The 56,196-nt window shown below is 40.9% G+C and overlaps 2 protein-coding genes across 2 annotated transcripts; both read left to right on the top strand.

Annotated features, from left to right (window-relative positions):
- Positions 1-6,722: 6,722 nt before the first annotated feature.
- On the top strand, positions 6,723-16,778 carry LOC106080905 (angiotensin-converting enzyme). The gene is made up of 6 exons (XM_013242509.2): positions 6,723-6,849; positions 14,620-15,187; positions 15,252-16,164; positions 16,224-16,346; positions 16,405-16,583; positions 16,648-16,778. Exons 1-6 carry the CDS (start codon positions 6,808-6,810, stop codon positions 16,656-16,658), a joined length of 1,836 nt encoding a protein of 611 aa, XP_013097963.2. The 5' UTR covers positions 6,723-6,807; the 3' UTR covers positions 16,659-16,778.
- Positions 16,779-31,343: 14,565 nt separating this feature from the next.
- LOC106080907 (angiotensin-converting enzyme-like) lies at positions 31,344-38,286 on the top strand. The gene is made up of 6 exons (XM_013242512.2): positions 31,344-31,486; positions 36,110-36,677; positions 36,741-37,653; positions 37,715-37,837; positions 37,896-38,074; positions 38,139-38,286. Exons 1-6 carry the CDS (start codon positions 31,445-31,447, stop codon positions 38,147-38,149), a joined length of 1,836 nt encoding a protein of 611 aa, XP_013097966.2. The 5' UTR covers positions 31,344-31,444; the 3' UTR covers positions 38,150-38,286.
- The last annotated feature ends 17,910 nt before the right edge of the window (positions 38,287-56,196 follow it).

Here is a 56,196-nt window from a genome sequence, read left to right as displayed (position 1 = left end):
CAGCATATTCTTCTCACTGATGATGAAGTGCTGAATGGTTTAAAATCATTGAAGAGCTCCAGAACGCCAGGGCGGGATGGTGTACCGGCCAATATTCGTAAATCCTGTGGCGTTTATAACCACTTACTTAATTTTTGCATGAAGATTCCATTATGAAAAAGGTGATACTTCTTATCACCTAGGGCCTTATTTATAGGATCACTACCAGGACAGAGCCCGCTCCGCTACGCCTACTCCCAAATTTCATTAATTTCGGCCTGAATGTGGATATGTAATTCGTGCCACTGTAGCCTATGTCCGCCTATGACACTAAATGCCTGCGTTGGAATCCTGGAATCCTTATCCCTTCTTAATGCTGGCGACATTTGTGAGATACCATCCATGGTCATGTACATATTTTTCGTGTATTTCGGGGGTCGGGTGGCCACACAGACTTTTGGCATTAAAGTAAATATAAGACTCGTGCGCTACTTTCAAATATATTTTATATGAGCCCCATAATTGCATCATCGGTAAAAAGTTCTGTTTGGGTGAGGGTGGACCCCAGGGTCTTTGTCCCGAAAATAAGGATAAATTTACCGTAAAGTATAAGTATCAATTCGACTGAAATATGGATATCAAATTTGTGCTCCACTCCCAAATCCCTTTAATTTGAGCCCGATATTGCCTTGGTCGGTAAATATGAACCGTTGGGAGGGTGTTTTCGGCCTGGGCGGCCACCGGCACTTTGCCCTGAAAATAGATATCAAATTCGTTCTTTACAATCAAATACCGTTCATTTGATCTCCATATTGCCATAATCGGAAATGAAGTTCAATTTAGGGGGTGCTTTAGGGCGTACCCCCAAACACTTGGCTCCAAAATTGGATATCAAATTCGTTTTCTACTCTCAAATACCTTTCATTTGAGTCCCATATTGTCATAATGGGTCAATCAACCTACTTGACTTATTTTTGGAAGGAAAAGCGCCACCTAGACTTGAACTCAAATTTTAATTTCATATTCGTAATCTACTCCCAAATATGTTTCATTTAAGCCCCATATAGACATTGTCGGCTAATATAGGGGTTGGGTAACCCCCTATACTTCGATCTGTTTTTGTATGCCAAATTCGTAATCTACTCTAGAAGACCTTTCATTTGAGACCCATATTGACATGAACGTCAAATATATACGTTTAGAGGAGTTTTTGGGTTGGGCCGCCCCGCTGTGTACTTAAACCTAAATTTTAATACGATATTCGTTTTCTACTCACCACTACCTTTCATTTGATACCCATGTTGTGCCTATCGGTCTCCTTTTGGTTTTTGATAGTGTTCGGGACCGCCCCCATCCGATATCTAAACATTATAAAGCCTATGTTTCCTTCCGACAATGTGTGAAAATTTTAAGGAAATCGGTTCAGCCGTTTTTGATTTTACGGAGCAAACAAACCATGTGCATTTCAGACATTTATGGGGGGTAGGGTGACCCCCTATATTTCGATCAGATTTTGTATGCCCGATTCGTAATCTACTCCCGAATACCTTTCATTTGGGCCCCATATTGACATGAACGTCCAATATGTCTGTTTGGGCGAATTTTGTGGTTGGGATGGCCCAATAGGTACTTAGACTCAAATTTGAATACCATATTCGCATTCTACTCTCTAATACCTTTCATTTGATACCCATATTGTCCCGATCGGTCCACTTTTGAAATCAAAAAATTACAAGGCCTATTTTTCCTTCCTGGCCATATTCGTAATCTACTCTCGAATACCTCTCCTTTGAGTCCCATATTGTCATGATCGTCAAATAAACCTCTTTTAAGCGGTTTTGGGGTACTTGGACCCAATTTCCATTATGAAATTCGTACTCTACTCTTGAATATCGTTCATTTGAATCCCATATTGTCCCGATCGGTCCACTTTTATTTTTGGGTAGCACTTTTGGGGTAAGGGGGAGGGTCCGCCCCCCTCCCGATATCAAAAAATTATATAGCCTGTGTTTCCTTCCAGACCAACCTACATAATCTGTGCACATGTCAAGGTAATCGGTTCAGCAGTTTTTGAGTCTGTACGGAACAAATAAACAAACCGACAAACACAAATTCAATTTTATATATAAGATTATCTTCAGGAAATTTTTCTCATTCCTGAAGGTCAATGATAGCAGATGTATTATTTAAAACAATATTGGTATTGCAAAATTAGGTGAAATCCCAATTTGTTTGAACTGCTGGTTTCTCGAAGGGTCATCCACTTCACACCAATTATGTCAACCTGCCAACACGGCTTTGTTACAAGGAGTTCGACTTTGAACGCTTCGAGGAAAGCGTTTTGCAAAATTTTGGCAAGATGGGTCAGTAAATGCGCTTGCTGTGACTCCAGAAATTAAAATCGGGCGATATATATATATGAAACTATATATAAATCTGAACCGATTTCCATGAAATTCACCAAAACTGTTGAGAGTCAAAAGATAATCCTTCCTGCCAATTTTTGACAGAATCGGTTTACAAAAGACCAAAAGATATATATATATTAAGAGCTATATCCAAATCTGAACCGATTTCCATGAAATTCACCAGTAATGTTGTGACTCATAAAAAAATCCTTCCTGCCAAATTTCGAGAGAATTGATTAATAAATTACCATTTTATTGCTTTATTACATAAAATCAGACGAAAATATACATGGGAGCTATGTCCAAATCTGAACCGATCTTTCCAATTTCAATAGGCTTCGTCTCTAGGCCGAAAAATATGCTTGTACCAAATTTTAAGACAATCGGATGAAAACTGCGACTTGTACTTTGTACACAAATTAACATTGACCGATGGACGGACAGACAGACTGACATAGCAAAATCGAATCAGAAAGTTATTCTGAGTCGATCGGTATACTTATCAATGGGTCTATCTCTCTTCCTTTTGGGAGTTACAAACAAATTCACTAAGTCATAATACCCTGTACCACAGTAGTGGTGTAGGGTATAATAATGGATGATACTGGCTAACAAATGCTACTTTGGATTGAGCAATCAGCTGAGGAGTAAATCCACCTCCCGACAGACGAAGATTACATAATACCAGTCACTGTTACTACCCTTGTTGGCGTATGGCTCCGAAGTTTGAGTAGTTGTGAAAGCAGACATGGCAGTGCTTGCAGTGTTTGAGAGAAAAACTCTTCGTAAAATTTATGAAGCACGAGCTGTATGACGACATTAGCATAGTTAAACGTATCAAAATATTTACAATCCACCTCCCGACAGACGAAGATTACATAATACCAGTCACTGCTACTACCCTTGCTGGCGTATGGCTCCGAAGCTTGAGTAGTTGTGAAAGCAGACATGGCAGTGCTTGCAGTGTTTGAGAGAAAAACTCTTCGTAAAATTTATGAAGCACGAGCTCTATGACGACATTAGCATAGTTAAACGTATCAAAATACAACGGTTGCTTTGGCTAGGTCATGTTGGCAAAATAGAAACAGAAGCCACAGCAAAGAAATCTTTTGAAGGCGATCCCGGTGGTACACGCAAATCAGAACGACCAAGAGCCCGATGGAAAGATCAAGTGGTGGGAGACACCTCGAAACTTATTGTCAGTGATATTAGAAGGAGCGCAGAAGATTGAGGCGCTTGGAACGCTATTCTACGTTCGGCTAGTGGACCAAATACGTGCTACAGAGAATTGGGCTACCGAAAGCGGTCTAGGCTCAAATCCGTCCAATACAGAAGTAGATCTTTTCAGCAGAAGATACAAGTTGCCTACAGTGGCACCTGTCTCCTTGGGAGAAAAGAATGTTCCATTTCCAGAAAGCGCAAAATACTTGAGTGTTTTGCTGGATAGGAAATTGAACTTCAAATCCAACATTTTGGGAAGGGCAAGTAAGGCCACTCTTGCCCTATACACCTGCAAAAGAGCCATTGGCAAAAGTTGGGGATTTAGACAGCACGTCATACATTGGATATATATTGCAGTTGTCAGACCTATAATGCCATATGGTGTTGTGGACTGGTGGACAGCGTTTCAAAAGTCCGCCTACTGTTCAATACTCAACCGGAACCAAAGGATAGCTTGTTTGTGCATCTCAACCGCACTGAGGACGACACCAACTGATGCACTGAATTTAATTCTACATCTTATGCCTCTGGACATTGTGGCTAGACAAATTGCTGCGAACACTGTCGTGAGACTAAGCGAGTTTTCTCTTTGGTCATGTGGCGGCTACGGACACTGTGTTATCCTTGATACCATATCCGAAGTTCCAGACAGTGTGGATTACAACTTACCTGAGCCGCTTTTTGATAAAAAAAACTGTACCACTATTCCTGATAGAACCGATTGGAGCTACGAGTTACAGAGACTTCTAAACTGATGGTTCCAAACTAGACGACCAGGTGGGCTTTGGGGTGTACTCTAAAGATCTAGAACTGTTCATATCGAAAAAATTGTCCGACGACTGCAGAGTGTATCAAGCGGAGATCCATGCAATTAAGGAAGTGGTGGAATGGCTAAGATATAATGTCATTACGACGATTGGCATAAATATCTTCTCAGACAGATAGGCAACCATAAAATTCCTTAGAGAACGTATTTCTGAACGCAAAAACCACCCTCGACTATGGCAGATCTCGATAGGAGATGACTGAACAGTTCAAACTGCATCTGTGCAGCCACAGGGATATCCCAGGGAATTCTAAAGCGATCGAGCTTGCGAGACTGGGAACTTCCTTACACATTCCAGGGAAACTGGAATCTGTGGATATGCCTTTAGTGACCTGTAAACTAAGTTTTCAGGACCAGGTCCGTAGGACAACGAATGATAGATAGTCGCAATGAAGGGGTTGTGAGCATTCCAAAACTATGTGGCCTAATCTAGACTTGAAGAGGTCTATCGCTTTGCTGTCACAGGATGGAACAGACGTATCAGTTATTGCGTCCGTCATGGCAGGTCACTGTTTAACCGAAAAACATGCTGACAGACTGAAGGTTGCCAGCAACGACATTTGCAGAAGCTGAGGGGACATCGAAGAAGAAGAGACAATAGAACACATTCTGTGTTTGTGTCCCGCACTAGCAGTCAGCATGAGTTTCATTTTAGGTTCTCATTTCATTGAGAACCTGTTTGATTTAACGGATGTGAAAATTCGCAAGTTTTTGGGCTAAAGCGATCTGAATGGTTCAACGGTAGGACCTAGAAGGCATTATCCTTCTTCTGTTCTGATGAGTCTGATGGCAGACTGCCACTTAAATCTAACCTTACCTAACCTATATGACCAAGCGTTTATTTACAATCTTAGTCCGGCCTACATTGGGATACGATTTTGTGGTTTGGAACCCATTCTGCAAGTGCTATTAAGAAAGGATTGAATCAGGACAGGTACAATTTATTCTTTTAGCTCTTTGAAGCTAACAAGGACGTAGGAGCTAGAAGCCTTACGGGAACCGCTTGAATTTTAATGATTTACCAACGCTCGAATGGAGGCGCTTGATGCTTAGGATCGTATTTATAGTGAAATTATTGCGGGGTTAGATTAATTCCCAAGGAGCCTTACGGGAACCCCTAGGAGCCTTACGGGAACCGCTTGAATTTTAATGATTTACCAACGCTCGAAAGGAGGCGCTTGGTGCTTAGGGCCGTATTTATTTTTAAATTATTGCGTTGTCAGATTGATTCTCAATTTTTCACTGGCGAATTACAAATTTATATTCCTCTCCGAAATACTCTGCCTCTTAGACTACCTTTAGTGAGATCTAATTACGAATTAAAAAATCCGGTTCGCTCTTTGTGTGATGTACATAACAAATTGTATAGTAAATAGTATATCCTTCACCGATCCTATTCATGTAATAAAGAATTCTATCCTTCATCTGTAGTTTGTTATAGAAGTTGCTAGACAAGACCATCGTAGCGCAGAGGTTAGCATGTCCGCCTATGACGCTGAACGCTTGGGTTCAAGTCCTGGCGAGAACACCAGAGGTTATTCCCTCCTAATGCGGACGACATTTGTGGGGTACTGTACCATTCGGTATGGCAGCCATGTAAAAACTTCTCCACAAAGTGTCGTACGCTGTTCGGACTCGGCTATAAAAAGGAGCTTAAACTTGAATCGGACAGCGCTCATTGATTTGTTACAAGTTCGCCCCTGTTCCTTAATGGAATATTCATGGCATTTCAGTTGCTTTTGCCAGAGAAGACTGTATACATATTTATTGTCCTTTTATTGCTGTGTAATATCTATGTTGCCTTAGACATAATGTGTATGTTGATCTAGCTCTAGTGCTTAACTGGCTTTGAAATTTCTGTAGCCAGTATTACCCTAACGCTCTACTAACCCTCCATAGTTCGGACTATGGAGTGTACGCATCCCTACGTAATGGGTGATGGCCCCCTCGGTCGGCTGGGACAGGTGTGAGTGGCGTGGGAACGAACGAATAAAGAAATTGTTTTGACAATAGATTGTTAAGACGGTGCAGATATTAATCCGCCCCATGCCACAATGGACATACACCTATAACAATTATTATAGAAAATATTTATTATGTATGTGCATATTTTTCTACTTTGCATCCCATGATCATTCAGTTTAGTTCATAAAACAAAAATAGTTCTGCAGATTCAGCAATATAAAACAATAATTTCTATTTCATTTCAAAACCTCGAGGTGATAAGCTTTATCAGTACAAAAGGTCACAATGATTGCTTTTGTCAATTTATTTCGAATTGTGATCAGTCTTCATAGAGAACCCAAAGTATTAGCATCAAGAATTTCAAGTCTGAATAGCGGTTTTACGAAAGAACAAACGGAAAAGGGCAAAATGAAGCTGTTACAAGTCTTCCTTATCGCCCTAGTGTGCAAGGTGAGTTATAGTGAATACAATCCGAAATAACGCTTAAATACTGCTTTTCAATATTAAACATCGCGAAGGTAAAAGAGAAGAAAGTACAATGTAACTTTTTTATACCCACCACCGAAGGATGGGGGTATATTTATTTTGTCATTCCGTAAATGCAAAACATCGAAATATCCATTTCCGACCCTATAAAGTATATATATTCTTGATCAGCGATCTAGACATGTCCGTCTGTCTGTTGAAATCACGTCTGTCCGTCTGTCTGTTGAAATCACGCTACAGTCTTTAAAAACAGAGATATTGAGCTTAAAACTTTGCACAGATCCTTTTTTGCCCATAAGCAGGTTAAGTTCGAAGATGGGCTATATCGGACTATATCTTGATATAGCCCCCATATAGACCGATCCGCCGATTTAGGGTCTTAAGCCAATAAAAGCCACATTTATTATCCGATTTTGCAGAAATTTGGGACAGTGAGTTGTGTTAGGCCTTTCGATATCCTTCGTCAATTTGGCCCAGATCGGCCCAGATTTGGATATACCTGCCATATAGTCCGATCCTCCGATTTAAGGTCTTAGGCCCATAAAAGCCACATTTATAATCTGATTTTGCTGAAATTTGGGACAGTGAATTGTGTTAGGCCCTACAACATCCTTCGTTAATTGGGCATGGATCGGTCCAGATTTGGTTATGGTCCCCTATAGACCGATCCGCCGATTTAGGATCTTGGGCCAATAAAAGCCACATTTATTATCCGATTTTGCTGAAATTTGGGACAGTGAGTTGTGTTGGGCCCTTCGACATATTTCTTCAACTTGGCCCAGATCGGCCCAGATTTGGATAAAGCTGCCATATAGTCCGATCCTCCGATTTAAGGTCTTAGGCCCATAAAAGCCACATTTATTATCCGATTTTGCTGAAATTTGGGACAGTGAGTTGTGTTGAGCCCTTCGACATATTTCTTCAACTTGGCCCTAGTCGGCTCATATATGGATATATCTGCCATATAGACCGGGCCCATAAAAAGAGCATTTATTATCCGATGTCGCCGAAATTTGGGATAGTGAGTGAAGTTAAGCCCCTTGACATACTTCTGCAATATGTCACAGATTGGTCCAGTTTTGGATATAGCTGCCATATAGACCGATCTCTCGGTTTTAGGTTTTGTGGCCATAAAAGGCACTTTTAGTGTCCGATGTTGCCGAAATTTGGGACAGTGGGTTGTGTTAGGCCCTTCGACATTCTTCTTCAAATTGGCTCAGATAGGTCCAGATTTGGATATAGTTGCCATATAGGCCGATCTCTCGATTTAATGTTTTGGAACCATAAAAGGCGCATTTATTGTCCGATGTTGCCGAAATTTGACACAGAGCGTTAAGTTAAGCCCCTCATATTTCTGCAATTTGGTCTAGATCAATCAAGATTTGCAAGATAGATCGATCAAGATATTGCTGCCATATAGACCGATATCTCGATTTAAAGTCTTGGCCCCAAAAAGGCGCATTTATAATCCGATTAAACTGAAATTTGACACAGGATTTTGATGAAAGGTGGTTTACATATATACCCGAGGTGGTGGGTATACAAAGTTCGACCCGGCAGAACTTAACGCCTTTTCACTTGTTTTCAATGTTTCTAGTTTTAAAAATTTTAAATTTCAATTGGAAAATTTTAAAAACATGGCATTGAACTTGTTAAATGGTGATTCGGATGTCCAAAAACGTTCACAATGCATTTTTTTGTGATATAAGGAATGCAACAAAGTCATTGAGTTCTAACTCAGGACCAAAGGAAGGATCAACAACGAATTTAAAATTAAAGTGCGAGTTTAGTATTTTTGTCTCCTTTTGTTACTACAACAACCGGCATAACCACTACAAATACAACCCAAATATCCACTTTCCCGCACATCCACTTCGGACCCAAAGTATATATGTTCTTGACCGTTGTACAATTAAAAGACTTTTCAACCTCAAACAAGTAAAAGGGTGCTAAGTTCGGCCGGCCCGAATCTTAAATACCCTCCACCATGGATCGCATTTGTTGAGTTCTTTTCCCGGCATCACTTTTTAGGCAAACAAAGGATAAAAGAAAATAATTGCTAACAAGTTATGGTTCGATTACGACCATTATTGAATTAAACGTTTTTCATCATAGTGGAACACATTATGTAAAATTTCAGCCAAATCGAATAGGAAGTGCACCCTTTAGGGGCTCTAGGAGTAAAATAGGGAGATCGGTTTATAACGAAGCTGCATCAGGCTATAAACCAATTCAGACCATATTTGACACGTATATTGAAGGTCATGGGAGAAGCCGTTGAACAAAATTTCACCCAAATCGGATAAGAATTGCGCCCCCTAGTGGCTCAAGAAGTCAAGACCCCAGATCGGTTTATATCGAAGTTATATCAGGTTACGGACCGATTGGAACCATACTTAGCACGGTTGTCAGAAATCACAATGAAACACGTCATGCTGAATTTCACCCAAAAGGGGTATTAATTACGCCCTCTAGAGGCTCAAGAAGTCATGACCCCAGAACGGTTTATATAGCACTTCTGTCAGGTTATGGACCGATTTGAACCATAATTAGCACAGTTGTTAGAAGTCATAACAAAACACGTCATGTTGAATTTCAGCCAAATCGGATAGAAATTGCGCTCTCTAGAGGTTCAAGAAGTCAAGATCCAAGATCGGTTTATATGGCAGCTATATCAGATTATAAGGCGATTTAAACCATACTTGGCACTGTAGTTGGAAATGAAAACAAAACACGTCGTGCAAAATTTCAGCCAAATCGGGTAAGAATTGCGTCAACTAGTGACTCAAGAGGTCCAGACCCCCGATCGGTTTATATGGCAGCTATATCAGGTTACGGAACGATTTGAATCATACTTAGCAAAGTTGTTGGAAGTCATAATGAATCAAGTCATGCCGAATTTCAGCCAAATCAGATAGGAATTGTGCCCTCTAAGGGCTCAAGAAGATCAGCCAGAAGCATTGCAAGAGCTACCAATGCATCTAGAAAAAGTCACAGTTTGGTGCGGTTTATGGGCTGGTGACATCATTGGGCCGTACTTCTTCAAAGATGATGCAAATCGTAACGTAACTGTGAATGGTTGTGGAACAGCGAAACGGTCGGTAGGACGGCGAAAATCCTATGGGGGATCCAGATTGTGAGAAGACGAGGTTATTACTGAAAGGAAGCAAGAAGGAGGTCGGTATAGCTATTGGCATCATAACGAGACACATAGGACTACGAGCTCACTTATGTAAAATCGGTGCGGCAAGTGATAGCATGTGTAGGGCATGCGTGGAAAATGATAAGACGTTGGTGTATTTCCTTTGCCTGGCTTTCGCGTCTAACAAATGCCGGCACTTAGGTGGAGACACAATATCAGACATGAACCAACTTAGGGGAGTGGTATTGAAAACAATTAAGGATTTCATAAGCACGGAATTCCTAACTTAAAATTTTCTTTTTAGGGGTTACTTTATAGTTTTTAGAGCGCACAACAAGCCGATTACTCGCTTAGGTGTATGTCCATTGTGGCATGGGGCGGATTAATATCTGCACCCTCTTTTCAACCTAACCAAACTGTGAATAAGCGTTACCGAGAAATGATATCGAACTTTTTTTTGCCCAAAATTCAAGAGCTTGATTTGCATGACATTTGCTTTCAACAAGACGGTTCCACCTGCCACACAGCACGCATAACAATGGACTTATTGAGAGGCCAATTCGATGAATATTTTATTTCACGTTCCGGACCGGTCAATTGGCCGACTGCATTGTGCTATTTAACGCCTTTAAACAATTTTTTTGTGGGGCTATGTTTTAGATCATGTCTATACAGACAAGCCCGCTTCAATTAAGACAACATTAAAGCATTTATTCGTGAGATAACGGCCACAATGTTAGAAAGAGTATGCCAAAATTGGACTAAGCGGATGGGACCATTTGAGGCGCAGTCGCGGACAACATTTGCATGAAACAATCGGCAAACATTAAATTATTTGGACCGTTCTATCAATTCAAATAAAGATTGCATGCACTTTTCTGTGTTTTGTGTGGTTTGTGTTTTTTGAGAAAAATTCCTATAGCTCTTGAAAAATCAATCATTCAAAATCACTAAGCCAGTAATCGGCTTGTTGTGAGCTCTTAAAATTATAAAGGAACTTCGAAAAAAAAAATGTTTAAGTTAGGAATCCTATGTGTCCCGTTATGATACCAATAGCTATACTGACTTCCTTCTTACTTCCTCTTAGTAATAGCCTCATCTTCCCACGATCTAAATCCCCCCTAGGATTTTCGCCGTCCTTTCGATCGTTTCGCTGTTCCACAATGTTGCATGCGCATTTGTCGCCCACTACTTTAACTTGGACTGCGTCGACCCGAAAGGCTTCGGGTAACATAGGTTTTTGACGGCAGTCCCCTGGGCTTCACCGCCAAATCGTCTGCCCTTTAATTTAACTTTACTCCCTTAAGGCCCGGCACCCAAACGTTGCGGATTTTGCCATCCCCAGAGAATTCGTTAATCTCCTTCTTACACTGCAAGACTGTTCGTGACCTTACCGTCCTGTTTGTTATTGCCCTTATGTCAATTTTACTGCCGGTAAAGATGTTCACACTCGACGTCCTTGCGTTAGCACCACACCATTTCACGCATTCCGTGATCGTCCGGATCTCCGCCTGCAGGACCGTATTATGGTCAAGCAGTCTAAAACAGATGTCAGTCCAGGCCCACTCTGTCCCTAGCTTTTATCCATCCGTGTAACATGTCCGTCAATCCAAGACTGAGCCGATGGCAGCAGTGCGTCGCATTCGACTTCAAGGTTCATCTCAGGTGTCCCATCGGAAACCTCTCCCCTTCCTTTGAGGTTTCCTATCGTCGCCTCGATTATACCGCGATGGTATGAGCTGCTCCCATCCTCAATCCATTCTCCCATCGCCTTAAGTCTCATAGCCGTAGTAGTTGCCTCACACTTAATCTGTATGTCAATGGGTCGTATATCTAGAATAGTCTCCAGTGCCTTAGTGGGCGTGGTTCTCATTGCTCCGCCTATGCCAAGACAACATGTTCTCGAAACCTGTTGTATGGTCCTTATATAGCTCTTTTTCTCCATAGCAGTCCACCAAACTACTGAGGTGTAAGTAAGTATTGGTCTAATTACGGTTCTGTAGAATCAGTGGACTATCCTCGGAGTCATATAGAGCCCAACATCTGTGAGCCTTCTCAGTACGCTCCTGAATGTGACACTTCCAATTCAGTTTCCTGTCCAAGATCACACCTAAGTATTTGACCCTGTCAGATATCGAAATCGTCTTATTGAGGAAGGTCACCGTAGAGACCACCGTAGCGCAGAGGTTAGCATGTCCGCCTATGACCCTGAACGCCTGGGTTCGAATACTGGCGAGACCATCTGAAAAAATTTTCAGCGGTGGTTTTCCCCTCCTAATGCTGGCAACATTTGTGAGGTACTGTGCCATGTAAAACTTCTCTCCAAAGAGGTGTCGCACTGTGGCACGCCGTTCGGACTCGGCTATAAAAAGGAGGCCTCTTATCATTGAGCTTAAAACTTGAATCGGACTGCACTTATTGATATGTGAGAAGTTTGTCCCTGTTCCTTAGTGGAATGTTCATGGGCAAAATTTGCTTATTAAGGAAACGTGGTGCGTTAAATCGGCCCACCTTCGTCTTCCTCATGAACAGGCATATTTCAGTCTTCTCTGGATTAACATTGAGACCTCTGTGTCTAGCCCAGTCATATGCAATATGCGAGACCCTTTCGGACCTTCTGCATATCTCGTTCGGATCCTTACCCCTTAGAAGTATTATAACATAGTCTGCGTAGCAGACGGGTTCAAGTCAGCATCCGTAATAGGTCATTTATGGTGGTGACCCATAGGAGTGGATATAAAATACCGCCCTGTGGCGTGTCCGTGCCCTGGCGTGGTTTACTACTGGTCTAAGGAGTGGATCAGTTTCTCGGTCCGCACATTGTTAAGAGCCCCCTCGATGTCAATGAATATCGCCAGTTTGTACGTCTTGCCATCGAAGGATTCTTCTATTTTATGCACAACCTCGTGCAGGGCAAATTTTATCGACCCTTAATAGGTAGATTGGTCTATAAACCAACTACACCTATAAGCCAACTACACCGATCTGGACCATACTCGTTCCCTATGTACCATAGGGCAAATAAAACTCACTGTTCTAAATTTTAATAACATCGGGTGGTAAGCGCGCCTGTTATGGGCTTAAGATCCAAAATCGGTAGTTCGGCTTCTATGGCAGCTTTATCTAATCGTGATCCGACATAGGCCATATTCCGTTCAGTTATCGGGAGACCTAGTGCAACTCGCGGTCTTAAACTTCAGCGAAATCGGACAATAAAAGCGGTTTTTTGAGCTTAAGACCCTAAACCAGGAGATAGGTTTATATGGCAGGGTTTTTGTTTTGGCGGAACGGAGCGGAGAGCGGAACGGAGAACGGAGCGGAACGGAGAACGGAGCCGAACGGAGAATTTTGAGATTGAAAATGGCTTCGCCCCTCTCCGGGTTCTAAAAAATTACGCTCTCGCTCCGGTAAAATAAGGCCTGCCCCGCTCCGCTCCGAATTTCTGTTTTAAACATAAAACAAATCTTGATATGGATCTGAAATCTTACTTTGCCAATACGTAGGTTATGTTCTTGGACGTGTAATATCGAACCTCAATTGGATATAGCTGGCATATCTTCCGATTTCAGATCTTAATAAGGGCTCACAAAAGGAGTATTACAATACGATTTTGCTTATATTTGGAACACTGAGCTGTATATGAACCTTTGTTATGCGCGTTGAATACACTCATATTAAAATTGCTACGTTAGGTATTTGTATTGAATTAACCTCGTTTTTTTTAAGCCACTACCGTAATTAATAGGACCATAATTGTAAGATTTTGCCTTAAACAGTGATCTAAACAGTGATCTTCTTGGTCTCATAAATTTTGCTCATGAATTGAGCTCCAACCGAAAAGAAGCCTTAAAAGACCTATGTCACGAAATCTATGATTTTTACACATTTCCTAATTCTCTTAAATTAAATTCCATGACCGATCTGAAAGCACTCTGTCAAGTTCGGTATAACATCCGATCCAAAAAGCTGGGACATTTCTCCTGCAAAAGCTGGGCATTGGCATAGCCAGTGATCAAATGTCTCATCGTGACTTCTACATGTCCTGTATACAGACTCGCTCGCCGCACCTATTTCATGTGGGTGCCCTTGCAATTCTATATGACCAGTGGCCAAAGGTCGTACTGCTTCTTATCCTCTCAGTATCACCAAGTAATGTCCGTTTCTGTATCCTCTCTAGGAAGGAATTCCATTTCTCCACTGACCAATTTGCAAAAGTCCTTCAAAAAAGTCGATTTTATATGGAGGCGAAACCATATATCTTCCTTCCTCATTCCTCTGGGAGTTCAATCCTAGCAGTATTGGTCAGAAGTGGCAATGTAATTTCTTCGTTTGAGGTTCCCCCACCTACCAACATCGAGATATCTTATTCAACAAGATTTTGCTAAAGTTGGACTAAATCTCAGGGAACTCAGAAGGATTCTTTAAAGGATTTGGAGAAGTAAGTATCCATTCGATCACTATATTGCCGATTACTGGATCTTTAAAAAACCCATTTATGTGCCTTTGGAACCCAGAAAGGATTATCGAAGAACACTTCTGGATGATAAAAAAAAATTAACCTTTTATTTATTTTCCTTTTCTATGTTTTTTAGCTCTCCTTAGCTGCCACCAACACCGAATTGGAGGCTAAGAACTATTTGGCCAAGACTAGTGAAAGGTACTACAATCTGTATGATAAGATCTGTGCGGAAATCTTTGCCATGAACGACGACGATGATATGGACACTTCTTTTGGCAAATTATCGAACATTAAAAAAATTGCCGAAGAATTGGTTGATTTTTCTAATGAAGCCGCTGAGTTTGATCAAAGTAAAATTCAAGACCCTGAAATTAAACGCGCTCTAAACAATTTACGAGAAGTTGCCGATCTCTTTGTTCTGGGCGATGATTATTTCGAATCGATTGTGGTCTCACTTGATGCCCTGCAAACACTGGCCTCTGACAAAGACATTGAGCCTTATAATGGTGGTGTGAATATGCCCGATCAGGATGACAGTCCCGTAGCCTTTTATCCTGATATACAAAATGTGTACGAGACCAGCAATGATCCTGAGGAATTGAAATACTATTGGAATGCTTGGCGAGAGAAAAACACAGTTTGGGCTGCCACAAATTTCTATACATTTATAGAGGCTATGAAAAAATCGGCCAAAATCTTAGGTAGGTGTTCTTTATATCAACAACACTAGAGATTTTCGTTTTTAGAGAAAGAAATGTTTTTCAGATCGCCCCGTTATGAATATGTATTACTCTAACTTTGACATCGAGAAGTTCTTGAAGGAAATGGACAAGGTGATGGAAGAACTTAAGCCCACCTATAAGCAACTGCACGCTTTTATACGACACGAATTGCACAAAAAGTATGGCAGCGAGGTTATCGATGCCGAGGGTCCCATTCCCCATCATTTGTACCAACAAGTGTTGGCCCAGGCCTGGAAGGAGGGTAGTGTCATTGAAAACTATTTCCCCTTTAAGGAATTGCCCCCCTACGATGGTTTTGTAAAGGACTTCAGCAGCAAGAAATTGCTTAACGACGCCCAGGACTTTTACAAGTCATTGGGCTTCTCCGATTTAGATGAGGACTTCCTTAAGAATCGCCTAAAGGCACAAGATGAGTCGGAGAGTGAGAGCAGCTGCCGAGCAAATATTCTTGATTTAACACCCAAGGTCTACATGGAGTATTGTCAAAAGGTCGACTTTAAGAAATTCATGCAAATGCATGGCTATGTTGGTCGCATCCAATATGCCCAGGAGAAGAAGAACTTACCAGCCTACTTCTTTGATTCCTACGATTTGGAGTACCCTGTGGGTGAAGCAGTGATATTGTCAGCCAGCACCCCCAAACATTTGCAAGCCATTGGCTTGGCCAAGAATTTCGAATTCAGCGAGAAGACCCTTATGAATCGTCTCTTCCGCATGGGCATTCATACCATTGTGAATATTCCCCAATACTATGTGCACAGCAAAATTGTTAATGAGCTATTGAATGATACTGTGGACATGGACACTGTTAATAAACGCTACTGGAAGCTAATGGAAGACTATGCGGGAGTGGAGCCACCTTCGGATCGTGAAGAGGGATACATTGATTTCCCCTACAAATTCTATTTGGATGTAGAGCAAAATCATCAAACTCAGTAAGTGTTTGCCCTCCTCCAGAAAGTGAGAGAATTTTATTCATTTCATTTATTTGCAGAAAATTCGTATCAGAGGTTGTGGGTTATCAGTTCTACAAAGCCTTATGCCAAAAAGCCGGCGAACAGGGTCAATTGTATAATTGCGATTTCTATGGCAACAAAGATGTGGGCAATGCCATGAAGTAAGTTGAGAAGGGATTTGAAAAACAGAAACTTTCTTAAATTGCTTGCAATTTTTAGGTCCATGATGGCTCTGGGCTCCACCAAGCCGTGGAAGGATGTTGTATCGAAAATTTTAACAGACAACACATCGCTATGTGCTGATCCTTTGGTGGAATACTACACTCCCATTATTGATTGGATAAAGACCTTGAATGAACAGAACAAGGTTAAGATTGGCTGGAAGGAAAGCCAATATAGTAAGTCACCCATTCTCAATACAAATATATAACGGATGTCAATGCTTTCCTTTTCGAATTTCAGAGGTACTCTGAGCAGCATATTTCTCAGGTTCTATGTGGGAAGAGGTGGATCACATTTACAATTATTTGAATACAATAAGACTAAACCAATGAAAAGAATATATAGAATAAAAAATGTGTTTTTTTTTGTAAAAAAAAGAAAGAGACATATTCCAGTGATTGGATCTGGTTGGATCTATAAGAGGGATGGATCATAACTAGAAGACATAGTGGGCCTGGTGGTATGTGTATGTGCCTTGAGGATGCAGGACTGCGATCTGTTTCTGACTGTCTGCCCATAATACGGTCCTACAGGTGGAATTCCGGGAAGTGGGGGCAATGAGTAAGGTAAAATGGTGTTAACCCAAGGACGTAGATTGTGAACATCTATACGGAGAGTAAAGATGTTCGCAACCAGGGCACAAACATTCAAGGCGATTTCTTGGAGTCTAATAAGAAGATTAACGCCTTCTCTGAGGATGGCACAATGCACATTGTATTGGGTTGCCCAAAAAGTAATTGCGGATTTTTCATTTAGTCGGCGTTGACAAACTTTTTCACAGCTTGTGACTCTGTAATTGCATTCTTTCTTCTGTCAGTTATCAGCTGTTACTTTTAGCTTGCTTTAGAAAAAAGGTGTAAAAAAGTATATTTGATTAAAGTTCATTCTAGGTTTTATTAAAAATGCATTTACTTTCTTTTAAAAAATCCGCAATTACTTTTTGGGCAACCCAATATTAGTGCCAGGCCATAGTGAAGTAAAGGGGATCGAATGTTCGTGCTGACCATCTGAAGGGAGATCCGGATCGTGAGAATCATTACGGGACACTTTTGCAGAACAGAAATTGGAACAAATTGTATACCCACCACCGTCGCACTATGGCGCGGCCAAAGGAAACAGGTGGCACAAATCAAAATTTCCATGAGCTCCTATGAAATTTTGAATGAACCTTTGTTATGTAAAACATTCTAAAGTTTTCAAAAATTCTACCCACAAAAATGCCAGATTTTTAGTTTGGGAGATACGACCGTTTAAAGTTGACCTTTTCAATTTTCAAAAACAATAAATTTTTAAGTATTTTGGTCCGATTTCAAGAGTTATATTTCGGTGGTACATGCAAACCGGTACTACCAAAAGCCCGATGGAAAAATCAAGTGGTGTGAGATACCTCGAAACTTGGCGCCAGAGATAATAAAATGAGCGAAGAAGATCGAGGAGCTTGGTATGCTATTCTACGTTCGGCTAGTAGAACAAATGTTCTGCCATAGCCAATTAAAGTAAAGTAAGTATCTCGAAGACTAGTTAAGGGATTGTCATTTTTATACCCACCACCATAGGGGGTATTTCCACCAAATAATACATGGGTTCTTGGGAACCCACCACCATGGATTCTGCTAAAAATGTATACAAAATAAATTCATAAGAAGGCCGATTGGAATGGCCTCAGAGAGTATGCCAATCGCCGCTTCAGTGAACTGCCACCCCCCCTCTGATGTGCTTGTGGCGGAGATGAAATTCCGAGACATCATTAACGCAGCAGCCGCTCGCTTAATACCAGCCGGTCGAATACCCCAAGTGCGGCCCAATTTCCCGGCGCAAGCAGTGGTACTCTCAGATGAGCGTGATGGGATTCGTGCTATGGACCCCGCTAAACCCAGAATCAGCGAGCTGAATATGGAAATAAACAGGTGAGTCAACGAACATAAGCGGAATTTATGACTGGAACACTTAGAGCAATGTAACTTAGACACCGGTGTAGGCAAACTGTGGTCTACTGTTAAGTCACTCTCGAACTCCGGTTGACGGGATGAAAGGACCTCAATCACTTTTGGCGAAATAACCCTGACTGATTCGAAGAGATGCGCCAGGTTGTTCAGAAAGACAGGGCATGGAGGAGAGCCATTCGCCGTATTCGTGGTCTCCGAGCCGATGAACAGCCATCACAATTTACCGTGGGCGAAGTTACGCATATCATCCGTGGCACCAAATCATCTAAGGCGTTGGGTCCCGACGGAATCTCTACATTGATGTTGAAGAATCTGGATTCACCTGGAGTTGAGTACCTTACCACTGTCCTCAACCTGTAATTGAACACTCTTATAGTTCCCGATGTCTGGAAAATGGGCAGAGTGATCCCGCTACTGAAGCCTGGAAAAGACCCGAGTTTGGGGGAGTCGTACAAATCGATCTCCCTTTTCTCACCAATGGCAAAGACGCTTGAGGCATTACTCCGCCCGAGCCTCGTAGGAGAATTCGCCGAGCATCAACATGGATTTCGGAGTCTGCACAGCACAACAACAGCTTTGCATGCCATCACCGCACACATTTGCCGTGGCTTCCATCAGCCCAGGCCATGTGATAGGACAGTCCTCGAGGCACATCATGGATTTCGGAGACTGCACAGCACAACAACAGCTTTGCATGCCATCACCGCACACATTTGCCGTGGCTTCCATCAGCCCAGGCCATGTGATAGGACGGTCCTCGAGGCACTGGACTGGACAGCCATGCCAAATTATTTGAGGACATCGCCAACACGTCCCTCCAGCCAGGCCTGAAACGATGGGTCGCGAATTATCTGTGTGGTCGCCAGTCATTTGTGGAATTTAGGGATAAGAAGTCGAAACACCGTAGAGTGAAACAGGCAGGTTCCCCAAGGTGGGGTGATATCTCCGGCACTGTTTAACCTCTACCTATCCTTCATTCCAACCCCTCCAGACGGCATAGAGATCGTATCATATGCGGACGATTGTATGATCATGGCATCAGGCCCCCCACCCATTGATGACAACTGCGATAGGTTGAACGTCTATCTCAACGAGCTTGCCTTATATTTCGCTGCAAGAAATTTGGAGATATCCGCCACCAAATCTTCAGCCACATTGTTTACTACAAATACGCGTGAGGTGAATACTGAGCTGACTGTGATGGTCGATAGAGAAATGATTCCGACCATCAAGTGTCCCAAAATACTTGGCGTCACATTTGACAGATCTTACACTTTCTCCCCACATGTCACAGCGATAAAGACAAAAGTAGAAACAAGGTCCTCAAGTCACTTGCTGGCAGCACTTGGGGTGCAGACAAAGAAACCTTGTTGACCACGTACAAAGCAATTGTCTGTGGTAAGTTATGCAGCGCCAGTATGGTCTCGTCAACTTTGTGACACGCAGTGGAATAATATTCAGATCTGTCAGAATACCGCCCTCCGAACTGCGACGGGCTGTCTCCTCAGTTCTCATGTGGACCACCTCCATCAGGAGACAAAGATCCTACCAGTGCGAAGACATAACTACATGCTGTCTAAGCAATACCTTTTGGGCTGTTATTGCAGAAACCATCCAAATCATCATCTTGTGGATAGATACCCACCGCCCAGAAGCCTTAAGGTAGATCTACACGATCTAGAGCGTGAGGTTCAGCGCTACAAGAGAGAATCTCTAGATCAAGCGGCATATCAAGCGGGTCTAAACAACATTCAGGCAGACACGGTAATTGGCTACCGGGTGAATGTAGTCCTTGGAGAACGACCGCCACCCATTGCACTCGAAGAAATCGACGTCCCCCGGCAAACCAGAGTAGTTTTGGCTCAATTACTTTCCGGCAGATGCAGCCGCCTTCATTCCCACAGAGCTAGGATTGATGCTGACGTGCAAGATGTATGTCTCGATTGTAACCAGGGACCGCACGATACACGTCACCTGTATAACTGCCCGGCCAGACCCATTCGACTCAGACCCAGATCCCTGTGGACGCACCCCATCTTAGTCGCAGAGTTCCTGGAGTCTTGACACTCAACAGTATCAAGCAGACGAAAGATAGAACACAATAAACTGCTACAACAACAACAACAAAATAAATTTAGTTGAAGGGCATAATTTTATTCTACATACCAAACTTCTATCAGACTAGTAAAATTTAAAGCTTCTAGGAACCAAAAAAGGATAATCGAAAGAAGTTTATACGGGTCTATAACAAGCCCAATCGAAAATAATTGCGGTCTCCAGGACTCAAGAAGTCAAATCGGGAGATCGGTTTAAATGGAAGCTATATCAGGTTTTAGACTGATTTGAACCGTACTTGATACAGTTGTGGGAAGTCATAACAGATCACTATCTGCACAATTGTAGCTAAATCGGACAAAACTTGCGGTTTCCAGGGGCTCAAGAAGTCAAATCGGGAGAACGGTTTATATGGGAGCTATATCAGGTTATAATCGGAATTAGGTTAGGTTAGGTTAGGTTGAAAAATGGGTGCAAAAACTAATCCGCCCCATGCCACTATGGACATACATCTAAGCCAGTAATCGGCTTGTTGTGCGCTATAAAATCTATAAAGCAACCTCTAAATAGAAAATTTTAAGTTAGAAATAGCGTGCTACTTACAAAATCCTTAATTGTTTTCCATACCACTCCCCTAAGTTGGTTCATGTCTGATATTGTGTCTCCACCTATGCACCGGTATCTGTTGGACGCGAAAGCCGGGCAATGACAAAGGAAATGCTACAACGTTTCATCATCTTCCCCGCATACCCTACACATGCTAATACTTGCCGCACCGATTTAACATAAGTGAGCTCGTAGTCCTATGTGTCCCGTTACGATACCAATGGCTATACTTACCTCCTTCTTGCTTCCTTTCAGTATTAGCCTTGTATTTTCACGATCTGGATGCCCCCATAGGATTTTCGCCGTCCTACCGACCGTTTCGCTGTTCCACAATATTGCATGCGCATTCGTCGTCCACTCACTTAACTCGGACTGCGTCCACCCGAAAGGCTTCGGGTTAACCAAGTTTATTGAGGGCAGTCCTCTGGTCTTCACCGCTAAATCGTCTGCCCTTTCATTTCCCCTTACTCAGTTATGGCCCGGCATCCAAACGATGCAGATTGTGCCATCCTCAGAGAAGGCGTTAATCTCTTTCTTACACTGCAAGACTGTTCGTGACCTTACCGTCCTGGTTTTTATTGCCCTGGGTTTTCAATGTAAACCCCAGACCCACTCTGTCCTCTAGCTTTGATCCATCCGTGTAACATGATCTACCTGATGGCAATTCTAGGGTTCCGTCAATTCAAGACTGTGCCGATGGCAGCAGTGCCTCGCACTCGACTTCAAGGTTCATCTCAGATATCTGATCGGAAACCTCTTGCCTTCCTCCAAGTTTCCTATCGTCGCCTTGATTATACCGCGATGGTATGACCTGCTCCCATCCTCAATCCATTCTCCCATCGCCTTAAGTCTCATAGCCGCAGTGGCTGCCTCACACTTAATCTGTATTGTAATCGGACTTAGGCCGTACATGGCACAATTGTTGAAAGTCATAAGTGAACACTATGTACAAAGTTTAAGTCAAATCGAAAAAAATTGCGGCCTCCAGGGCTCAAGAAGTCAAATCGAGAGAACGGTTTATATGGAAGCTATAACAGGTTATAATCGGACTTAGACTGTACTTGGCACATTTATTGGAAGTCATAAGAGAACACTATGTGCAAATACAAGCCAAATCGGACAAAAATCGTGGATTCCAGGGTCTCAAGACGTCAAATCAGGAGATCGCTTTATGTGGGAGCTATATCCAAATCTGAGCTGATATGGCCCATTTGCAATCCCCAATGACCTACATCAATAGTAAGTATCTGCGCAAAATTTTAAGGGGCTAGCTTTAGGCTTTTGACTTCTATCGTGATTTCGACAGATAGACGGACAGGCGAACATGGCTAAATCAACTCAGAATGTGGAGACAACCCAGAATATATAAACTTTATGGGGTCGTAGATCAATATTTCGAGGTGTTACAAACGGAATGACTAGATTAGTATACGCCCATCCTTTGGTGGTGGGTATAAAAATCGCATCCTCATTTTCGGATGAAGAACTTTCTAGCAATTCATCTAATATACAGTTAGGTAAATAAAACTCGTTCACTATTTCAATTTTTATACCGTCCACCATAGGATGGGGGTATACTAACTTCGTCATTCTGTTTGTAACTCCTCGAAATATTCGTCTAAGACCTCATAAAGTTTATATATACTTGATCGTCATGACATTTTATGTCGATCTAGCCATGTCCGTCCGTCTGTCTGTCGAAAGTACGCTAACTTTCGAATGAATAAAGCTAGGAGCTTGAAATTTTACACAAATACTTCTTATTAGAGTAGGTCGGTTGGGATTGAAATTGAGCCATATCGGTTCATGTTGTAATATAGCTGCCATATAAGCCGATTTTGGATCTTGACTTCTTGAGCCACTAGAGGGCACAATTCTTATCCGATTTCTTGAAATTTTGCATGAGGTGTTTTATTATGACATCCAACATCTGTGCTGAGTATGGTTGATTTCGGTTCATAACCTGATATAACAGTCATATAAACCTATCTGTGGTCTTGACTTCTTGAGAGTCTAGAGGGCGCAATTTCTATCCGATTTGGCTGACATTTTTGTACAACGGCTTCTTCAATGGCCTTCAACATACATGTCAAATATGGTCCGAATCGGTCTATAGCCTGATACAGATCCCATATAATCCGGTCTCTCAATTTTACTTCTTCAGCCCCTAAAGGTCCTAATCGGACCATAACTTGATATAGCTCCATTATCCAATATCTAAGCAATTCTCTTCTTCTATCCTTTGTTTGCCTAGAAAGAGATATCGGGAAAAGAACTCGACAAATACGATCTATTATGTAGGGACTATAAGATTTGTATCGGCTGAACTTAGCACGCTTTTACTTTTTATACCCTCCACCATAGGATGGGGGGTATACTAATTTCGTAACTAATTTTGAAACTCCTCGAAATATTCGTCGGAGACCCCATAGAGTATATATATTTTTGATCGTCGAGACATTTTATGTCGATCTAGCCATGTCCGTCCGTCCGCCCGTCGGTCTGTCGAAAGCACGCTAACTTCCGAAGGAGTAAAGCTTGCCGCTTCAAATTTCGCACAAATACTTCTTATTAGTGTAGGTCGGTTGGTATTGTAAATGGGCCATATCGGTCTATGTTTTGATATAGCTGCCATATAAACCGATCTTGGGTCTTGAATTCTTGAGCCTCTAGAAGGCGCAATTCTTATCCGATTGGAATGAAATTCTGCACGACGAGTTTTATTATGATATCCAATAACTGTGCGAAGTATGTTTCAAATCGGTTCATAATCTGGTATAGCTGTCATATAAACCGATCTTGGATCTTGACTTCTTGAGCCTCTAGAGGGCGCAATTCTCATACGACTTGATTGAAATTTTGCACGTGATGTTTCGGTATCACTTCCAACAACTACGCTAAATATGGTTTAAATCGGTCCATGTTTTGATATAGCTGCCATATAAACCGATCTGGGGTCTTGACTTCTTGAGCCTCTAGAGGGCGCAATTCTTATCCGATTTAACTGAAATTTTGTACGTAGTGTTTTGGTATTACTTTCAACAACTGTGCTAAGTATGATTCAAATCGAATCGTAATCTGGTATAGCTGTCATATAAACCGATCTTGGATCTTGACTTCTTGAGCCAGTTGAGCGCGCAATTCTCATCCGATTTGGCTGAAATTTTGCATGAGGTGTTTTGTTAAGACTTCCAATAACTGTGCTAAGTATGGCGTAAATCGATATAGAACCGTATATAGCTGCCATATAAACCGATCTGGGATCTTGACTTCTTGTACCTCTAGAGGGCGCAATTCTCACCCGATTTGGCTGAAATTTTGTACAATCTTCTCATGATCTTCAACATACGTGTCTAATATGGTCTGAATCGATCAATAGCTTGATACAGCTCCCATATAAACCTATCTCCCGATTTTGCTTCTTGAGGCCCCACAAGGCGCAATTCTTATCCGAATGAACTGAAATATTACACAATGACTTCTACAACTTCGGACTATAACTTGATATAGCTCCAATAGCATAACAGTTCTTATTCAATATTCTATGTTTGTCTAAAAAGAGATACCGCGCATAGAACTTTACAAATGCGATCAATAGTAGAGGGTATATAAGATTCGTCTCTGCTGAATTTAGCGTGCTTTTACTTGTTATATATTTATTTTTGATATTTTGAAGCTTTTTTCCAAACATTCAACAAATTTTGTCTTCTTCTTTTTCTGTTCAAACAAAATTTACTAGAATGATAGCCGCTGATTTTAATTCAACATTCTCTACCATAGGCTAGGTACGGTGTAAGAAATGCAACATTTTGCCACTCTCTGCACCATTACAAACGAGCAATGCACCCGGTGGTGGGGTTACATTTTTTTGGACAAACGAACACAAAATTTCGATTTCAGTGCAATATGTCGAAAAAATTTACACTTTTTTGCACAATCGGAATCACCATTAGTCATTCCGTTTGCAAAACATCGAAATATCTATTTCCGATCCTACAAAGTATATATATTTTGGACCGTCGTAAAATTCTAAGGCGATTTAGCGATATTTGTGTGTATAACCGTCTATCCGTCCGTCTGTTCACAGTTTACAGCCTTAAAAATTGAGATATTAAGCTGAAATTTGGCACAGATACGTCTTTTTGATGCACGCTGGTTAAGTTCTTGAAATCGGATAATAATTGCGCTCTCTGTGGCTCAAGAAGTCAAGACCCTAGATCGGTTTATATGGAAGCTATATCAAGTTATGGACTGATTTAAAGTATTCTTAGCACAGTTGTTGGAAGTCATAATAAACAGATCAGTTTACATGGCAGCTATATCAGGCTATGAACCGATTTGAACTATTCTTAGCACAATTATTGAAAGTCATAACAAAACACCTCATGCAAAATTTCAGCCAAATCGGATAATAATTGCGTCCTCTAGTAGCTCAAGAATTCAAGATCCCAGATCGGTTTATATGGCAGCTATATCAGGTTATGGACAGATTTTAACCATACTCAGCACAGTTGTTGGAAATCATAATAAAACACCTCATGCGAAATTTCAGCCAAATCGGATAAGAATTATGCCCTATAGCGGCTCAAGAAGTCAAAATCCCAGATCGGTTTATTTGGCAGCTATATAAAAACGTGGACCGATATAGCCCATTTACAATCCCAACCGACCTACACTAATAAGAAGTATTTGTGCGAAATTTCAAACGGCTAGTTTTACTCCTTCGAAAGTTAGCGTGCTTTCGACAGACAGACGGACGGACGGACGGACATGGCTCGTTCGACTTCAAATGTCATGACGTTCAAGAATATATGTACTTTATGGGGCTTTAGACGTATATTTCGAGGTGTTACAAACAAAATGACGAAATTAGTATACCCCCATCCTATGGTGGAGGGTATAAAAATTATAGATTAATTTTCAGATCTCAATCTTAATTCCGGTACATTTTGATAAACTATTGGATTTTTATAACATTACGACCTGCGATCATTCAAAATTTAATATTTCGACCTTTGGTAAATCGAATAAAAATATTCTTCAATCTGTTCTGCGGTATGAAAACAAACATGTAAAAAGGCGTTAAGTTCGGCCGTGCCGAACTTTGGATACCCATCACCTCGGGTATATATGCGTAAACCACCTTTCATCAAAATCCGGTGAAAAATGCATACCTTATGCCCCATAGCAGCTACAATATATCTAAATATGTTTCGATTTGGACCACATACTAATAGTTACAATTCATTGTTCAATTGTGTATAACAAAATATTGGCCTTTTTAGCAGATATATCTAAACATAAACCGATCTGAACCATATACGACACGGATGTGCCTAAGTCACTGTGTCAAATTTCAGTGAAATCGGATTATAAAAGCGCCTTTTATGGGGCCAAGACTATAAATCGAGATATCGTTCGGCATGGCAGCTATATCCAAATCTGGACCGATTTGGGCCAATTTGAAGAAGAATGTCAAAGTGCCTAACACAACTCATTGTAACAAATTTCGACGAAATCGGACAAGTAGTAGTAGTAGTAGTAGTATTTATTTTCATAATTCTTTATGTATACAGTGTGTGGTAAGATTTTGTACAATATATAAATAAATACTTAATATTAATCTCTAAGACATGACATATTGTCGTTAGTCTGCATATGGGGTTTTGCTATTGTTATACATATATATACAGATAATATTCAGTTTAATAGTTGAATTCATTTATCAGATTTAGCCTGTATCTCATAGCCATTTTGGTGTATTTTGCAAGCCGTGTCCATTCTACAACTGCGCCATCAAGAAGACTTATTACTTCGTTTTCTGTTAATATTTCCTTGTTAAAATATATTTTCCTAATTTCTTTTAACACCGGGCACCGGCCTATGAAGTGTTCCACGTTTTCTATCTCCATTGTGTTGCAGAGCGAACATATTTCGGATCCATTGTTCCTGTATATATTACCATTTAGAATCGTTGTTTCTGTTCTGATCTGTAGTATGCATCTTATGTCTTCGATCTTATATGATGTTTTTAAATAGTTTGCTCCTTGCATAGGATCTAAATTTCTGTATATCCTACTTGTGCTCTGCTTTCTCGACATATATATATTATAATTCTTTACTCTTAGTGCTTGTAGCAGTTTAGTTCCGTTTTCTTTCCAAGTTGTTTTGTTCAGATTGTTTATTGACCACTCAATATCATGTTCCGCTCCCATTTCATTTAGGCGTTTTACCCAGGATAATTTGTTCTGCAGTATTTTCTTTGAAAGAAGAAATGGTAGACGAGATTCGTCGTACTCAAATAGAGTTTTAAACACATATCTTATGTTTAAATCTAGTGTAAATATATGTCCAATTTCGATGGAAGTTTCTAGCATTATGGCGTATGTTGGTATGCAATCTGGGAGATTAAGCATTCTCTTGATGAAATATGTCTGCAGCTTGTCAACTTCCTCAAAGTGTTTGTAACCCCATACTTGCGCAGCGTATGATTGTATTGATCTGCTAACGGCTAGAAAGAGTTTCCACTTAGATTGAAGTGGTACATCCTGTTTTTTTAGAAAGTCGTTCCATGTGCTATTTATACTAGTTTTTGCTGCTTGATTCCTTTTTTCAACATGCTTGCTAAAGCTCATGGATGGTGTTAATGTTACTCCTAGATAACAATATTCCGATGTTATCGTCACAGGATTCGATTTAAATGTCCAGTTTTCATTTCTGGCTATTCTCCCACCTTTTCTAAATACCATAATTTTTGATTTATTTAAATTTACTTCGACTGTCCATAGTTTACAATACTCTTCCAAGTTGTAGATCATTTGTTGTAGCACATTTGGTTCATCGGCTAGTATTACGATGTCATCGGCATATAGAAGTAATCTTACATTTAATCCATTTAGGTTAACTCCGCCTTCTAGAGTGTCATGCAGGTCATTTAGGTACAGAGCAAATAATAGCGGTGAGAGTAGGCATCCTTGTTTGACACCTGACGAAGTATTGAAGTATTCCGACAATTCATTTCCGGTCCACACTGCTGATGTTGTGTCTTTATAAACGTTTTCGATAAATCTTACAGCTTTCGTTGACATGCCTATCGATTGCAGTTTGAATATGAGCGCTTTCCTTGAAATGTTATCGAACGCCGCCTTAAAGTCAACGAAAAAAGCATACGTTTTCTTTTTTTGGCTGAAATTCAAATGTACGATTGAGGATAGGTTATAAATATTGTCAGACGTGCTATAATTTTTACGAAAACCTGCTTGATACTCATTTAGTATCTTATGTTTCTCCGACCATAGTGACAGTCTTTCATTAAGTATGCCCATCATTATTTTTGCAATACAATTCATAAATGCAATACCTCTATAGTTGCACGACAAGGTTCTATCCCCCTTTTTGAAAATTGGATAAATGATAGTCCTGAGTAATGATTCATCAACACAACCGGAGTCGTACAAGGTATTGAACGTATTCACAATTTCTGCCAATAGATCATTTGGTGCATTTTTAAAAAATTCGTATGGCACTCTATCCTCGCCAGGAGCCTTATGGTCTTTTGTTTTACTCAAAACTTTTTTGACTTCCGACAGTGTTATTGGCGTGTCCAGCTCGTGATAAAATTGCAGATTGTGTGCATATTGGATGTCTGATTGCTCTTGGTGAGGATTTAATAGATTTTTGAAGTGCGTTTGTAGATCTTCTGCAGAAGATTTAATTTCTTGATAGTAGTTCGTGTTTCTTATTTCTTTGGCAATTTTCCACCACTCTTTGCTATTTTGCACTCTTTCTAGGTTGCTTTCTATGATTTTATAGTAAGAGTCTTTAGCTTTTTGACAGATTTCCTTATATTTTTGCCTTTGATCCCGATACTCCAGTCTATTTTCCTCGCTACTGTTGGCCCTGTATTTCTTGAGTGTGGCCTGAACAAGTATTCTTGTTTTATGGCACGTTATATTAAACCATTTTTGTTTTGGAGTGAATTCTTGGCTTTTTACACTTACATCATAGTGAGCCTCTTTTATTATCTTTACTATGTCTCCGCAGGTAAACGATATTGTTGTTTGTTTTCTATCTTGTAAAACTGATGATACTTTGGATTGGTATTTTGCTAAACCTTTGGGGTTCCAATGCAATTTAGGTAAAAGTTTTGATTTGTTCTCTTTTGTAAGCATTTTCAGAGTCAGAATTATTGGAAATCTGACAATTAATGCCCCTTTTATGGGCCCAAAACCTTAAATCGAGAGATCGGTCTATATGACAGCTTTATCCAAAACCGGACCGATCTGTGCCAAATTGAAGAAGAATGTCGAAGGGTCTAACACAATTCACTGTCCCAAATTTTGGCAAAAATCGGATAACAAATGTGGCTTTTATGGGCCTAAGACCATAAATCGGCGGATCGGTCTATATGGGGGCTATATCCAAATCTGGACTGATCTGTGCCATATTACAGAAGTTTATCGAAGGACTTAACCTAACTCACTGTCCGGAATTTCGGCGACATCGGACAATTAATGGGCATTTTATGGCCTCAAAACCTTAAATCGAGAGATCGGTCTATATGGCAGCTATATCGAAATCTGGATCGATCGGAACCAAATTGAAAAAGGATGTCGATGGGCCTAACTCAAATCACTGTTCAAAATTTCGACGACATCGGACAATAAATGTGCCTTTTACGGGCCCAAAACCTTAAATCGAGAGAAAGGTCCGATATAGCCCATCTTCGAACTTAACCTGTCTATGGACAAGAAAAGAATCTGTGCAAAGTTTCAGCTCAATATGTCTACTTTTATACCCTCCACCATAGGATGGGGGGTATAATAATTTCGTCATTCTGTTTGTAAACACTCGAAATATATTCTTGATCGTAGCGACATTTTATATCCATCTAACCATGTCCGTCCGTCCGTCCGTCTGCTTGTCGAAAGCACGCTAACTTTCGATGGAGTAAAGCTAGACACTTGAAATTTTGCAAAAATACTTTTTATTAGTGTAGGTCGGTTGGGATTGTAAATGGGCGATATCGGTCCATGTTTTGATATGGCTGCCAGATAAACCGATCTTGGGTCTTGACTTCTTGAGCCTCTAGAGGGCGCAATTCTTATCCGATTTGAATGAATTTTTGCACGACGTATTTTGTTATGATATCCAACAACTGTGCCAAGTATGGCTCAAATCGGTTCATAACCTGATATAGCTGTCATATAAACAGATCTGGGGACTTGACTTCTTGAGCTTCTAGCGAGCGCAATTCCTATCCGATTTGGCTGAAATTTTGCATGACGTATTTTATCCTTACTCTCAAGAACTGTGTTAAATAAAGTTCAAATCGGTTCACAACCTTATATAGCTGTCATATAAACCGATCTGGGATCTTGACTTCTTAAGCCCCTAGAGGTCGCAATTATTATGCGATTTGCCTGAAATTTTGTACGACGGATCCTCTCATGACCATCAACATACGTGTTTAATATGGTCTGAATCGGTCTATAGCCCGATACAGCTCCCATATAAATCGATCACTCTATTTTACTTCTTGAGCCCCCAAGGGCGCAATTCTTATACGAATTGGCTGACATTTTACACAGGTCACCAACATATAATTTAATTATGGTCTAAACCGGATCATATCTTGATATCGCTCTAATAGCAGAGCAAATCTTTTCTTATATCCTTTTTTGCCTAAGAAGAGATGTCGGGAAAAGAACTCGACAAATGCGATCCATGGTGGAGGGTATATAAGTTTCGGCCCGGCCGAACTTAGCACGCTTTTACTTGTTAAAGACTGTAGCGTGATTTCAACAGACAGACGGATGGACAGACGGTCGGACATGGCTAGATCGTCTTAGATTTTTACGCTGATCACAAATATATATACTCTATAGGGTCGGAATTGAATATTTCGATGTGTTGCAAACGGAATGACAAAATGAATATACCCCCATTCTTCGGTGCTGGGTATAATAAAAATGCATATAAATACAACTATACTTCATGACAAACATTTTTCCGAAACTTTGTACCAAAAAATTGTTTCGACAATAGGTCGACAATAGAGAGAAGAGGATGCGGAAATTAACCCGCCCTATGCCACTATATGCCACTTTGCCACTATAACAATTATAATAAAATAAAAAAATTATTAATTATGTGTATGCCAATTTTTCTACTTTGTATCCCATAATTGTTCAGTGAAGTTCATAAAAAAAAAATAATTCTGCCGCTTCAGCAAGATGGGACAATATTCTATTATATTTCATTTCGAAATCTCGAGGCGATAAGCTTAATCAGTATAAAGGGCCATAATGATTTCTTTGTCAATTTATTTCGAATTGTGATCAGTCTTCATAGAGATCCCAAAGCACTAGCATTAAGAATTTTTCAAGTCTGATTAGCGGTTTTGCGAAAGAACGAACGGAAAAAGCAAAATGAAGCTGTTACAAGTCTTCCTTATCGCCCTTGTGTGCAAGGTGAGCTATAGTGAAAACAATCCGATTAGATGAGGTTTTGAAGTAACGCTTCACTACTGATTTTCAATATTAAACATCGGGAAGTTAACAGTGAAGAAAGTAAAATGCAACGATTTTTTATTCCGGAAAAGTTTGGAAAATCGTCGTGCAAAATTTCAGCCAAATCGGATAAAAATTGCGTCTTGTAAGGGCTTAAGAAGTCAAATCGGGAGATCAGTTTACATGGGAGCTATATCTAAATCTGAACCGATATGGCCGATATGCAATCCCCAACGACCTACATCAATATTAGGTATCTATGCGAAGTTTCATGCGGTTAGCTCTACGCGTTCGACCGCTATCGTCAATTCGACAGACGAACGGACATGGCTAGATCGACTCAGAGCATCGAGACTATCAAGAATATATACACTTTATTTATGGGGTCTTAGACAAATATTTCGAGGTGTTACCATTCATTTGAAGGCCACCGCAGCGCAGAGGTTAGCATGTCCGCCTATGACGCTGAACGCCTGGGTTCGAATCCTAGCGAGACCATCAGAAAAATTGTCAGCGGTGGTTTTTCCCTCCTAATGCTGGCAACATTTATGAGGTACTATGCCATATAAAACTTCTCTCCAAAGAGGTGTCGCATGCCGTTCGGACTCTTCTTTTTTTGTCCATAAGCAGGTTAAGTACGAAAATGGGCTAAATCGGACTATATCTTTATATAGTCCCCATATAGACTGGTCCGCCGAATTTGGATCTAAGGCCAATAAAAGCCAAATTGTGTATCCGATATTGCTGAAATTTGGGACAGTGAGTTGTGTTAGTCCCTTCGACATCCTTCTTCAGCCACAAAAGACGCATTTATTGTCCGATTTTGTCAAAATTTGGGACAGTGAGTTTTGTTGAGCCAGTCGTTAAACGCCTTCAATTTTGCCCAGATCGATCCAAATTTGAATATACCTGCCATATAGACCGATCTCTCGATTTAAGGTTTTGGGCCCATAAAAGGCGCATTTATTGTCCGATGTCGCCGAAATTTGAGACAGTAAGTTGTCCTGTGCAATATGGCATAGATCGGTTCAGATTTGGATGTAGCTGCCATATAGACCGATCTCTCGATTTAAAATTGTGGCCCCTTGACTTATGTTAGGCTTTTCGACATCCTTGTCGTTTATGGTTCAGAACGGTCACACGATTCAAAGATGCCGCCTTCAAACCTTAAGTTGCTGCTTGAAGCCGCTTCTGTGGGGAAGAATAGCCTCATTGTAGGAAGTGATGCCAATGCACATCACCAGATATGGGGAAGTTCGGATGTCAAAGAAAGGGGTGAGCTGCTTATCCAATATATTACAAGTTGCTATCTGGCGATTTGTAATAAAGGGTATAAACGGATCTTTATTACCAGGAACAGGCAGGAGGTACAAGCTAAAAGTAACAGCTGATAACTGACAGAAGAATGAATGCAATTACAGAGTCACAAGCCGTCAAAAACATTTGTCAACGCCGACTATATGAAAAATCCGCAATTACTTTTTGGGCAACCCAATACCTGTGTATCGAAAGATATAAGCGCAACAATGTACGACTGGGAAGTGTTGGATGACCACAGCTTCTCTGATCATCGTTATATAAGTTTCAGTCTTGGAGAAAATACTGCAGAAGTAGTCCCTCGGCTAAACAGAAGAAAGGCGGATTGGGATAAATTTCGGCACAAATTCTGCACGCCTACCCGTACTAGACCAGAAAAGGAAGTTTAAACTGCGGAGGATATAGTCATAATGGTCAATCGGATCACGAAAGCCCTGAATGACTCGCTTATGTCAGCATGTCCTAGTGCCAAGCCAAGGGGCAAATAGCGACCGCCATGTTGGACCCCAGCGCTGGTTGGTCTAAGGAAGGACTGTAGAAAACTCTTTAACAGAGCAAAAGCCACAAGAGCATCACATAATGGCGACATCTATAGGCTGAGCTAAGAAAATGGAAGGCCGAGGTTTGAAAAACTCAGAACAAATCCTGGGTAGAATTTTGCAGCTCTGTGGAGGATACATCTGAGGCCTCTGATCTAAGGAAAATTCTGTTCTCGAGACTTATTAGGGTGGGGTATATTCAGAAGTCAGAGAATAAATGGAAAATGTCTAGTGAGGAAACACTAGAATTACTTGTTGATAGACATTTCTCGGGAAATTCTCCAACGGACAAAGTGGCGCCAGAAGATGTTGCTACTGGTATGCATTCGTCGGCCATTATTAGTGAAATTGTGTCTGAGCCAAAATTCCTTTGGGCGATAAGAAGTTTCGACTCCCTTAAGTCGCCAGGCCCTGATGATGTATCACCGCTTGACTTACAAGCTGTTTGTGATAGACTGGTACCTTGGCTTAGGGAGATATACTCTGCTTGTATCAGCATGTCATATATACCTGTGGGATGGAGCGACACGAAGGTCATATTCATTCTGAAGGTCATATTCATTCGTCCTATTAGTCTGTCATCCTTTATGCTGAGGACTCTTGAGAGGTTGATAGAAACATATCTTAGGGCAAAGAAGATCATGGAAGTTTCCTAGCAATCTAAGAGATAAGCTCTAAGCTCAGGAAGCTTTACGTACAACAGCAAAGTGAGCTACCGAAAGTGGTCTGGGTATAAATCCGTGCAAGACAGAAGTAGTTCTCTTCAGCAGGAGATACAAGTTGCCTACATTGTCACCTGTCTCCTTGGGAGGAGAGAATGTCCCATTTACAGAAAGCTGGGTGTTTTGCTGGACATAAAATTGAACTTCAAATCCAACATTTTGACATTTTGGAATGAGCAAGAATGGCAACTATTGCCCTATACTATTCACATGCAAGAGAGCCATTGGGGGTTTAGACCGCGCATCATGCATTGGGTATATACTGCAGTTGCCAGACATGTAATGTTGTATGGTGTTATGGTCTGGTGGACGGCGTTTCAAATGTCCACCTATTGTTCTATACTCAACCGGATCCAAAGGATAGCTTGTTCGTGCATCACAGCCGCACTGAGGACGACACCATCTGATGTACTGAATTGAATGCTACATCAAATTGCTGCGACCACTGCCGTGAGGTTAAGGGAGCTTTCTCTTTGGTCATATTGCGACTACGGACACTGTATTATCCTTGATACAATATCCGATGTTCCACGCAGTGTGGATTATACCCTACCTGAGCCGTTGTTTGATAAAAAGTACTGTACCACTGTTCCTGATAGATTGGTTTCGAACTACGATATCCCTGGTAATAGAAGTTACATAGACTTCTATATGGATGGTTCCAAACCAATCGACCAGGCGGACTTTGGGGTGTACTCTAATGGCCTAGAATCGGTTATATCGAAGAGGTTACCCGACCACCGCAGTGTGTATCAAGCGGAGATCCTTGTAATTAAGGAAGTGGTGGAACGATATGATGTCATTACGACGATTGGCATGAATATCTTCTCAGGCAGCCAGGCAGCCAGGCAGCCATTAGAGGCAGCCTGGAGAATGTATTTCTGAACACAAAAACCGCCCTAGATTGTCGCAGATCTCTCAACGAGATGGCTGAACAATTCAAAATTCACCTGTTCTGGGTGCTGGGCCACAAAGATATCCCTGGGAATTATAAAGCAGATGAGCTTGCGAGACTAGGAACTACCCTACACATTCCAGGTATACTGGAATCTGTGTGTATGCCTCCAACGACATGTTAGCTAAGTTTTCAGGATCAGTCCCGTAGGACTACAAATGATAGGTGGTCACATGCCAAATGTGAGCATTCCAAAATTATGTGGCCTAATCTAGACTCGAAGAGGTCTACCTCTTTGCTGTCATTGGCTAGAACAGACGTCTCAGTAATTGTGTCCGTCATGACAGGTCACTGTCTATTCGGAAAACATGTTGACAGACTGAAGGTTGCCAGCAACAAAATTTGGAGAAGCTGTGAGGACATCGAAGAAGAAGAGACTATAGAACAACTTCTGTGTGTGTTTCCCGCACTGGCAGTCAGAAGGAGTTCCACTTTAGGTTCTCATTTCTTTGAGAACCTGTCTGATTAAGCGGACGTGAACATTCGCAACTTGTTGGGCTTTTTAAAGCGATCTGGATGGTTCAACGGTAGGAACTAGAAGGCATCTTCCTTCAGTGACCAGTAGCCGAAGGTCGTACTCCTTCTTTTCCTCCCAGTATCACCAAGTGATGTCCCGTTCTATATCCTCTCTAGGAAAGAATTCCATTTCTCGACTGACGAATTTGCGAGAGTTCTTCAAACACGTCGCTCTTAAATGGAAGCGAAACAATATATCATTCCCTTGAGAGTTCAAATCCTAGCAGTACTAGACAGAGGTGACAAAGTAATTTCTTCGTGCGGGATTCCCCCACCTCCCAAAATGGTGATTTCTCATTATACAACAAGATTTTGCTGAAATTGAACTAAATCGCAGGGCACACAGAAGGATTCATTAAAGGATTTGGAAAAGTAAGTATTCATTCGATCACTATATTGCCGAATCCTGGATTCTTAAAGACCCACTTAGGTGCCGTTGGACCCCCGAATAGGATTATCGAACAATACAACAACACTTCTGGATGACAAAAAAAAATAACCTCTTAATTTTTTTCCTTTGCTATGTTTTTTTTAGCTCTCCTTAGCTGCCACCAACACCGAATTGGAAGCTAAGAACTATTTGGCCAAGACAAGTGAAAGATACTTTAATTTGTACAATAAAATCTCTGCGGAAATCTTTGCTTTGGATGACGACGATGATATGGAGACTGCTTTAGGTAGATTATCGAATATTAAAAAAATTGCCGCAGAATTGGTTGATTTTTCTAATGAAGCCGCTGAATTTGATCAAAGTAAAATTCAAGACCCTGAAATTAAACGTGCTCTGAACAATTTACGAGAAGTTGCCGATCTTTTTGTTCTGGGCGATGATTATTTCGAATCGATGGTAATTGCTGTTGCTGCCCTGCAAACACTGGCCTCTGACAAGGATATTGAGCCTTATAACGGCGGTGAGAATATGCCCAATCAAGATGACAGTCTCGTAGCCTTTTATCCTGATATACAAAAAGTGTACGAGACCAGCAATGATCCTGAGGAGTTGAAATATTATTGGAATGCTTGGCTGGAGAAAAACACAGTTTGGGCTGCCACAAATTTCTATACAATTATAGAGGCTATGAAAAAATCGGCCACAATCTTAGGTAGGTGCTCTTTAAATCATCAACACTAGACATTTTTTAGAGAAATATCTTTGTATTATTCAGATCGCCCTGTTTTGAATATGTATTACTCAAACTTTGACATCGAGGAGTTCCTGAAGGAAATGGACAAGGTGATGGAAGAACTCAAGCCCACCTATAAGCAACTGCACGCCTTTATACGACACGAATTGCACAAAAAGTATGGCAGCGAGGTTATCGATGCCGAGGGTCCCATTCCCCATCATTTGTTCCAACAAGTGTTGGCCCAGGCCTGGAAGGAGGGTAGTGTCATTGAAAACTATTTCCCCTTTAAGGAATTGCCTCCCTACGATGGCTTTGTAAAGGACTTCAGCAGCAAGAAATTGCTTAACGACGCCCAGGACTTTTACAAGTCATTGGGCTTCTCCGATCTAGATGAGGACTTCCTTAAGAATCGCCTGACGGCACAGGATGAGTCGAACAGCATACATGGTTGCCGAGCAGTTATTTTTGATTTAACACCCAAGGTCTACATGCATTATTGTCAAAAGGTCGACTTTAAGAAATTCATGCAAATGCATGGCTATGTTGGTCGCATTCAATATGCCCAGGAGAAGAAGGACTTACCTGCCTATTTCTTTGAATCCTACGACCTGGAGTACCCTGTGGGTGAAGCAGTGATATTGTCAGCCAGCACCCCCAAACACTTGCAAGCCATTGGCTTGGCCAAGAATTTCGAATTCAGCGAAAAGACCCTTATGAATCGTCTCTTCCGCATGGGCATTCATACCATTTTGAATATTCCCCAATACTATGTGCACAGCAAAATTGTGAAAGAGCTTTTGAACGATACGGTGGATATGGAGACTGTGAACAAACGCTACTGGAAGTTAATGGAAGACTATGCGGGAGTGGAGCCACCTTCGGATCGTGATGAGGGTTGTATTGATTTCCCCTACAAATTCTATTTGGATGTAGAGCAAAATCATCAAACCCAGTAGGTATTTGCCACCTTCAAGAAAAAAAAACAGATTTTTTTTCATTTCATTCATTTGCAGAAAATTCGTATCTGAGGTTGTGGGTTATCAGTTCTACAAAGCCTTATGCCAAAAAGCCGGCGAACAGGGTCAATTGTATAATTGCGATTTCTATGGCAACAAAGATGTGGGCAATGCCATGAAGTAAGTTGAGAAGGGATTTGAAAAACAGAAACTCTCTGAAATTGCTTGCAATTTTTAGGTCCATGATGGCTCTGGGTTCCACCAAGCCATGGAAGGAAGTTGTATCGAAAATTTTAACAGACAACGCATCGCTAAGTGCTGATCCTCTGGTGGAATACTACACTCCCATTATTGATTGGATAAAGACCTTGAATGAACAGAACAAGGTTAAGATTGGCTGGAAGGAAAGCCAATATAGTAAGTAACCCATTTTTGACACAAATGTATAACGGATGTCATTGCTTTTCTTTTCGAATTTCAGAGGTACTCTGAGCAGCATAGTTTTCAATTTCAATGTGGGAAGAGGTGGATCACATATACAATTATTTGAATACAAAAAGAAGAAACCAATGAAAAGAATAATTAGATTTAATTTTTCAAAAATAACAAAAAATATTTAAATGATTGGAGCCGGTTGGATTTGCAATATTGTACACTTTTATACGGATGGTAAGATGGGTGGATCAAAGCTAGAAGACGCAGGAACTAAGATCTGTTTCCGATTGCTTAACCATAATACGGATCTGTAGGCGGAGATCCGGTAGAGAGTATATCGTGTTAATACGATATACTCTCTGTACTCACGGAAAAGTTGCGGGCGATCTTGAAATGTAAAAGGAGATAAACGCCTGGGTTGAAGATTCCACAATCCACATTGTATGAGTGCCGGGCCATAACGGAGTTAGGGGAAATGAAAGGTTGGACGATTTGTTTGTGAAGGCCATCAGCAAACTTGGTGAATGGGGTTTTCCTTCGGTACTATGCAATCAGAATTAAGGACCTAGACGACGAAAGCGCACGAAATCGAAAATCCGATATGGAGATCCGGATCTTTACGGGACACTTATGCAGACGAGATTAAAATTTTTCCACATTTCTATTCTGCATATGTTAGGTTAGGTTAGGTTGAAAAGAGGGTGCAGATATTAATCCGCCCAATGTCACTATGGACACACACCTAAGCCAGTAATCGGCATGTGGTACGCTCTAAACATGGGGCGGATTAATATCTGAACCCTTTTTTCAACCTAACCTAACCTAACATATGCAGAATAGAAATGTGGAAAATTTTTAAATCTAGCCGTTCCGAAACACTTTTAAATATTGATCTGCGACCCTATTAATGATACCCACAGCTGTGATCGGGTGACCTTCTCGATATGGAATAATCCTAATACAAGTCTATGCAACCGTAAGATAGAGGGTATATTAATTTAGTCATTCCGTTGCAACGCATAGAAATATCAATTTCCGAATATATATACTTTATATTTCGGTTCGTCGTAAAACTCTAAGACGATTAAACGATGTCCGTGTGTCTGTCCGTCCGTCTGTTGTAATCACTCTTCAACCTTCAAAAATTGAGATATTGAGCTGAAATTTGGCACAGATGCGCCTGTTTGATGCACGCTGGTTAAGTTCTTGAACGGGCCAAATCGGACCATATTTGGATAAATCTGCTATATAGACCGATCTGCCGATAAAAGGTCTAATGCCCATAAATGCTTTATTTTGTATCCGATTTCACCGAAATTTTAAACAGCGAGTAGCTTAAGGCTTCCTAACATCTAACCCAAATATGGTTCAGATCGGACTAAGTTTAGATATAGCTGCCATATAGACCGATCTCCCGATTAAGGGTCTGAAGTCCATAAAAGCATTATATTTTAACCGATTACGCTGAAATTTGAAATGTTCAGTAGGTTTAGGCCTCCCAACATAGAACTCAAATATGGTTCAGATCGGACTATATTTATATATAGCTGCCATGTAGACCGATCTGCCGATAAAGGATCTGACCGATCTGCCGATAAAGGATAGCTGCCATATAGACCGATCTCCCGATTAAGGGTCTGAAGTCCATAAAAGCATTATATTTTAACCGATTACGCTGAAATTTGAAATGTTCAGTAGGTTTAGGCCTCCCAACATAGAACTCAAATATGGTTCAGATCGGACTATATTTAGATATAGCTGCCATGTAGACCGATCTGCCGATAAAGGATCTGAAGCCAATTAATGTTTTATTTATTACCCAAATTGGTTGAAATTTGAAACAGTGAGTTGTTTGAGCCTCCGGATATACGAGCTTAATATGGTTGAGGTCGGACTATATTTAGATATAGCTGGCATATATCGATCTGCCGATAAAGAGTCTGAAGTCCGGAAAAGCTTTAATTTTTTCGCTTCGGACTGTATTTAGATATAGCTGTCATATAGACCGATATGCCGAATAAGGGTCTGTAGCTAATAAAAACTTTATTTATTAACCGATTTTGTTGAAATTTGAAGTACAGAGTTCTACAGTGACTTATATTTAGTAGACCACTAAATGCCCGTGCCGAATTCGTGTGCATAAGTTATACAATTTTCACCGGATTGCGACGAAAGGGGGTTTACATATATACCCGAGGTGGTGGGTATCCAAAGTTCGGCCCGGCCGAACTTAATGTCTTTTTACTTGTTTACTTTCTATCGGTTCTAACAAAAATAGCAGCACAGTACATTTTATCAAAAAGCGGCCTGGGCAATCCACACTGCCTGGAACATCGGGCATTGTACCAATGATAACACAGTGCTCGTAGTCGCCGCATGGGAAAGCTCCCTTAGCCTCACAGTAGTGGTAGCAGCAATTTGTTAAGCCAGTATGCCCAGAGGCATAAGGTATAGCAATAAATTCAGATGGTATCATCCTCAATGCGTCTGTGATGCATAAACAAGTCATCATTTGTATCCGGCTGAGTATTGAATAAAAAGGGGACTTTGGAAGCGCCGTCCACCAGACTACAACACCATTTAGCATTATAGGCCTGACAAGTGTAGTATATACTCAGTGCATGACACGTGGGTTAAACCCCAACTTTTACCAAGGGCTCTCTTGCAGGTGAGCCCTTGCAGAGTTGCCTTTTCCAAAATGTTGGATTTGAAGTTAAATTTTCTGCTCAACAAAACACCTACACTCAACCACATTTGTTATTCAAAACATCAAAAATGTTTGCTAAAACAGCAGTTTTTGTCTGCTGAAAATGGAAAAGAACACATTACTGCTGTTTCAGCAAACAAAGGGCTGCTGTATTAACAAACATTACGGTCATCTAATATATCAGCAAACAAACTCTAATGTTTTAAGTTCAAAAATCTCTTTTATACCCACTAACATGAGATGGGGGTTTAGTAATCTAGTCATTCCGTTTGTAACACCTCGAAATATTCGTGTAAGACCCCATATATATTTTTGTTCGTCTTGAAGTTCTTGGTCGATCTAGCCATGCCCTTCCGTCCGTCTGTCTGCTTAAAATTTTGCACTGATACTTAACATTGATATAGGTCGTTGATTGCAAATGGGCCATATGGGTTCAGATTTAGATATAGCTCAAATATAAACCGATCTCCCGATTTGACTTCTTCAGCCATTACAAGACGCAATTTTTGTTCGATTTGGTTGAAATTTTGCTCGTAGTCTTCTATATTAGGACTCCAAACAACTTTGCTAACTGCGAACCAAATCGGTTTAGCTGCCATATAAACAGATTTCAGTCCAACTTTGTGACCCCCCACACAGGGTTTGTCGAGTCCTGTTTCGGTGCCAGAACCTCCTATCTCGATTTTCAGTCTCCTGCAATCCGCCAGACTTTAGCGATGTGGTCCATAGTTCCTCAGGCAAGTGTTCAGCAACAACTGCTGAGTCGTCTCCTGATTCCCCAACCCCATCGCTTTTATAGACCTTCAGTTTCAACTTGTTAAATCCGTAGCATACAACCCCTTCAGACTTGTTGAGGCCTGAGAGACAACCGGAGTTTTGCGTGTCTCCGGTCACCATCAGCCTCATCCAATCTACCAATCTTCCAGTCGGTGGTTGAAAGATGGGGATTACATTCCCTTAGTCTTGCAAGTATCGTTTCAGGATCTAAGGGAATCCTTGGTATCCAAGCATGCGCCATTGGTCGAGAAGGAATATCTTCCTTCTTGACTAAATCTAGTGGCCAGATCTCACCAATCTTTTTTAGTGCACAACGATACATTTCAATTGAGCGTTGATTCCTGAAGGCAATTAGTCTGTATTGGCCCTGATATCAGCCTGCATCGCCAAAAACTGGAGAAGACCCAGGAAATTCCGCAAGGACATCGGAGTATACTGATGATGGTCCATTGACTATCCCACTCCAGTTATTCCTAGGTATGCAGCCCTCTTCTTCTCGCTTGTCGATAAATGCCATCACCAAACTGTCCCTGGCGACATTAGCAAATTTTCTTCCACCCATCTTAGTATTGTTCGCTCTAGTTCTTTTAAACATGGGATGCCCTCCAGGTGACCGCAGCCTTTTGGCTGACTGCGGTGCAGTTTCCGAATCTAGACGTGTAGTCTTTGGGGTAGGCTGTGCAGCGAATTCCAGAGCCCAATTTAAGGAGTCTCTCTCCCTATTAGTGAGAGTCTTACGATCATTCGCACCAAGCCTCTCAATAAACCTGAGAGCGATGCGTCGTCTATTATTCCAACCTCCTGAAGTGTTGGTTTGCCGCGGAAGGCCGATGGCCCAGGCAAATTATAGGCATGCGAAGAAAGAATAGGTTCGGCCTTGTCCTTGAGACTCGAACCAGGTGTCTTCGTCAAAAGCTTCTGGTGACCAGTCGTCAGTCGGCTAGTGAAGCCTGGAGTTCACCTAGTGCCTGAAAGAAAAAAGAACCAAGTATCCTATTTCCACTTTGGGACAGTGCAGGGTATTGTTATAGGAAATGAAAACAATCCTTTTTGGCGTCTATATCATGGCACCAGCGGCAGATATCATAATTTCTAATGCCTATGCGAGACAAATGTTTACTTAGCTTTTTGTGTTCAGTTATGATCCCAACAAAGTTTCTTTGTAGCGCTCTTTGAGACCATAAAATATTTGTAAGAGGGAAGGATATGCATTCATAACCGACGTTCGTTTCATTGTGCATTCCTTGACAACGAGAGAATCTCCAATGTCACCGACTAGGTCGTGAAGAGCTGTTTCTTTGAAATTGCCCTTACTATTGGGTTGCCCAAAAAGTAATTGCGGATTTTTTAAAAGAAAGTAAATGCATTTTTAATAAAACTTAGAATGAACTTTAATCAAATATACTTTTTTTACACTTTTTTGTCCAAAGCAAGCTAAAAGTAACAGCTGATAACTGACAGGAGAAAGAATGCAATTACAGAGCAACAAGCTGTGAAAAAAATTGGTCAACGGCGACTATATGAAAAATCCGCAATTACTTTTTGGGCAACCCAATATATGCATGCTGTTGCCGAGATAGATGCTTTGCCCTAAGATATGTTTCTAATAACCTCTCAAGAGTCTTCAGCATAAAGGATGACAGACTAAAAGGACGAAAATCCTTCGCCTTCGTTTGATAAGGTTTCCTGCTTTCGGAATGAAAATGACCTTCGTGCCCCTCCATCCTACAGGTATGCACGACATGCTGATACAAGCAGAGCATATCTCTCAAAGTCAAGGAGGCAGTCTATCGGACACCGCTTGACAACCGCTAATGCGTCGTCAGGACCTGGCGATTTAAAGGAGTCAACATATTTTTAAGGACCCTAAGAATTTCGACTTAGACACCATTTCCCCAACAACCTCCGCCGAATGCATATCTGTGACAACCTCTTCTGGCTCCCGTTGTCCGTTGGACAACGTGTCACGTTCCGGACAATGTGTATCAACGAGTAGTTCCAGTGTTACCTCAATAGACATTGTCCATACATTCTCTGACTTCTGAATGTATCCTACCGTAAAGTGTTTCGAGGGTAGTATCTTCCGTAGCCTAGAGGTGTCAGATGTATCCTCCACGGAGTTGCAGAAATTCAATCAAGATTTGTTGTGATTGTATTATCTTAGCTCATCCTCATAGACGTCCCAATTGAGTGCCTTTGTGGCGTTAGCCCTGTTTAGGAGTTTACTGCTACCCTTCCTTATACCAAACAGTTCTGGGGTCCACCATTGCGGTAGCTGTTGTAGGCGGTATACATCCAATACTGTCAATAGGCAGCCGGTTATACCAACCGGATTGACCCGAAGGAGTCCCTCATCGCCAATGGCTATCGCCTCAGCATACAATGCATTGCTACAACAACAACAGAAGTCAATAGGAATTTGTACTGATTTATTTTGTCGAACTTTTTGCAGAATCCATCGTAGTTAGGTTCCCATTAACATTTTTATTTCAATTAACATTTTTAGCATATTTATGTAACGGCCACAGTCAATTAACTTATGCCATATAATTTAACTCTGTAAAATCGGCTGGTTTAAAAATCGAAACATTATTGTCCACGGTCGATAATTCAGTTTTCAAGTAGGGCCACAAACCATTTCACAGCACTCTGTTGGTGTGTAGCTGAGTTATTAGACTAGTTGGGAGTCGGTGGACATTAAGTCGATAGTACCGTATCATCAAAGTACACCCCTTGGTCTCCTACACAAAAGCCATACAAAGAACTATTGGGTTGCCCAAAAAATAATTGCGGATTTTTTAAAAGAAAGTAAATGCATTTTTAATAAAAAGAATGAACTTTAATCAAATATAATTTTTTTTACACTTTTTTTCTAAAGCAAGCTAAAAGTAACAGCTGATAACTGACAGAAGAATGCAATTACAGAGTCACAAGAAATTTGTCAATGCCGACTATATGAAAAATCCGCAATTACTTTTTGGGCAACCCAATAAATCAATTTTGCAACCAACTTGTTGGCCCACGGACCTTAACAAAACTCCCGACATAATTGATTTCGCGGTAGTTGGAAATATAAATCGCGAAAATATGATTCGTCCCTCGTTAGACCTTCCTTCTGATCACTCCCCAACGAACCTCACTCTGCAAGACTTTAAAAGTGAAAATAAACATAACAATTCGTTCACAGATTGGACTTAATATACGAAATACAGTTGCACTCATTTAGCTGCGGATATTCCACTGCGATCACATGATGATGTAGAGAAAGCAGTCAAATTATTCTCCGACACACGACTACGGCAGTTTCCACAAAAGTCCTGTTACATCAAAGCTCCTCACCAATCCCAAAAGGAATCTCAGAATAGAATGGCAAAGACTTCTTTGAAAAGAAGTCTCCTAAGAAGCTAGAGGAAACTAAACTCTGCATGATTGTTTGAACCGTTGAGTAGAGCGGACGTTTTGGTATTTGGCTCCGCAAGAATTTTTCTTTAACTCGTAATAGGATATCTACGATAGTGGTATCCATTAGACGGTTGATGATCTGTTGTTGTTGTAGTGTGTTGTACACTGAGGCGGCGGCTCTTGCCCATGAAGGCTTTGATCGGGTCAATCCGGTACGTACTACCGGCTGCCATGGGATTGCTTGATGATGATCTGCATCTGTTTCCAGTGAAGCGGCAGATCTAGAGCCCGGGAATAGGCTTAGAATGGACTCCAAAGACCCAACATCTGCGGTGGTGGCATCAGGCCGTATCATGTTGTCTATTACTGAAACCTCGACTGGTGGGGCGGCAGCTCCAGGTTCCACTAACCGACAGACGACTAGTCGGCAGGGGTTTTTGACGAAGACACCTGGTTCGAGTCTTAAGGACAAGGCCGAACTTATTCTATCTTCGCATGACTATTATTTGCCTAGGCCATCGGCCTTCTCCGGAAAACCAACACTCTCTTTGATAGGTCGGAATAATGGAAGACACATCGCTCTCAGGTTTATTGAGAGGCTTGGTGCGAATGATCCTAAGACTCTAAGTAATAGGAAGAGAGAGAGAGTCCTCCTAAATTGGGCTCGTGGATTCGCTGCACAGACTTCCCCAAACACTACACGTTTAGATTCGGAAACTGCACCGCAGTTGGCCAAAATGATGCTGTCATGTGGAGGGCATTCCATGCATGAAAGAACTAGGGCGAACAATAGTAAGATGGGGCCAAGAACCTTTGCTAATGACGCTAAGGACAGTTTGGTGATGACAGTTTTCGACAAGGGAGAATAACAGTTCTACATACCTAGGAATAATTGGAATGGGATAGTCAATGGACTGTCATCAGTATAATCCGATGTTCTTGCGGAATTTCCTGGGTCTCCTTCAGGTTGTGACGATGCAGGCTGGTATCGGGGCCGATGCAGACTAATTGCCTTTGGGGATCAACACTCAATCGAAATGTATCATTGGGCGCTAAAAAAATTGATGAGATCTGGCCAGGCGCAGCACTGGATTTAGATTTACCTTCTTGACCAATGGCGCATGCTTGGATGCCAAGGATTCCCTCAGAGAGAGGCTTGGTGCGAATGATCCTAAGACTCTAAGTAATAGGAAGAGAGAGAGAGAGAGAGTCACCATAAATTGGGCTCGTGGATTCGCTGCACAGACTTCCCCAAACACTACATGTTTAGATTCGGAAACTGCACCGCATTTGGCCAAAATGATGCTGTCATGTGGAGGGCATTCCATGCATGAAAGAACTAGGGCGAACAATAGTAAGATGGGGCCAAGAACCTTTGCTAATGACGCTAGGGACAGTTTGGTGATGACAGTTTTCGACAAGGGAGAAGAAAAAGGCTGCATAGCTAGGAATAATTGGAGTGGGATAGTCAATGGGCTGTCATCAGTATAATCCTATGTTCTTGCCGACTTTTCTGGGTCTCATTCAAGTTGTGACGATGCAGGCTGGTATCGAGGCCGATGTAGACTAATTGCCTTCGGGGATCAACACTCAATCGAAATGTATTGTCGTGCGCTAAAAAAATTGGTGAGATCTGGCCAGCCACAACACTGGATTTAGATTTACCTTCTTGACCAATGGCGCATGCTTGGATGCCAAGGATTCCCTCAGATCCTGAATTCATATTTGGAAGACTAAGGGAATGGAATCTCAATCTTTCAATGAGACTGATGGTGATCGTAGACATGAAGTTTTCGTACTAAACTCCGGCAGTCTCGCAGACCTCAACAAGTCCGAATCAACAAGTTGAAACTGAAGGTCTATAGAAGCGGTGGGGTTGGGAAATCAGGAGACGACTTAGCAGTTGTTGCTGAACACTTGCCTGAGGACTATCGACCTCATCGCCTGGCGAAATGCAGGAGACTGAGAATCCCTCTTCCACAATCGAGACAGGAGGGGAAGGCATCGAAACGGGACCCGACAAGCCCTGTGTGGGTGGGTAATCCAGTTGGACTGGGCTCAAGTTGTGCGCCAGCGGGAAAGGACTGAACTCAAAAAGTACATCGACAGCAGCCGCTAGTTGAGCATCTAAGGAGGAATCGTCCACACTGCAAGTATCCAGTGTCCTGAGGAAGAGTGCATTCACTGCTTTTTCACGGGCCCCTGGTTGCGTACGGAAGCTCGTCATGACAAGATCTAACGAATCTTCGAAAGATGAACTCCTGGCGAAATCAGAAGACGAGGCTAACGCAACAGTGGTGGAAATTCTAATTCCTGACTATGGTCCGGTTTCTACAGATAAATCTGCACCAATGTAAGGCCGCTTCGGCGGCACTAAAGGTCCTCCAAATGGCATAGGGATTTGACGTGGTTCTTATCCGTGAATCATTTCCTCTATATGGCACACGATTCAGAGATGCTGCTTTAAACTTTAAGTCGCTGGTTGAAGCCGCTTCTGTAGGGAAGAAGAACCTCATTGTGGAAAGAGATGCTAATGCACATCACCAGATATAGGGAAGTTTGGATGCCAACGAAAGGGGTGAGCTGGTTATCGAATATATTATAAGCTGCAATCTGGCAATTTGTAATAAAGGGGATAAACCAACCTTTATTATCAGAAACAGGCAGGAGGTACTATATATAAGTGGAAGAATACGCGACTGGGATGTGATGGATGACCACAACTTCTCTGATCATCGTTACATTAGTTTCAGCCTTGGAGAAAATACAGCAGAAGTGGTTCCTCTGCTAAATAGAAGAAAGGCGGATTGGGTTAAATTTTGGCACAAATTCTGCACGTCTATCCATACTAGACCAGCACAGGAAGTGGAAATTACGGAGGATATAGACATAGTGGTCAAGCGGATCACGAAGGCCCTGAATGACTCGCTTGTGTCAGCATGTCCTAGTGTCAAGCCAAGGGTCAAACAGCGACCGCCATGGTGGACCCCAGAGCTGGTTGTTCTAAGGAAGGACTACAAAAAAATCTTCAACAGAGCGAAAGCCACAAGAGCACCACACCTATAAGGCTGAGCTAAGAAAATATTAGGGCGAGCTGAGAAAGTCTCAGTTCAAATCCTGGGTAGAATTCTGCAGCTCCGTGGAGGATACATCTGATGCCTTTAGACTAAGGAACATTCTGTCCTCGAAATCTACTACGGTGGGGTATAATCAGAAGTCAGAGAATGTATGGAGAATGTCCAGTGAGGAGACACCAGAACTACTCGTTGATACACATTTCCCGGGTAAATCTCCAACGGACAACTTGGGCCAGAAGAGGTATGAATTCGTCGGAGACTATTACGAAAATTGTTTTTTGAGCCGAAAATCCTTTGGGCGATAAGAAGTTTCTGCACCTTTAAGTCACCAGGCCCTGAGGATGTATCACCGGTTGAATTACAAGCTGTGTCTGATAGACTGGTTCCCAGGCTTAGGGAGATATACTCTGCTGGTATCAGAATGTCATATATACCTTTGGGATGGAGGGCCAAGAAGGTCATTTTCATTCCAAAGTCAGGAAAATCCTACCACACGAAGGCGAAAGATTTTCGTCCTATTAGTCTGTCATCCTTTATGCTGAAGACTCTTGAGAGGTAGATAGAAACATATCATAGGGCAAAGATCCCTGGAGATCGCCTGTCGCGGCAGCAGCAGTCATATAGTAAACGCAAATCCACTGAAACTGCTCCTCCCGACCTAGTCGGCTACAAAGAGGGTTTTTTCGCTGTCAAGGAATATACAATGGTATCATTTTTTGACATTGAAGGTGCTTTCAATAATGTAAAACCGACGTCATTCATGAAGGAATTGGAGTTTGTAGGCATCAACTCTACCGTAAGAAAGTTTATTAATAACTTGCTAACTAAAAGATGCATTACGGCAGGCTTGGGATCTGTGGATATAAAAAGATGGGTCAGCAGAGGAACACCTAGAGGAGGTGTACTGTCCCCTCTACTTTGGAATATAGCCATTAACAATATATTATTGTCTCTGGAAGAAAAAGGTGTAAAAGTGGCCACGTATGCTGATATCGTGGCAATTGCTGTTAGAGGAAAGTTTCCCTGCACTCTAAGAGATATACTTCAGGAAGCTCTAATTGCAACAGCGAAGTGGACTGCCGAAAGTGGTCTTGGTATAAATCTGTGCAAGACAGAAGTAGTTCTCTTCAGTAGGAGATACAAGTTGCCTACAGTGACACCCGCCTCCTTGGAAGGAGAGAATATTCCATTTACGGAAACCGCAAAATACCTGGGTGTTTTGCTGGAGAAGAAACTGAACTTCAAGTCCAACATTTTGGAAAGGGCAAAAATGTTGCCCTATCCTGGAGGCCACCGTAGCACAGAGGTTAGCATGTCCGCCTATGACGCTGAAAGTCTGGGTTCGAATCCTGGCGAGACCATCAGAAAAAATGTTCAGCGGTGGTTTTCCCCTCCTAATTCTGGCAACATTTGTGAGGTACTATGCCATGTAAAACTTCTCTCCAAATATGTGTCGCACTGCGGCACGCCGTTCGGGCTCGGCTATAAGAAGGAGGCCCCTTATCATTGAGCTTAAACTTGAATCGGACTACACTCATTGATATGTGAGAAGTTTGTCCCTGTTCCTTAGTGGAATGTTCATGGGCAAAATTTTGCATTTTCTATCGATATTTAGTTTTTTTTTTTTGTGGATATCGATTGATATTTTTCCGATGGATACTATCGCAAAAGTATTTTTTTTTGCAAAACCAGGCAATCCGACACTGAATGTTTCCTTTAAGATACATTACGCCCCTATAGTGGGCGCAATTTTTATTCGTTTAGCCTATCCCTGAGTACAATGATTTTTCTCATGACTTCCAACTGACTTTATTAACCTTGGTTTTATTTGGTCTGTACATTTATATTGCTTCTACATAAATCGATTTCCTGATTTTTGCTTCTCATTTTTGTTTGAGAGAAAGGTAATGGGAAATTAACGATAGTATCGATAATATCGATATTTATTACTAAAACTATCGAAAATATCGAATGTTGCGATTATCGATAATTTGGCAGCTCTACTCCGCCGTTGACATTTCATTTTTCAAGTAAATTCACAAACCGCATCAGATTTTCAGCACTCTGTTGGGGTGTAGTAAAGTTATTGGACTAGTTGGTGGGTTTATGTCTACGATGGACAATAAGTCGATAATACAGTGCATACAAAGTGTATCGCTTGGTCACCTTTACAAAAGGCATACAAAGAACTGAAGGAATGATTGTATTCGCCATCTTGGGCTTGTTAGACGAATTGAGTTTACCAATCTGTTTGCATCATCTAGAGTATTGGAATATTGGTGATTAAGTGAAACATGTGACATTTTGAACGATTGGGTGTCAAATGAAATGTATTTTGAAATAGAATACGAATCTGATATATTGGGTTGCCCAAAAAGTAATTGCGGATTTTTTAAAAGAAAGTAAATGCATTTTTAATAAAACTTAGAATGAACTTCAATCAAATATACTTTTTTTACACTTTTTTTCTAAAGCAAGCTAAAAGTAACAGCTGATAACTGACAGAAGAAAGAATGCAATTACAGAGTCACAAGCTGTGAAAAAATTTGTCAACGCCGACTATATGAAAAATCCGCAATTACTTTTTGGGCAACCCAATACAAATTCGTAAGAGTCTGGGAGCCAGCCCTTCCCCTAAAACCACAACCCACAAGAACAAGTAGGACGAATAGGACAATATGAGACTTAAATGGAAGGAAAGCTAGAATATGAATCTTGCATTAATAGGGCGACTGCAAAAAATTTGCAAATTTGCCCATGAACATCCCATAAAGGAACAAGGGAAAACTTCTAACACATCAATGAGTGCTTCCCGATTCAAGTTTTAAGCTCAATTATAGAGACCTCCTGTTAATAGCCGAGTCCGAACGGCTTTCCGCTGAGCGACACCATTTTAGCAGAGAAATTCACACGGTCGATTACCTAAGGTAACCTCGTCGCTTGCGCTAGGAGGATTTGAACCCGAATCTTGGGAGCCCACCAACATGGCTTCTGCTAAATTTAGTTGAAGGGCATAATGTTTTCTACGTACCAAACTTTTGTCAAACCAGCAAAAATTAAAACTCCCAGGAATCAAACAAGGATGATCGAGAGACCGGTTTAAATGGGAGCTATATAAAGTTATAGACTGGTTTGGACCGTATTTGGCACAGTTGTTGGAAGTCATAACAGAACACCGCATGCAAAATTCCAAATCGGATAAGAATTGTGCCCTCTAGCGGCTCAAGAAGTCAAGATCCCAGATCGGTTTATATGGCAGCCATATCAAAACGTGGACCGATATAGCCCATTTACAATCCCAACCGACCTTCACTAATAAGAAGTATTTGTGCAAATTTTCAAGCGGCTAGTTTTACTCCTTCGAAAGTTAGCGTGCTTTCGACAGACAGACGGATGGAAAGACGGACGGACATGGCTAGTTCGACTTAAAATGTCACGACGATCAAGAATATATATACTCAATGTGGTCTGAGACGAATATTTCGAGGAGTTACAAACAGAATGACGAAATTAGTATACCCCCATCCTATGGTGGAGGGTTTAAAAATGAAGAAAGTTGGAAACCACAACTTTGCGACAGTCAATAACTTTATCTACCTCGACACCGCCGTAACCGAAACGAATGACATCAGTTTTGAGATTAAGCGAAGAATAATGCAGGCAAACAAATGCTACTTTGGACTAAGTAAGCAGTTTAGAAACAAGGCCACCTCTCGACAGACGTAGATTACACTATACAAGACACTGATACTACCCGTGCTGTTATATGGTTTTGAGACATGGGTACTTGTGAAAGCAGATGATGCAGTACTTGGAGTATTTGAGAGAAAGATTGTTCGTAAAATCTATGGACCAGTTTGCATTAAGGGAGAATATAGGCGACATATGAACCGTGAGCTGTATGAGCTGTATGAAAGCAGCTGAGGCAGTACTTGGAGTATTTGAGAGAAAGATTCTTCGTAAAATATATGGACCAGTTTGCGTTAATGGAGAATATAGGCGACGTATGAACCACGAGCTTTATGAAAGCAGATGAAGCAGTACTTGGAGTATTTGAGAGAAAGATTCTTCGTAAAATATATGGACCAGTTTGCGTTAATGGAGAATATAGGCGGCGTATGAACCACGAGCTGTATGAGCTGTATGAAAGCAGATGAGGCAGTGCTTGGAGTATTTAAGAGAAATATATTCAGTTTGCGTTAGTGGAGAATATAGGCGACGTATGAGCTATATGACGACGATAGCATATTTACACCCATCAAACTACAACGGCTGCTTTGGCTAGGTCATGTTGTCAGAATGGATGAAGAAGCTCCAGCAATGAAGTCTTTTGAAGGCAAACACGGTGGTACACGCAAACCGGGAAGACCAAAAGCCCGATGGAAAGATCAAGTGGTGGGAGACACCTCAAAACTTGGTGTCAGAGATTTTAAAATGAGCACAGAAGATCAAGGCGCTTGCAAAGCTTTTCTACGTTCGGCTAGTGGAACAAATATTCTGTCAAAGCCAATTAAAAGAAAAGAAAAGTGCTCAGTCCAGTTAAACTATTTACATGTTTCATTTGAAACACATGTGAAAGGTTATTAGAGGTCATTAGTCTGACATATGAATAGAGTTCACATAAAGTATGCTTCGTAAGAACAAAAGAACATTTGTATACCCTACACCACTACTGTGGTACAGGGTATTATAACTTAGTGAATTAGTTTGTAACACCCAAAAGGATGAGAGATAGACCCATTGATAAGTATACCTATCGACTCAGAATCACTTTCTGATTCGATTTAGCTATGTCCGTCTGTCTGTCTGTCCGTCCGTCGGTCTGTCTGTCTGTCTGTCCGTCTGTCCATGTTAATTTGTGTACAAAGTACAGGTCGCAGTTTTCATCCGATCGCCTTAAAATTTGATACAGCCATGTTTCTCGGCCCAAAGACGAAGCCTATTGAAATCGGTTCAGATTTGGATATAGCTCCCATATGTATATTCGTCCGATTTGCAGTAATATTGCAATAAAATGGTCATTTGTTAACTGATTCTCTTGAAATTTGGCAAGAATAACTTTTTTACGACTCTCGACGTTACTAAAGAATTTTATTGAAATCGGTTCAGATTTAGATATAGCTCTCACATATATATATATATATATCGCCCGATTTTCACTCCTAGAGCCACTGCAAGCACATTTATTGGTCAATCTTGCCAAAATATTGCACAACGCTTTCCTCAACGACTGCCACAGTATCTGAGGAGTTTGCTCGAAATCGGTTCAGATTTAGGTATAGCTCTCATATATATGTTCGTCCGATTTGCAGTAATATTGTAATAAAATGGTCTTTTGTTAACCGATTTTCTCGAAATTTGGTAGGAATAACTTTTTTACGACTCTCGACATTACTGGTGAATTTTATTGAAATCGGTTCAGATTTAAATATAGCTCTCATATATATATATATATATCGCCCGATTTTTACTCCCAGAGCCACTGCAAGCGCATTTATTGACCAATCTTGCCAAAATATTGCACAACGCTTTCCTCGACGACTACCACAATATACATAGAGTGTGGGCAAAATCGGTTTAGATTTAGATATAGCTCCCATATATATGTTCGTCCGATTTGCAGTAATATTGCAATAAAATGGTGTTTTGTCAACCGATTTTCTCGAAATTTTGCAAGAGGGATTTTCTCTTGACTCTAAATATTACTGGTGAATTTCATGGAAATCGGTTCAGATTTAGATATAGCTCTCATATATATATATCACCCGATTTTCACTTCTAGAGTCACTGCAAGCCCATTAATTGACCCACCTTGCCAAAATTTTGCAAAACCTTTTCCTCGACGACTGCCACAGTATCTGAGGAGTTTGCTCGAAATCGGTTCAGATTTAGGTATAGCTCTCATATATATGTTCGTCCGATTTTGAGAAATATTGCAAAAAAATGTTCATTTGTTAACCGATTCTGTCGAAATTTTGCAGGAAGGATTTTCTCATGACTCTCAAAATAACTGGTGAATTTCATAGAATCGATATAGCTGCCATATATGTATTGGGTTGCCCAAAAAGCAATTGCGGATTTTTTAAAAGAAAGTAAATGCATTTTTAATAAATCTTAGAATTACTTTTTGGGCAACCCAATATATGGCCAGATTTTCACCCCAAGAGCCACTCCAAGCGTATTGTTTGACCAATCTTGCCATAATTTTGCATAACGCTTTCCTCGACGACTACTACATTATGTGAGAAGTTTTTCTCGAAATCGATTCAAAAGTACATATAGCTCCCATATATATGTTCGTCAGATTTTGGGTAATTTGCCATAATGTTGTCATTTGTCAATCATAGTTTTTACAGTTTGAACATATTTGCCCGCCGAGGTTCGTCAAAATTGGTTCAGAATTGCAAATAGGTCCCACAGGTAGGGTATTATACAGTCGGCACCGCCCGACTTTTCTCCTTCCTTACTGGTTTACATACATACATACTAGGAAGTATGAAATGGATTTCTCATTCATACTGAATACCGAAAATTCGTATAACTGAAAATCGTTGCCAAGTCGTAGGGCACAATTTTGCAATTGAAGAATGTATTGCACCAATACATCGACATATTTAATTACAAATTTTTCTTTGAGAAAATTGTTTCCTTTCGGCTTGCATAGAATTGGGAAATCTCCATTGATAGTGCAAAATAAATTCTAGTTTTAGAGGACTCACAGCAACAGTTGCATCTGTCTATACAGACAAAAGAGCATGATCAACCCCTGTGCCTTAGAAAATCTAGAACAAAAAAGAATACTTTTGGCTCTTGCCAAAGAAAACATCTGCTGTGTGTTGTTGTAAGGACTACAAGGATATGGATTTTCTTTTTACCTGAGTTTTGTTTTCGCCCAAGCCATTAAGGCCTACTTTTAATGCAAGCAAACGATGATTGATCAGTAGATCTTTAGCTGTTGGCAGGAAAACACTTTCGGAATTATTCATGGATTTCTTTAAACATTTCATTGTAATCTTTACTTTGGCTGATTCTGGTCATTGTTCCCTGGGAACTCAAGGAATTTTTGCAATGCAGTTTCTGCAATCTTTGATATGGAATATTTTTGTATATCTTCTGTATATAGTCTGTGGGCTATTTCTGTTGGTCAGCATATCACAGCTCGTGTTCTACATAATTTGGTGGCAAAAAGTGATAGTCCAAAAGTTGTACGCCAGACTAAGAGTGTATTTAAATTCTAGAAAATTTAAAAATTACATTAGGTAAGTCAAAGGAAGAACATATGATGAAATTTAACAGATCAATGAATGTGCTTCTAACACTGAGAGAGCGCTAAAATGTTAAGAAGAGTTTTGATATATTTTATAATTTTCTTTCATACACTTAAGTTATAAATTTGGATTACGAAACTTGAGAGGTTTCTCTACCCTTTTGGAAAAGTTTAGCATTTTAGTGCTCTCACAACCACATATAAAGTATTTTATATATATCATTCTTGAAAATTTTTTAATTTTTCATTTCAGATTCCTGGAAGGCAATCTTTGTCCTCTGTGAAAAATTATTCGCTTTCGGTGTTGTTACTTACATTTTTAATCTATTATATATATTCGCATACAAAGTAACATTAACTTTTTTTCCTCCTTCTGTTATTTTAAGCATTTTTTAAGCAACATTTTTTTGCTTGTAATTTTCTTTTGATTTTCTATACTTAATTTTAAAAATTGAAATAAGAAAATATTTAGCGAAATATAGAAACCATCATTGAATTTCCTTTAAATGAAGTTTAAGGAATAAAACAGTTTTTATTAAGAACTAAAGCAGCTCTATATAATGACAAAAAGCACCACATGGTGCATTTATCCCTTTAGGGACGAATGGGACACATACGACCCATTTTGTATTTTTGCTTTAAAATCCACATTTATTACTGGATTTTTGAAAATTTGCATTTTATCGATAGAGAACCAATGAGTGTAAACAAGTAAAAGCGAGCTAAGTTCGGCTGGGCCGAATCTTGGGAACCCTCCACAATGGCATCTGCTAAAAATTTATACAAAATAAAGTTAGTTGAAGGGCATAATTTTCTTCTACAAAGATAACTTCTGTGAAACCAGCAAAGATTTCGGTTTATATGGGGTCTATAT

This window comes from Stomoxys calcitrans, chromosome 5, assembly GCF_963082655.1.
Source record: "Stomoxys calcitrans chromosome 5, idStoCalc2.1, whole genome shotgun sequence".
Taxonomy (NCBI): Eukaryota; Metazoa; Arthropoda; class Insecta; order Diptera; family Muscidae; genus Stomoxys; species Stomoxys calcitrans.
The sequence above is the reverse complement of the archived record's forward strand: the minus strand, read 5'-3'. Positions and strand labels throughout refer to the sequence as shown.

Coding starts and splice junctions, on each gene's coding strand:
- LOC106080905 (XM_013242509.2), top strand. CDS start 6,808: ATGAAGCTGTTACAAGTCTTCCTTATCGCCCTAGTGTGCAAG. Junction 16,165..16,223: donor GAGCAAAATCATCAAACTCA/GTAAGTGTTTGC, acceptor ATTTATTTGCAG/AAAATTCGTATCAGAGGTTG. Junction 16,347..16,404: donor GATGTGGGCAATGCCATGAA/GTAAGTTGAGAA, acceptor TGCAATTTTTAG/GTCCATGATGGCTCTGGGCT.
- LOC106080907 (XM_013242512.2), top strand. CDS start 31,445: ATGAAGCTGTTACAAGTCTTCCTTATCGCCCTTGTGTGCAAG. Junction 37,654..37,714: donor GAGCAAAATCATCAAACCCA/GTAGGTATTTGC, acceptor ATTCATTTGCAG/AAAATTCGTATCTGAGGTTG. Junction 37,838..37,895: donor GATGTGGGCAATGCCATGAA/GTAAGTTGAGAA, acceptor TGCAATTTTTAG/GTCCATGATGGCTCTGGGTT.